Source organism: Citrus sinensis, chromosome 3 (genome assembly GCF_022201045.2).
Source record: "Citrus sinensis cultivar Valencia sweet orange chromosome 3, DVS_A1.0, whole genome shotgun sequence".
NCBI lineage: Eukaryota > Viridiplantae > Streptophyta > Magnoliopsida > Sapindales > Rutaceae > Citrus > Citrus sinensis.
The window spans coordinates 48,293,942-48,354,889 of NC_068558.1; the positions used below are offsets into that span (position 1 = coordinate 48,293,942).

Below are 60,948 nucleotides of genomic sequence, written 5' to 3' on the forward strand. Positions count from 1 at the left end.
AAAAGAATACGGAAGAGGAAAAATTTCATTTCAAGAACTTGGAAAGCTGATCAACAAGAACAACGTCGCTTTCATGGAAATGAAAAATAAACAAAATACCTGCAGTCGCAGAGAGTGAGAGAAATAGTCTAACAGTCACAGGGAGAGAAGAGGAGCAAGCTTTACGAGTCAGTAACGTTGTTTTTGTTTTTATTTTTATTTTCTATATACAGAGAGAGAGTGGACTCAATTTTCGACGAGGTTCAGTGAATGACGTTAAGATTTTCACCGACTTCAATGCGTTGAGTGTGTGTTCGTTTGATATTTTTCTTGAATAAATTGACCAAAAATATGATGAGACGGGAGAGCCAGATGGATGAAGGTGGGCTTTGCTTTTAAAATTAAATAAAAAATAATAATATAGGCAATTGTCTGATGCCTGATGGTGCTTCTATTGGCTTTGGTGGTGGTGACTGAGGATATGATGGGCGAAGATTCTCTTTGGCTCTGCAATATATATATACACTCACAGTCTCACACACACAATATATAAGCGTGCAAGATCCCGCCGACGCCCCGCATTACCTCATGCGTGCCGTCGGCTTTTTGCGAAATACCGATTTTGCCCGTTGTTTATTCACCCAATGACTCGAAGATAAGATTAGATTAGTGGGACTTTCTTATCACAAGAGATTAAAAAAAAAAAAAAAAGAGATTATTAGGACTTTGTTACGTCTATAAAATGACAATCCTGACCTTCCTTCTATTTCTATATCTGGCTTTACCTGTGAGATGCAAACAGGGAGGTTGAAAAAGATGCTGCTTAAAGGCAGATTTTACGTGGGTCTCACGCAGTAAAGGTACTCTGATTCCTAATATGAGCTTCTACCCTCAGATATCTCAATAATTAAATCTCTAACTGGTGGTGTGGCATCTGAGTCACACAATTAATATAGTAATTTATCTAATAAATACATTATCCCATCTCGTTGAAGGTTATATGATAAATCAAAGCAAAAGATTATAAATCTCAATAAATGCTTGCCTTTTAACTGATGTGAGAGTTTTCAGTTTACTTCATCAAGTAATTTTGCATTTAACCAAAGGAAGTGAGGTTACTTTTTTTTTTTCTTTTCTTTTCTTTTAAATTCCAAAAAAGAAATTAGATGATGATGATGATAATAACAATAATATTGAGCCACCGTTAATATGATGTTAGAATTTTGAACAAGGATCTTGCTAAGGGTTGTAGTTTTTAAAATAATTATTATTAGTTATTCTATATAAATAATATGTTGTGAAGAGAATCAATTAAATATTTGATAAAAATTATTTTTAAAAATATTGTTGAGGTCTGAAAAACAATCATATACATCTGGTAAATTTTATTGGTAAACTACTATAAGAAAGTAAATAACTGAATTAGACACAATATTGAATAAATGTGATTTAAAAATATATATAAAATATTTTTTTTATCATGAACGTATAATAATTGGTAATAAAAATAAATATTTTATATTATTAATTTTATTTTTTATTTTGTTATCACAACATAATTGGTAATAATAATAATTTCTTTAAAGTTAATGACTTTATTTCCTAATTAATAAGGATAACTTTAGATTTTTATAATAAATATGAAATTGTATTAAGAATAAATGTGATTTTTAAAATTAAATTTTGAAAATTTACACTTTTCCAAAATCGTAGGATGAAGTAATTTTACCGAAAATAATGTCTAAATATTTTTTTTTACTAAACACTAAAATTAAATTTTTTAAAATCTTTTAAAATTATTTTTAAACCTCTAGAAAACAATCTAAGCATGCCCGAGTCAACAAAACACTTTGATCAATCGCCCACATTACGAAATTGAAGCCTATAGGAATGTAGAAAATTTCATGGGGATGGTGAAATATCCATTCGTGATGTTTTGATTTGGAAATTGGAATGGTGACTAATAATGGCGTCGTTGATTGCAGTACAAGGTTGTGGAATTTTGTGCCTTGCGAGAACGTGGTAGCTGCCTAGTGGAGGCCACGGCTGTAGCAACGGGTCAATTGCATTTATTTTAGCGGCACCATGATGTTTTATTGATAACAACACATTCAATTTATTTTCTTCAAAAAAACAAATCTCGAAATTGGTTGGTTTGGTCAATAATTAATAAATACTGGTTCATGAATTTTAGCAATTGCGTTTTTTTTCTTCTTCTTTTAAGTGCTTAGATTAAACGAAATGCTCATAAAAGTCAAGTACCGCTTCTTGGAATGTTCGGTTAATTTGTCCCCGTCAATATATTGATTGAATTTCATTTTCACAAAGGACAATTTGTGTTTTTTTTTTTTTATTGAACGAAATGATATCGATATAATATACTTGAATATTGTTTAAAATGGCTCAACTCCCTTGATATTAAGAGAGCACAATGTTTTTTTTAAGCTATATTTATAGACATCTAATCATATAATATATTTGTAAATTATAATAATCAAAATAACACTGACGTGTGAACCGAGATTCCATTTACAAAAATTATTAACGTTTTTCATTAAAATCAATCTAAAATTAGATGACAATCCACATGATCTTTGAGGTAGATTAGATGTTCCTCGAGTGTTAAATGAGAGTCGAATTTTAGATTGTGTCATAATAAAATTATTAAGGAGAGTCCCCGATTAATCTTTTTTTATTATAAATATCAATAGAGATATGATTGTAATATATATCAATATATTAAAAAAAATTAGATGATAATCCATCATGCAGCCATCGCCTAAAAAACTATTAATAGATTAAGTTTAACAAAATTTTGGTGCGTGTATCATTTTTCTAATTCAAAAAATTATACTAATTTTGTCTATTTAAATTGGCGTTTCCACAGTTAATATTTTCCTTTTATTTATTTTTTCTTGTTTTTCGTATTAAGGCAAACAATTAACCAAGGTCAATCTTAAATTATAAGCACAGATCTTATAAAATTATAAACTTTTCAAATATAAAACTAAGTAGACTTGCGTGTAGCATTGTTACTGAATATGCTTTTTCAGTTTTGCTTATTATATGCATTCATCTAAAACAATGTTAATTGCATTCATACGAGCTTAGAGAATAAACAATTTTATACTTTCATTTGAAAAGGACAAAGATATTAAAATATTTTTGTGGCCATTTTTCTCGTTCAACTTTGTTTTGTATTGATAAAGATGGACTTTGGAAGTTTTGTAATTTAATAGTATACTTTTTTCTCCTTTTGGATATCCTTATATTCAGTACTTGTCCAACCTGTGAACCTTGTCTTTCTCTAAATTAAAAAAATAATCCGCATCTAATGCAATAATATGTTTTAAGGTGCACCGTAAATCATATTTCAATTATTTTTGAAATCGACGGATAAGATCAAAGGCTTTGCCGCTTTTTATAATCACTCACGGTAAATGGCAAGAAGAGGCATTATGGATGATGCTTTGCTTGCCCATAACTATAGCCATGTGACATGTAGTTTTATAAAAACAAGGTGATTGCTGATTAGTCAATCATGAGCGTCAATCATGAGCTGGTTTCTTCAATTTCATATACCCAAAAACAAATCTTCTCAATAAATATATATATACACACACCCAAAAACAAATAATAAAAGTTTTAAAAAAATTAAAAAAAAAAAACAACATATTAACGTCTATCAGGAGATATGCATTAAAAGGTTACTCAGGAGAAAAAAAATTAAAAATGATAATATTAAAAAACAATCGACTGAATTAGACCAAAAATTGACTTATTTTTAGTTTATTATTAATAAATGAAACTCGTTACTTTCATAGAGGGCAACAAGGTAGATGCCCAGATAAATATTTTTCGATAATCGTTATTTGTCGGACAAAAAGAGAATTGGTGAGCATCGTTATTATGGAAATTATAATTAAGTTTAATTTTGGTTTCACGTTCGTAATAAATTTCTTTACATTATTTATTTATTTTATTTAAAAAAAAAAAAGCTGTTACGTCTTACGCCAATCGAGTTTATCAGTTGCTAACCCCAATTTTAAAAAATTTGAGTTAAGATAAAATATCGTACAAAAATGACTCATATTTTACGGCGAAATCTAAGTAAATATATATATATATATGTGAAAAACACATATTGCATCAATCATCTGTTAAAAGCCTCACGTAAAGAATGCCTGCAAAACACATAACAGATGATAAGCTTAGACCGACAATTTAGTCTCGTCATTCAATCGATGACCAGGCAGCCTTTGGCAACCACCTGACCAGCCGTGATTCAATGAAACACAAATGGCATGACAGAGTCTATTGGCAAGAAGAACCGGGAAGAAGACGAGTATGTATGTTTGAAGAGCGAGTCTTTGTTTAAGATATTGCATGCGCACTCGTATTTAGGGGTTACTCTTTCAATAAAAAGTTGTAACAATCCATTAAATATTTAGTAACGCAACAACAGAATTAATTTGGGGGAAAAAGAAGAGGGAAGAGGAAGGCTACCCTTCAGAAAATTGGAATTGAGAAGAGTGAGGATATTAGAAGATTTTGGCACAACCGGGTGACATTATTCCGTAATCATAATAACTAATATAAATTTCATTTACATACCTTGGTTCAAAATTCGGTGTATTTAATTAAAACCGGGGAAAAAAATGGAGCGGAATAGAAATGGCCGAACCTTTGGTGGGTCATTGTATGAAGTAATAATTATTAAACTTTAATAGATACATGATTTGCGGTAGTATCGGCGAAAAGTTGATTGCTAGTTCGTTTTGTCTGTTTTATTTTATTTTATTTATTCTTGTTGATGTTGTTATTATTATTATTTTGTTGGTTTAAGAATGTCATACTTTCATTCATTGAGATGAGAAAATAGTAAGTAGTAACATTACATTAATTTGGAAACTTGCCAGCCAAACAACAGATTCCATGTTCCTTAAAAGCCTTCTTAACTAAGGAGTGAGCAAAATAAAGTTTGAAATTTTTCTTTGTACTTCATAAGTTTGCTACCCTTTCTATTACTTAATAAGTTTGCTACCTCTTAGCAGTCTATATATGTGATCAATATTGATAAACTCACATTTTTAGCCACTTAGATGATGAATATATATATATATATATATATATATATATATATATATATATATATATATATATGAAATTATTCTCAGGGGTGCGGACACCCATATTTTTTTAAATACGGACACATTTTTAAACTCTGCAATTAAAAAGAATTAGTTATTAGATGAACTATAAAACCATGCGGTTTTAAAGAGTTAAAAACTAACTCTCTTAAATCCCACGAGTTTAAAGAGTGTCTGCATGAAAAATAAATAAGGTTACCCACACTAGATAAGTACAATATATATACACACACACACACGAGAGCCAGCTAATTATGGCATACGTGTTTCTTATCATCCATAATTATGAGTTTGAGAGCCAGCTAATAACCACTCTTGTTTGAATAATGTCCCTTTTTATGATAATGCCAAAGCATCTCATGCACTTCGGGCTCACTTGATAATGGGATCCTTCTAATTACTTTAGCATCATCCACTTAAAATGTTGGTTTATCAAGCTTTCATTCCATTTATGATCTGAATTGATTAAATCCACTACCTTTGTGTCTACTGGCAAAGATGAATTAAAAATCGGCATGAAATTCTTTGGCCTAGGAGTCCAATTACTTGAACAAACCTGAATTTTGTCTCCACTTCCTACTATCCACGCAGTCGCCTATCGAATAACTTTCTTACCCCACAAAATGCTTCGCCATGTGAAAGATGGATTTGATCCAGGCGTAGCATCCAAAAAATGAGATTGCCTAAAGTATCTAGCTTTTAGGATTCCGGCAACTGAAGAATGTGGATGCTAAATCAGCCTTCACTCCTGCTTTGCAACTAAGGCAAGGTTAAAATCGGAGATATCTCTAAACCTCGTGCCTCATTTTTCTAGGAAGCAGGCATTTTGAAACTAAAAACATATGGTAGATCTATGATTTTCTTTGCTGCACTGGCATAATGCTTTACATATTTCATCGGTCATTATTACTTTTTTATACCTTTCAGATAAGAAGCTATTGTTGTGTTTCATATGCCATATTAAGAGAAATAATAGATAGACTATCTTAATACATTGCCTCTAAAAGGTCTTTATGTGATAAGTCACCACGTAATTATGATCCAGCCATGCAATCCAACCAAGGATTATCAAATGACTAATTCACTCAATTAATATTAAATTAGAATTGTATCATATAGCATAACAAAATCATTTCATTCTCTAATTATACTATTTGTATAATTCATTAAAATTTCCTATTATGAATGTGATGTCATTTTTATATATTAATAATGATTAACTTATCAATATATTAATATTCACTAAATTAATAACCGTTTTCATAGTCGTATAGCTATTAAATTTATCGAGATTCTACTATACATGTTTAATTAATAAAAGAATGGTAAAAGATTTACTTAGTTTCTGATCCTTATTCCGAGATGTAAAAATAATATGAAACAAAAGTTAATTAATTATGTTTGGTAAATATAATTTTTAAATAATATTTTTGAAAGAATTAATAAGGTGTAATTTTTAAATAATATTTTCTTAAAAATAAATAAAGGTATATTATAAGTTCTTCTATAAAATAATTATTAGATAAAATCATATTGAATTAAAAGTCGTAGTTACAAGTATTTACCAAATATTTTACAATTATGACTTTCAAGCAAGATCTAATTATTCGACAAGTGAAGTAATTTTTGTTTCAATTTATTTTTATCCTAATTTATAGGCTCCCGGATTTTAAACGCATGTGTATTGTACGATAAAAACCTTTGACAATGCATGATGGAGAATTTTTACATAAGAGAGAGACTTTTACTGGGTCGCCAATTGTGAAATCACGTCACCTGCTGTAATTTTATTCTCTGAAAGTGATTTAAGAGCAAAAATACCCTAACGATAAATCTCACCTCAATCCTAGCAAGAGAAAACAAAAGTTGGAACATTTTAATGATTATTCATGAAATTTAAATTAACATCAAAGCTACTCCTAAGATTTGCCAAGTGCGGTTGAGGCAGGATCGGGATGCAGCCTATCACTTACCATGCTTCGATAATTAGTCTATTTGAAAATTTATAAGTGTGTTTAAATGATTAAACCAGTACAAATGAAGATCACGTGATTCGTCCTTCGCTTAAAACTCTTAAAGACTTTCTTTAGAAGAGGATGAAACTTGCATGCGATACTTTTCTCACACATTTCTAACCTTTTTTTTTTTTATGATTACATGAGACTATTGCTCAAATTACAGTTCAAATTACAACTCATATTACATGAGGGTATAATTGATATGTACAATCATATATTTATACTGAGCCCAATTGATATGAATGCTGATATGACACCGCTCAGATTTTTAACCCTCTCAAATATTCGAGGGATGTCAAACTCCCATCCTGGAAGAAAGACTGTCTTCACTCGAGCTCAAGGGCTCCAAGGAAGAATATTTAAATTAAACCCCTACAATGCGACTGCGGAGGCTCGAATCCCTTTCCTCACATTTGTGAGGGAGGGGCTCCGGCCACTTGGGCTAAGCCCAAGTGGTTCACACATTTATAACCTTAAATGACAGCAAATGAACTACTAAAAGGTGATACAAAATGGGAATAGGGCTGTCTACAATATAATATACCAAGTTTTGTATTACGGCATACACATTTGGCTTCGAAACAATCATGGGGGATTTGAACTTGTAAATTATAATTTAGTTGATACCAACGAAAGGCAACTGCTTTGTATGTCGGTGCCAAAAATACCAGAAAAGTTGCAGGCATGGGTGCTGGAATTTTTGGGGAGGATACCCACTTACCCCATATGCGAGTGCCATATGTCCAATATATTGATGGAGCGAAATGAATGAGAACCCATAAGAAAATCGAGTGCAAAAGTCAAAAAGTCATCAATATCTAATTTCCTACTTTTAGTACTTCTTTTGCTTTGCACAATCGAATCTACTGGATGCCCCATCTGGGTTTCAATAACACATTTTTTTTTTTCCTCGCTAGGCATTAACACGCCTTTCAACTATTTGTTGTAAGTTAATGCAGCAATAAAGTGATGCCACGTGTTTTAAGAAATAAAAACATTAAGGACTATTTCTATATGACTCTTTAATAGCAGAAACTCTCTTGATCATAAGAACATTCAAGCAGGGATCATCAGGCTAACCTCAAACATAATAAGTTTTAAAGTTCGTCTTACTCTCTCTAAAGAAAGCCTAATATGTCTTTTAGTATTGATGTGATGGGCCACTATATTTATACTAGCTCACACTATGGACCAATGAGCTTCCCTCAATTCAACAATTCCCTCTCTAAGCACTTCAATTGATCACCTGCGAATGAAAGGGACAACAGATTAGAATTAGATAGTGGCCTTAAGGAGACCATGGGCATGAACAGCAAACAGAAGTCAGGGAGCACCTGACTTCTTTGAACTTCCTAGATGTTCAATAAGGAGGCGTGTAAAGGAGCCCGAGAACCCACTATGCCAAAGGAGGGCACATATTAAGGAGCTCCACATGTCGATCAAGAAAAGTATCCAAACGGCTCAAATATTTTGTATCACAGGCACTAGTATCATACCGTCCCCATTTGAGGAGGGATCAGGCCGGTAGGCCTCCTCCACATGTCTAAATGGACCTCAGGATGCCCTCAGAAATACTCCGTATAAATGGTTAAGTATATGGATAAGGAAAGTATCTCCTTATCTTTGAACGAAAAGATTGTTCTCGCTTATAAAATCACCTCTCCTATCATTTTACCTGCCTCACTTGACTACCAAAGGCCACATCTAGCCTGCCTTCTAATGACATTCTTTTTTTGCAGATCCCTAAACACTATTTTTTTAAGAGGTTTTCCACCCTCCGAAATACTGTAAAGCTCAATAGTACATACAAACTTTCGCAACCAATTAAAAAATAAATCCTTTCTAATGTTTTAACTTACAAAAAAAAAAAAAAAAAAGGCTAAAACACTATTCCTTCAATATTGGTAAAGTAATTGAGAAGATTTCATAAGAGACAATATAAGGAATATGCCAGTAAGCATATACTTATCTTGCGCTGTTTCGATTGTGATTGCTGTAGCGCTGCTCATAATTGAATTTTGAATTTTGAGCCGCTTATTTTTCAACTGTGCAGCAAATCTTCTCTTTTGCAAAAACATATGGAATCTGATTTCAAAAGCAAAAGAAATTCCATGGGCTGGCCACAGGAGTAGTTCGTGCATAGTTTACAAATTTTTTTTTTTTAAAAAAAAAAAAAAGAGCACGAAAATGGTACATCAGTAAAATGTAAATACTGATTTATATATTTCTCTTATATATATATATATATTTCTTTTTTTTTTACTGGGGCCATGTCGAAGTATATACGCCGACACCAAACAAGAAGCGAGCTAATATTAAATTATTAGAAAAAGAGATAAGTAGTTAACAGCGCAGTAGCGAAAGTGACCTCACCTCACCAGCAATTAGATTAGATGAAGCCGATGAGTATGAGGCAAAAATTGGGGACCAATTGAACAAAATATTGACGAAGTGATGGTCATTTTCGATATCCCAAAGTAAGTATGATCAGTTGATTAATTCATTCATTTATACTCATGCCAAAAAGCGAATAAAAATTGCGGCAATTTGTATTCTTCCCAAAATTTTATATTTTCAGAGGCATCTCAATGATTTATGGCGGATAGGATAAATCCAAATCCAGCCGAGTAGGATATCTTAGCCGCGTGGAAATTGTGAAATCTGCCGGCCTTCATTTCTATATAGGCATGCTTGCTATTTATTTTATCGTCTTCAGTTCAGCTGACAAAGCTTAAATCATTTTTAAGTGCTCATGGGTTACATGTGCTTAAATCTTAATGCAAATGAATGAGAATGACCCCTAACAGCCGTGGCAGTTAAAAACAGCTGGTACAATAATTTGATGTGTATCGCTCTACAAGAATCAGGGTAGGCCGAGTTTGTGGACTTTTTTCCGCCCAGTGAATGCCCTCCCTTATTGGAAACCAAATTCGCCTTTTCTTTCGAATTTTGTTGCAATACGAGTGTATATATATATATATATATATATATGCAAGATACAATAAAAATAAATAAATAAATGAGCTCGTAACAATCCCACCATCCGAAAAGTTAGGTTCACGAATATGGATCAACTTGACTCCGTATCCGCCTATGGCCAGTTCAGGTGTGAACAGTTGACAGACAAACAGATCAAGCCGCAAAAGCGAGCGGCAGTGCACGTGGGGTACCCTACAAAATGGACTTGTATTTTTTTTATTGCACGCGACGCACGTTTACTTCTCTCTTTAAAAACTTTGAAAGCCACTTTGTTTAGCACCGACCATTACGGCCCTTTCTCCTTACATGGAGCCCCAGGACCAAACGACTTCAGTCATTTACTGTATTTTCTTTCTGAAAAAAAGAAAGAAAAATGAATTTGAAAATCATGCTTGAGTTGAATTCAAAGGAGTCATGATAAAATTAATTGAATTATTTGTTATTATTATTTGGTAATCAATTGCTTCTTTGGTCCAAAACAAGGCGTTCCTCAGTTAGCAAAGAAGCTTCAATTTGTTTAATAAGCAGAGACCCCAATGCATTTTTAGACGAGCACATACGTATAGAAAACGTAAGGAAACTAAAATGATATTTTCTATGAGTAAGCTATTATTATTACTGTTAATTCTTGTATACTTATTTATTAACAAATTGATATGACATCTTATGATTATATAAATAAATTATTTAGATAAAGTCGTGTTGTCGCTCAATCGATCATGCCGTGCCGTATTAATTTGTAATTATTAGTCATTTTCTATTGGTAACTTTTGTAATGTATTTGGGTCAAATTCTTAAATCCAAAATCGTGTTTGGCCATTAGGGTACTATTCCAAAAGTGATAAATGACAAACAATTAACATTAAAAGTCCTTATTGTCACAAAAAGGTTTTTTTTTTTTTTTGAAAAGAAAAAAAGTAGGATGATATTTTTATTGATCACACCAATAAAACGTCGTTCGTTGCATATAGAGTCCCTGTTAACGAAATAAAGTGATCTATTCGATGACGTGACCCAAATTAGTTGTACCAGGTTTCTCGAACTTAATCATTTTTCTTATTGGTCAGTCATTTTTCTTCTGCTTGTTTGACATAATTATTAGTAAAAATTCATTGTACCTTAAATGCTTCTCGATCAATTAACGACGCCTTAATAAAGAAGGTGAATGGATTTTGCTAATTTAGATCAAACGCAAAAGAGAAAGTTGTCTCACGCATCCGCGACAGTGCAAATGGGATACCCTGTCAGCATCCACTTGATTTTATCCAAGTGAAAAGTGATTAAAAGGGGAGAATGAGTTCATCGATCCACGAATAATTTTAAACTCAGTAAGGTAAGGTCAGCGTTTGAAATTTAGGTTGAAATATTATAACGTAACTTATTTAATTAATGTTAATAACAATAATATTTAATAAATTTTTAAACATGCTTATTTTATAAATTTATTTATTTTGAGTATAAATTTTAAAAGTTAGTTGGAGATTATTTTTTATAATCAGATTGTTAAGTGAAACCACAAAGCCTTTTCACATAACCTTAATATTTTAACCAAAAAAAAAAAATTCATCTTATATATATTTTCATTAACCTTGATATATGAATCAAAGACAATTTAAACATATATCTATTTTAGTCAATAAATAATAAAACAAAAATTTTATAATAAAATTTACTAAATATATAAATTTTATTTTTTAAATTCGCAGTAACTACAACAATACAATTTACTAAATTATTTTTTAACTAGTAAGTTATCTCATCTGCACTGTAAAAACAACTAATTTCATCACTCGTTGCAGTCCTAAACCGGCCTCAATTCCCATGAACTGCAATGACAAATTGATGATTGATTGAATTGGAGAAATTTCCAAAGTTTACCAAGGATGCTTGAAAGAAAATAAATAAATAAATAAATAATTTATTGATTATAAAATTGTCAATCATGTCGCTGCAGAGCGCAGATTGCTGCTGCCGTCTCTTCGCACAGGATACGTGCATGCATCCATTTCTTTATTGTCGACAGGATACAACCTCGTTGGCTAATGATCATGCATGCATCCTATAAAAAGCACAAGTATGATGTAATTTTGGAGATTGATTAATTAAATTGAAACCAATCACACTATATCTCATATCACAACCCACAGTAGCAAGCGTAGTAGCATTGCGATGTTTCGATCCCAAGCGAAAGAATCTGGGGATATTAATGATGAATTTTGACACCAAGATTTTAGAAATAATTCAACTAATCTCTTTTGATCAATAAAGAGGCGGATACAATTGATTGAATACTTTTGACCCATTCACGATGGCCGATCAGGGGCCTTAACAAAGTAACTAAACATCTATTCAGCACGCAAAATAAAATTTAAAGAGAGTAAAATTTGAGGTGAACTAACACTTTACCTGTTTTGCTTGCGAATTTTCTACTATAGAGATTCAAATGCTTTTAGTTTGTTTTACGCTTTTTTGATTATATATTCACGTGAATTCACATCAATTAAGTAACAACGATGATACTTGATCTTCTTAATTTGTCTTACCGGTCCCTACTTTTTAATTGATTATTCTCCCTCATTTTTTTTAATTGATTCACAATTTGAATCAAATATTAACTTTTAATCACATCCCTATTTGAAATTAAACTAAAAAAAGAAAAATCAAAACCGATATCATCAATAACAACAAAATCCACCACTAGTTTATCAAATTTAACAAAACTCAATACTAAAATTCATCATATGTTGGTGGAGGCACTCTATTGATTGATTGATAGAGAAGAAGATAAGCAGTGATAGTGATGAACTTGTTGTTGATGGAGATAGGTGGTGGGGCGATGGTTATGTCGGATAGAACCGGGGTGGGGGGAGGGAGAATAAAAATAAAATAATTATAAGGGATAATAAAATAAAATAATTTATTTTATATTTTAAATAAGGATAATTTTGGAAGGTAATGAGATAAATTAAAAAATAAGGACTGGTGAAACAATATGAAGGGGTCGAATATCACTGCTTATCTTCTTTACCCTTGAGTAGTTAACGCCTTCATATTCTATGATGCTTGCATTTTGGGCCCTTAAATTTTGAAACCGTAGAGGGGCTTACCTTGGTCTATTTCGATCATTTTGAGCTCAAGTTTGAAAGTGCCACTTTTGGTAAAGCCCAAAGTAGTTTCAGTCTCGGTCCAACGAAGCCCACAGGGTCCTTTAAAAGGGACGTTCATATACTGCACACAAACGTGTTAGAATAAGCCCAGTTTCCTTTTTAGTTGAAATTAAGCCCAGTTTCTGTTCAATAAATATCTACCATTTATTAGTTGAAATTTAAATGTGCTCATCTTTTCATGATTTTCAATCACGTATGAATGTATTGCATTATACGGTTAATTCTTCTATACATTCTTATATCAAAATGTTAGTAAAAAAAAATTAAGCTCAGCCCAACATTAAGTTCAAACTTCTTAGTTGGTTAGCCATTTGATACGAGTTACTTAAAATCATCATGCTCATAAACCATTCTGTCTTTAATTAAACTACGCATAGTAGTCTTCGATAAAAAAAACTTACAGTTTTATCTTCAGGGGATGGATCAATATGTTTTGCTCTTACAACTACAAGGGAAGCCAGAAATCAGAAACAAAGAAGTTAAGAGAATAATTGTCTCTCACACCAACTTTAGTGGAGAAGTTAGTTAATTTGTTATTTGTGTTCAGGCATGGGGTGGGGAGGAGTGGATCAACGGCGTGTGAAATTAAAAATTAAAAGAGGCCCTAATATTTTGAACGAACACGATTCGAGCACATCAAACTTGACCAAAATAATTTCAGAATCCCGTGCGCGATTACTTTAAAAAAAAAAAAAAAAAGTGTTCGTCATACATTAATAATATCGATAATTTATTTAAAAATTTTAAATATTGGCCAAACACGAGGGACCAAAAATTCATTTTTTGCACCATCGGTGTGCTGGAATCCAGCGTTCAGAAAATGACGAGGTTTGGTGGCGATTCAGAACCAATTAAAATCTGCCATGTCTAATTAACGGCGTCGTGAAATAACCCTCTAGGTTTCCGTTTATGCATGCAACATAAAAAAGTCCCCAGGTGGCAGGTGCGCTTACCTTACCCTTTACTGGCGTTACCCCTTTTCCTGGGGACCCCACTTTTAGGTGGTGTCAATCGTACAATACAAACCACTAACTGGCACCAACTAAAACTGATCAGCTGCTGCCGAGACCACGCGATCCTGCGGATATTGCTCTTGAAATTTTGAAAATCTATCATTTTGATAACGGACCTGTCTATGGTACACATTCTGTAACAAACATCTCCCGTCATCCCACCATCCGATTTTCTATTGTTTAGTTTCTCACTCCACATCCAACCACATCCAACGGCTGATGCTGCAGTCTGTAGCTTACAGATTCTGTAAGCTAGTCAAGTCCTTTGATAACATTCATATTCCCTGATCAAGCACACGCTTGACGTGCGTGGTACAATTATTTTGGAGTCCTAGCAGTCATGGACTCAACACTTGTACGATGACCTCTCAAACTTACACGTGGCAGTCATAATTGGTGAGTTCCAAGTTGATGCCTACTTAAGCGAGTGTGATACGCCCATCAAAGCGCTTATATAGATACACAAATGATGACGTCCAAATGAGCGCACGCCGTCACTCGCACAGAGTCACAAAAGTTGACACTCCACTTTCAGTCCTCGGAAGCCGTCAACAAAATCTTCGTCAGTAACAGATGCAAATTATCATCGCCGCCCGATAATCGCCGGAGATCCGACACCCGACCGATCAATTGAAAGTGCGAAAGGACACGACTGCTTGCTGTCTGTCTTTTTCTGGTAGCCTAGGGTTTGGTATCATTGATGGCTTCGGAGGATGTGAAGACGAGCGAATCGGCGGTGTCGAAGATCGTTAATCTGGCGGAAGAGGCCAAGCTTGCAGGAGAAGGCGTCAAAGCCCCAAGCTATGCTGTTCTCAGTATTTGCAAATCTCTCGTTGCTGGAGGAGTTGCCGGCGCAGTGTGAGTCTTTCTCTCTTCTTGCTTTACTATTGTTATTATTATTATTATTTACATTTCATTTGTATTATCTCCGTGAAAATTAATGAAAAGTTGTATTATTATGTTGTAAAGTGAGTGATTCAATCAATACTGTATGTTAAAAGAAAGGGGGGAAATTTTGATTCTTGGATTCTTTTGTGCTGGGGATGGAAATGAGTTTAGAAGGATGAACAGATAAATCTTTCTAGCAAATATCAGAATCAACCTTAAAGGAATGATCTTTTCAATTGTTGCAATAGTGATGTGAAATCATTCTGTTCTATAAATTGTTTCTGATAAGCATAAAGTTCAATTGTCTATTTTGAAAATTTCAACCTCAATATCTTGTCAGTTTTCTGAAATGTATAAAATGAATTTTGATGCATTTTTTTAGTAAGCACTGAGAAGTGAACACTGTTTCTCTTAGAGGCAGGTTTATCACCATGCACTAATCATGAATGCACAATGAAGGTTTTGAAATTGCTTTAGAACAGATAGCTTACTGCTGAAAGAATCACTTGTTTTCAATTTGCTTTTAACATTATCAATTGACTAGCATATTTGCATATGCACCCTTTAAATTTTCTGTTGTTGTAGTTTTTTTCCATGTTGAATTTTCACTGACCTGACCACTGCTTTTTGCAGATCTCGCACTGCTGTTGCTCCATTGGAACGATTGAAAATACTACTACAGGTTGGCTCTGTAAATTATTTGTTCTGCTGACATTATGCCCTTGAGAACTTTCGTGCTGGAGTATTCATGGTTATGCTGACGAGTGCACTCATTCACATGTGCTTTAAATTCTGTAACACGCAGGTGCAGAATCCCCACAGTATAAAATATAATGGAACGATTCAAGGTTTGAAATATATATGGAGAACTGAAGGATTTCGCGGACTGTTTAAAGGCAATGGTACCAATTGCGCACGTATTGTTCCAAACTCAGCTGTCAAATTTTTCAGCTATGAGCAAGCTTCTAAGTATGATTCTCCAGAAACATAGTGCTGCATTGATTTAGTTTAATTCTAGATTAGTCTCATAATTGTGTTTTAAGTCGTTGAAACATCTTTAGTATTGGAGAAACTAAGAGTTTTAGTTGGTGATTTTGTTGCCTTTGTATGTTTCTTTTTGACAACTATAAGATTTAGTTGGATACAACTACTATGAAATTCTATCATAATTATAGTTATAGTCTATCCATAATTCTTATATTGCATTAACGCATTGGAGGCAAGGAAGAAATCGTTTGGTCAATCCAAGTTTCCATCTGATGTTATTGTTCTCTAATTGATTATAACTTTTGCTAACATGAGAGAATGACAAAATAGTCATTTAAAATGTATTCTTGAATCATAATCATGCTTCCATTTATGCAGTATGAGGGAGGGCGAATTTTATTGTACATTTCTCCTGCCATATTTATATTAGTTCTATACTTCTTTCTAAAACTTTTGAAATAAGGTTTTGTATATGACTATTTTTCTTGCTGATTTGTCATCACTATTTATCAACAGGGGAATACTGTATCTGTATCAGCATCACACTGGAAATGGTATGTCAACGTTTTGCTTTTTTCATAATTTGTGATGCTTGGAAGAATTATACGTTTCCCTTTTCAGAATAATTTGTCGCTTTTTGTCTAGTATGCCAAGAACAACGTCACTTGACTGTTCTTCTTCTTTTTTTTTTTTTTTCATTTTCTTCATGGAGGAATAGGGTGGATTGATTACTTGTTTTCAGTTACTGAGGGATATTGTCAATGGCAAATGTTACATACCTATTCTCATCCTTGCACGCACACCTACACCTCTCCCATGATTGTTAATGTTGCTGATTTGATAATTTAATGAAAATGGTGTCTACTAATTATATATTATATATATAAATTGATAGTCATACCGTATTCCATGGGTTATGTTTTCACCATACTAGTCTTTTCCTGTAATGCATATTATTTCAAGTCCTCTGTTGTGCAATAACCTGAGAGGAATAGTGTCCTTATGCACCTGATCATTTCTTGAATCTAGTCATAGATGTTAATATTCAAGAATACAGGGTTCATGTAAGTTTCCTTGTTTTTGTTATATTCTGCAGAAGATGCTGAACTCACTCCTCTTTTACGCCTTGGAGCTGGAGCATGTGCTGGAATAATTGCCATGTCTGCCACTTACCCCATGGATATGGTACGGGGGAGGCTAACTGTTCAGGTATGTTGTTCTTAACTTTGATATGAATGGTTATATCACTATAGTAGGCTTTTGGGAAACCAGTTTCTTCTCTCTGTGAATGTTTTTTGCTTTTTTCGCCTTGAAGCAGACATAGAAAGAACTTGTATGTACTTTTTATTATGAAGAAGATGAAGTCTGTGACTAACAAAAATGGACATGATTTACTACCTTGTCGCATAGGAAGTTATATTATTTTTTCATTTGTCTTATCTTTGCAGACAGAAAAGTCTCCATACCGGTACAGGGGAATCTTCCATGCTCTTTCAACTGTGCTGCGGGAAGAAGGCCCACGGGCTTTGTACAGGGGCTGGTTTCCTTCAGTAATTGGAGTTGTAAGTACTATCTTTCCTAAATTTTTGTTGTGTATCTTAGCAGTGTGATCTTCTTCTTGTTTTCCCTCCCAAAAAAAATTGGTTATCAGGAAATAGGATTATTTATAGCCATCAGGCTATTTGTTATTCTTAGAAAATTTGCATTTGTGATTACTTTTAGAGCTGATAGGATTGCTATGGTGTGACCAACCCTTTGTAGATGGGCAAGTTTGAAAAAGATTTGAGTTTTATTTTCTTACACAAATTCTGCCTGATATCTCTTTGCAAAACAATTAACCAGACTTGGACATTTGAATAACTTGTGATAATGCAATGTGAACTTGGATTACATATTTTCAAAGAAACTAATGGAGGGAGAGAAAGTTGGTAAGTGATCCAAATTGCTCTGGTGCTCTAGCTGAATTTTCTCTTTACTCTTAAGATCTGGTTTTGAGAGAGACGTGCTGCAGTGGAAGAGTCAGCACGTTTGTCCTGGTTTCCCTTGATGCTGCATTACAATAACTCTTTTTCACACTGTTCAGATTTGTCCCGGTTTCACTTGATGCTGCATAACAATTACTTTTTATCACACTGTTAACATCAAGGTTCTGTTTTGTTATGCAATTTCCTTTATTTTCCGTTTGTGAGTCTTTATCATCTGTCATTTTATGTTTGCAGGTCCCCTACGTGGGTCTCAACTTTGCTGTGTATGAATCTTTAAAAGTTTGGTTAATCAAAACTAAGCCCCTTGGGTTAGCTGAAGATTCTGAGTTGAGTGTGACGACAAGACTAGCGTGTGGAGCTGCTGCAGGAACAGTTGGCCAAACTGTTGCCTACCCTCTTGATGTTATACGCCGAAGAATGCAGATGGTGGGTTGGAAAGAAGCTTCCTCTGTGGTCATTGGTGATGGGAGAAACAGAGCTCCTCTTGAATATAATGGCATGATTGATGCATTCCGAAAAACTGTCCGGCACGAGGGGTTTGGAGCATTATACAAGGGCTTGGTTCCCAATTCTGTGAAGGTTGGTCTGATTCTGTTTTCACTTGTTTAGTTTTAGTGAATTTAAAAGCTTGAATCCGTGAACATGTTTTCATGTTAGTGCTCTTTTATGTGTTCAGGTTGTTCCATCCATATCACTAGCATTTGTGACTTATGAGGTGGTGAAGGACATTTTAGGAGTTGAAATTAGAATATCAGACTGAAGTTTGTGGAACTTTGACATTTGTTGGACAGAGGTGTTATTTTTGTAGGGAAGGGGTTAGGGAAAAGGTAAAGTAGGCATTCTTGCCTTTTGTCTTTCTAAGGTCAAGTCTAGATACACGTTTGAGCTTGTGTTTATAATTCGCTTTCTTTTGTTTCCCATCTATGTTTCCCTGGGAACATTCTGTACCTTTCAACTTCCTATTCATGTGCCGTGTCAATAAGTTATGCAGAAGGAACAAAGCAGAAAATAAGCAAATTTTTGAGTCCTTCCTAGTAATTGATTTTACTTGATCTATCTCTCTCATGCACTGCATGTTATTGCACTATGAATATATCATTTAAATAATTGGATGCGAATGAGTGATGCAGTTTGTTAATAATTAATATTGAAGCTCTGCACTTGATTTTGGGATTATATATTTGCACCAACCATTGGGCATATAATCCTGTGATCATTTCCAGATCAAGCAGGTTTTATTTTATCCAGAAAAGTGAAGACAAATATTTTGACTGCTTGCTACATTGTGCTTATCATTGCTGTTGGTGTACTTGGCATATTTAATATAAAGGATAGTGAAATGTATACCAAATTCCCAAAACATATCATAATAATAAGAGAATGGTGTCAATGTACAATTTTATTTCATATAGTAATATGCTCGCTCTTCCTTTGATAGCTAGCCATAATTGATTGCTCTGATTTGTCTGCCCTCTGTTGACCCTATTATTTTTCTTCTCTACATTCTTCTGCAATGCCTGCCCCCCCTAAAAAAAAAGAAAAGGCTCTCAGTTAAATTTTGATGATATTGGGAAAAGTTGAAATATGTTTAAGTTTTGCAATGAACCTCCAATCTTTGATGGGCTGAAATCTTTCAGATGGTCGTCTCCCCAGTTTGACTTGGTTCAGTTCCCTTTTTCTGTTTTGAATTCTTGATTCGCAGGTGTCTTGGTTGCCTTTTCTAAACTCCCCGTCAAAATTCAGGCAATCGTCACCGGGTGTAGAGAGCGATGAAAGGAGCACAGTAAGGAGATTCATTTCAAGTAGAAAAGTTGAATCTTTTTGCACTGAATGGCCGCCTTTTTCATCTTCCAGCATCTGTTCTATTTTACTATGTGATTCTGTAAAATCATCTGCCATTTTCTGACCTACCTGTGTTGTAGAGGAGATCTTTTTCTTCTCCAATCGGGAGATCAAGGTGCTAAAACCTGAAACGCATTGGCAAAATTCACTCAGACGCAAACAGCGATGAAAAGTGAGCACCGTAACTCTGGAATTAATTGAATGAACCAAAGTGATCGGATTACAAAACCTCGGTAGGTTGCAGGCAAACTTTCTACAGAGGCCTAAAAATCTACAGCGGCCAAGTCGACAGCGGCTCTCAATGGGCTTTTTTGGGCTGTAAGGCCAGAGGGAAGGGGAGAGTCAATGGAGCTGAAAACTTCGGTGTACATCAAATCGTGCCGTGAATTTGCTCGCCGCTACCCTTAATTTATCTGTGGCTCGCCTTAAAGCAAGCATTACTTCAAGGATTGTATTTTTAACCAATAGCTCAGGACCTTTCAGACTTTAGTGCCAAGCGGTTGACAAATTAGTGTTCATTTGGAACTTTGTACGGCACAAATTGTAATGATATACTTAATCTATCTCAATAACAATAGGAAAGTATTACATAATAATTATATCCTAACGCATATGGGTAACAATATCACAATGAAATAAGGATTCACACGTTCTTGGGTCACTTTCCTTTCTAATGTTGAAAATAAAGTAATGCTTTCTTATAAGCAATCTTTTGCGAAATAAAACATTTGGGGTGTCATGAAACAACATTGTCTTGTACATTGCAATATATTTCATCAAAACACACGACGTTTATTCATTTGAGACTGGAGTTTCTGAAAATTTTTAACTCATATATGAACAACCCATCACCAAGTGAAATCAATTGTGATGTCACTTGAGAAAAAAATAAATGAGTTTAAAATTTACCAATTTTTATGTATATCTATGCCATGCCCCCTAATTATTATTATTATTATTATTATTATAGGTTTTATGTTATGACTTATTGAAGTGCATGACTTCGCTATTTTAATTATTGTTTCATCTTTGCCAATTTTATTAATTTTTATGCGTAGGTCATGCGAGACTCAAAAATGAACTTTTGTGGCTTGTTTAAGACTATACACGTAAGGAAAGTGTAAAACATTTATTTGAAAATTTTTAAATTTTTCACTTGTAACATTTATGTTTTTCTTATTGAATCAACTCACTGGTAATCGATAGACCCATGAAGAGAGAGAGAAAAAAAAAGAAGTATTTCATATAAAATTTTTAAGTCCCCATTCATTTGTTATTTTTTCAATCTCTGAATTGAATGAGGGAATTTGTTAATACTGGTCTCCCTACATTAATACTCGAAGGTGACAATCACTGCCCAATCATGTCATCCGTGGGCTCTACGTGTCACGACTCTTTGTCGTTTGATTAAATAATTACGTTAATGGGTTAGCGTTACCATCTTCCTGTTGGCTGGTTGCGCCAACCAGCATTACTCAACGGAAGGAACGCCGCTTTTACTTGCTCAAACTGGGCGCTATTTATTTACAAAAGAATAATCAAAATTCTGTTGGTGCATAACATCTGAATCCGTAGGTTCTATTGTTTCTTAACCAGAGCACAGTTTATCCGTATAAATACAGGGACCTTGATGTTATTTCCCTGAACGTCCTTCAAATCCATGCGGACAATTATTTGATTCGCTGGAAATAATATTGGCTTCACTTTTTCTGCTTTTCGGCGGATCTTGTGGACGTTCCGAGCCTTGATGCTCTGAGCGAAGCAACAAACCGAGTAATTTGAGCATCACTAGAAGAAATAAAAACATATCTATGAGATACTGAAAAGTCCTTTCAAATACTATTTGCTACGATGCTGGTTGGTGATTGGTGTATGAAATGAAAGAATTTTTTTTCTTTCTCCCCCTCCATTTCTGGCAAGTTTGTGGCCTCTCCTTTCTTTCCATTATTTCACTTGTCATTTTGATATTCTTGCATTGGGTGCTTCATTCGATGGAAATCGTTTTGGCTTTGAATTTGAATTTCTGTTACGGTGTTTAAAATATTGTGCTATTTCATTTTATAAAATAAAAAAAACTATTGAAGTTTCGGTTTTTATTATATTTCTTCCAGGAAGACCAGAGGGTCACAACATGTTGGAATATTCACCAATATTAACGTGTGCACCACCTCTAAGGAGTGATTGGCCGCAGAGCTAGCTTCATAGTTACACCAATGCAATTGAAGCTGGGTATTCACATAGATGTGTAACTTCTCTGGTAGCATCCGAACCACCTTGTTCTGTGAACGACACTGGCTTAGTCGTCGAAGAGTTAATCCTAGGAAATTTTAGGGGAGTGAATTCAGGTTTAGTTAGCAGACCAAATAGTAATACATATCTCTAGCCAGGGCCAGTGGCAACGTCTACATCAGTTAGCTAGTGGGTCTTGATATAAGGCTTTGCGTGGATATTGTATGTCCCAAGACAGGAATATGTTGAGACCAGGTTTTGCGAGTGGAAGTGATGACTGTTCTGTGAACGCATAAATGAGACATGCTTCCTCTTACCATTTTTTTCCTCCGCACTCTTTCATTGGAAGTGATTAAAAGAAATATGGAACCGACTATTGATAACTCATGCAGAAAAATTCTACTGTCACTATCGAAAATCCTGCTAAATGCTAATGTCTGCTGTGTCCAGTTCTCTGCTTTATTTACTCATTTATTGGCTTTTGGATCTATTGATTACAAGGTCTACTGTTATTATATACGTACATGGATTCCTAGGTGCAAATTAGCTGGACATGAGAAAGCTGTTTATTAAGACTCCGTTTGGTACAGTTTTTCAAATATTTAAATAGAGTTTTTACTACAAAAATTTTAGTTGTTTGATTATCAATAAGAACTTTTATAAAAAATTTATGAAATTACTTTAATAGGCAAGTTTTTTAAAATTATGTTATGAAAAAAATAAAATAAGATTGTTAAATAAATAGAGAATATTCTACATATTTTAACATTTAAAAAAAATTTAATCTCTACTCTTAAAATCTCAAAATTTGAGCTTTTATTAATAGAGACAAAATAACTTATCTAAACTTAAAAGACTCCATTAGATAAACAACTAAACAAAAAAAAAAAAAAATTATGATAAGAGTTTATAAAATTAGATAGTACTTATATCCATTAAATAAGTTATATCAAACATCCATTAAGTAAAATTTTTGGAAACGGAAACCCTAGTAAAAAAAAACCAGCCCAGCTGGGCTGTCTTTTGGCGCTTGCAGTTTAACTTTTAGGGGTCACACTAATGAAAAGGTTTGTTACCCTGCGGCCTGCTCTAGATTTGATGAAACATTTCAGAATGTATTTAATTTGCATATTTACACGTATAGTTTCTTATTCTTTAGTTTGCTTCCTCCGAATTTTATGGGTTTATCTGTTTTGGATGGATATATAGCTTGCGGTTCAGAATCTAATGAGGCAAATTTTTTCAGTTACAAATTTGACGATTTATATTGCAAGGTCATTCTTATGATTTCTGATTGTCTATTAAAAGCTTGATTGAGAATATAATGATGGTTTATTATATTCTACTTGAACATATACACACCCATTGATTTGTCATCTTCGGGAGTTATATGGAAGATGTGTGGTATTCGACACTTTTTCTGTTCTAAAACAGTATTTGTTTATATCTTTAAGTAGCCTTACAAATAAGTTCCAACCAGTTTCATCTACTTTGTTTTCTTACTTCTTAGGTTGACCGTTATTATAGATCTCTGCCGATGCCAATCACTTCTCACAAATTTGGATCCATTGACCCTAATTTTAGATACGGGATTGGTGATGATAATGGACAGTTTGTTTCGAGTGTTTGTTGGAGACAAAGGTCAAACATGGTTGCCGCTACCAGTTCAAGTGGAAGTATAAAATTATTGCAAATGGGGCAGTGAATGTCGTTTCGGTTCGTGTCTTCGTGTTCAGTTCTATTCCTTGAGCGGTGTTTATTTGCTTGCCACTACCAAGTAGATATGTTTTTACTTTTTGGTAGCAGAAAGCGATTTGAAACAAGGTACCCCGTCATGTTGAACACTCGAAAAAAAAAAGAGAGAGAGAGAGAGAATTGAACTCTAGCTACTATTTTAATGCAGTGAAATGTCTTGAATGAGAATAGAGATTTTGAAACACAAATGAAGCTGAACCTCTCTAATTTCTGGTATACGCCAGCAACATATTCTTCTATTCGAGTACACCAGCTGAACCCTTTAATAGTAAAACCCAAATGAAGCTGGCTAGAACTTGAATGCTGTTGGTAGAACTTGGGCTATGGGCGACACTGCCTCCAAGTGTTGGAGGTCCAGTTATTGAAGATCTTGTTATCTTCTGATTCATTGTCCCATCTCATTTAGACAAGTTCATCATATTGATCATAAACATGCTTGAAAGTTGGACGACGGATGCTCGGTGATATCAAGAACTTTGTATTGCCACACATTCTGTATGAGAAAATAGTTTGTCAGCAGACCGATATCCAGACAATTTTCTTGTTTCTAGAAAACTTGTGATTAGAATTTCAAATGTTTAGTGGACTCTTCTTTTCATTCGGGAAATGATTCAAAAGGAACCATGATTTCCCTTACCAAGATCAGGCTATGGCCAGATCACGAGAGGAGGAGGGGCAAATTTGGTACTAAAATATTGGAACAGAAAAATGAAATGAATTTAGGGAATTCAAAAATTCAAGAAAAGCTGAATATAGAATGTGGTTGCTGCTTAAAACTGTACCTTAAAAATGGTTGAGGTATGCTAAATTTTGATGTAATAAGTGTAGTTTTATACTTTTTGCAGAACAATTTTTTTTTAAAAAATTTTTGTTCATTGTTAGTGCAAAATCCCCAGCAATTTTTACTGTGCTAATTCGTTTTCTAACACAACATTATTATTATTATTTTACAATGATGATCAGTCAAACTCCACTGCTTATAAATAAACCGTTAATGAAAATCATACTGCAACAATCATCAATGCAGCAAAGCTGATACAATAAAATTCTTCAAACAACAGAAAGCTCAAGGGAATCTTGTGTCTATCACTTAAGAAAAGAGATATTACGACAAGTAGAAGGGTGCGTTGCTATGGCAAAAAGTTTGAAGTAAACTTCACAATCTATTGAATCTGACAGTTTTGCAATTATCAATGCAGCAAGAAAACTGAAATTAACCAACTGACCTTGAAAAGAACGCCTTTCATAATTTTGTCGAATGTTTCCTACGCTTCTTCAACTGCGTTGCTGAAAATTTGAATCTTTCATACTATAAACATTATGCATGTTGAGCAGAAATAACTAATTATACATGAATAAGGAGCACCACGAGAACTCAGTCCGCCCAAGTCTTCAACCAATGCATGGTTGGCTAATTTAGATTATAGCCAATGATCGTCATATCCACTTAGTCTTCGAGAGAGAGATAAAAGCTTCACTGTGTATTGAGGGGATCTGGTACTTTTAGGTCTAGGAGAGCTCAGAATCCGACACATGGCCAGAGGATGTTCTCTGTATTCTTGGACTCATCGCCATTAGCTGCCCTTCTGAGCTCATTCTTAAACTACGACCGCAAGGAATTAGTTGCGGAGGTCTTACAGCTCGCCCTTTTGGTGTCCCTTTAAAAACAAACCCAACGGATGTTAGTCCAATATCTTGTCAGTTATCCATCATACCTTCAGTATTACACCAGAAATTAGGATGCTCTTGGGTGCAACTTAAAATTTAAAATTTTCTAATTCAGCTTCTAGAAAAGCCTTTCAGAGCTTGCTACATCTGCTGTTTTAATAGCATTGATTTCTAGTAACAAAAATCTATATTATTGTTTCATGAAAATTGTTACCTGTTTGTTTAATAACTTTCGATTCTGACAGTTTCTTGACACCGGAGAGTTTCTTGTTCACAGCTTCGGGTGAAGGTAAAAACTTTCTTTCAGTCACAGGTGGAGATGGATCCTCTGGTGTGGTCATATTTTCGTCCCCACTTACAGAAGCTTTATCACTTCCTGAGTCTGATGTGTCTTTAGGGCTTGAACTTATTTTCTCTTTCTCCACAACTCTATAAACAAACATTTGAAAGGGGATCTCTGATATTGGCAAAACATTGTGAGTCTCCCAAGAAGGGAATTTTCTCAAAAGCCTTGACTCAATGTCGCTATAATCTACCAAAGGCATTGGCGGGTCTGGCTGGCTATTATAATGAGGGTTCATCATAATGAACCGTTTTATATAGCGAAGAATTCTACAGATGGATGAGAAGCTTGGCCGTTGATTTGGGTCAGCGTGCCAACATCTCTTTGTCAAATTTGTCACATACTTTGGTGAATGAAATGGGAACAATGGCCTCTCTCCTGCCCTAATGTTTCGACTCATTTTGTCTCCTTGAAGGTGAGCATCTTCAAATGGAACTTTCCCCGTGAGAATCTCAAAGCAGATCATTCCAAAACTGTAAACATCAGACTTTTCGCTGTACTTTGAATTTGATGCACTTTCTGTCTGCTCATTCTCTTCTAGAACTTCTGGAGCATGCCATATAAATGGATGGGTAGTCCCACTCTGAGATGGACTTTTTGGGCCAAAGTTTTTCACCGAAGACAGGCCAAATCCTGAAATCTTTGCATGCAGGTACCCTTCTGTTGAGGCACCTCTGGGTTTAAGGAGGATGTTAGAAGGATTTAGATTACCATGATAGATTTTCTTTGAGTGGAGATACTCCATTCCTCTAGCAATTTGAAGCATAAGATCAACAGCAACCGGAAGAGAAAATGGAATTCTCTTTCTTGGGCAACAAATCTCTTTGATGTAGCTGCAAAGGTCTCTACTCATTAGTTCCATAATCAGAAAACACTCTTTCTTTTCCTCATCGGTAAACCCGCACAGGAAATGCATGATATTCGGGTGGGAAAGAGATAATAGAGAAGAAATCTCAGGAACTAAGGGTTCAATGTCCCCAAAAAAGTGTCTCAAAGCAAAACTTTCACCCAACCACAGGATCTCCTTGTATTGACTCCCACTCCCTAATCTTCGCCGCACCTGGTAATCCTCAGACTTAATTAGGATTCTACTTGGTAAGAGTTTCCCACTCAAAGATCCTGAACCATCCAAGTTTTTGAAAAGGACATCTATGAGTCCCTGCTCTTGCTTAGTTGAACCTGATATTTTCTTTTGCTGGATTTTGTTGAAAAGGATCCACCTATCTTCTTTCCATACGGTGTCTATCCTATAGCAAAAATCTGGGGTAATAAGATACTGCTTCCCGTATCTCCATTGGAAAAGTTTGTGGTCCTTCCATTCTTTTTTATACTTGCCGGAGTGTACAAGTTTCTTCTTGTGCATCTGATCAGGATCCCATCCAGAGAATTCTGCTGCCGTCTCTATTGCTTCGATCAAGATCGGAATGCAACTAAGTAAATTATGGATGTAAAACTCAACACAGTCCGTGTTCTGATAAAGGGTAATGGCTTTAGCCCACCAGTCCCTAATTTCCAAGCACTGTTTAATGTAATTTTCTCCTTCTTTAAATATCCTGAAGAGCTCTTTCAATGGTTGTTCAAGAATTTTCCATTTCGCGCGTCTCTCTTCGAATCTCAGGTTTTGTCTCATCTCTTCCGCTATTGAATCATACGCAAAACTGAAAATGTCTAGCAACAAACAGCATTGCCTTTGATTTATTTGTATACTGTCTCTGAATACCATTAGCGCCTTCATACTTCCCATGACCTCTCCAATTCGTCCAAATTGCTCCATTCCAAATCAAGCTGTGTGTAAATGAAATCAATCAAATTGATGAAATTTGGCATGACGCAATATATGCATTATTGCAATATGGAGCGGAACAAGATGGCCAAACTAAGTTTGATATTTCTTACCAGAGAAAAATGGCCCAGTGGGATTCTTTTGTGTCAGAAAGAATCAAAATTGGTTCAAACTTGTTGGGATTTATCAAAAACAGATGGCTGAAACACAAAAATGACAATTCCTGAAGATTTTTGCTATGTGTCAGTCACAATTAACAACAATCTAAAAACTCAGTCACAATTAACAACAATCTAAAAACAGGATATCGAACTCCAATTACTTGGCAATCCCCAATTAGATAGGTTACTGTATAATCAAACACAAAATAAGCAGGCAAGAGGGGGGGGGGTAAAAATGACCAGTAAGAGATTCTGGTTTAATTTTTTTTAAATGAGATTGAAAGTTTTCTGGGGAAAATTGGCCTTGATAATGTCCGAGTTCTGGGGAATTTTTTCGTCCAGAGTGTATGAGCCAAGACTTTTCCGGCTTGTTTTGGTTAAAACAATAGTTCGGTTTGGTTTGGTTGTCAAAATGTTCCCGCGAGTTTCGATGTTGTTGTTTGATTTGCCATTACCTTTTAACTAAATTTTGATTCCACGCGCCTTTTGACTATTAACAGTCTACGCGTTAAAAAATTATTCATCGACTACCGGTACCGGACTATTTTTCCCTGTATTATCATTTACAAAGGTCATAAATAGACAAATATCAAAATAAAAATAGTTACGAATCTATTATCTGTAGGTAGGGATATTTCTATTCTATTATTTGTGTGAACTCAGTCCGCGAATAAGAAACCTTTACAATAAATTCACATCATTTTAAATATATACAAATTAACCAAAAATTTTGTATAATTAATCAATTAAATTCTTTTTATAATTTTTTTCTTACTTATGTTTCTTCGACCATTAATTTTTTTTAACAAAAATTTTATTTGATTATTTCAAGACGTTAAATGACTAAATTACCCCAATAAATATGTGTTCTTGCATTTAATTGCCTATGTATTTTAATTTTGTGATCTATAATCTAATTTATTTAATGAAATCTAATAATTTTTACCTATAATCTAATTTATTTAATGAAATCTAATAATTTTTAGTACCCTACATGTAAATAACATATATTTGACAGTCCGATGATTTTTATGAGTTTTATACCATGAACACAATATTTTAGTTTAATTAAAGACTAATAATCATGCACCATAATAAAGTAGAGTTGATATACCATTTAGAAACAATGAATTTCATTTATAAAAATTAAAAAAAAAGTTAAAGTAAATTTTTACTACTTTTACTAGTCAAATTAAACTTAGATTAAAGTAGTCTTGGTAATAAAAATCTGAGCCGGAAAAAATAAATTAAGATAGATTTAATTAATTAATTCTCTAAAATTTTCCTAAAATTTGCGAAAATTTTGTGGATTTTTTATAATTATTTTCTAGAAAAGGATTGGGTTTACAAAAAGTACGAGGTAGTAATATCACCACCCTTATCTATATGTATAATTTAATTCTAAGAAAAAAAGTTAATTTTGGAAAATTACCACCATTGTTTCCTCTAAATTTAACAAGATTTAAAAAAATAATAATAATTGCAGCCTAGCCATTGCTTACAAAGTGTACTCCTTTCTATTTTATTGCATAGATTTCATAACTTTTTAATGATATCATAAAGGCAATTTAAATATTTAACATACTGATGTTTGCAAAAAAAAAATCAAATTCTATCCAATGATTGCAAAAAGTATTAAATTTTCACTCATTGTTGAGCTAAACTTCAAGGATCATTTTACCAAATTTCTCTTACACCCATGAGACTTATGCAATTTGTAATTTCTGGTGGACTATTGAACAATTTCAAAATTCTTGATTTTTTTTTTCTGAAATTAGAGAAGACAATAAGTGGATGATTGATTTTTTCTCATTCGTTATTGACGCATATTTTTGTAACACATTTAAAATTAAGAAAACAGTTTAAACATACACTAATATTATCATGTTTATTGTTTTACATTTCTTGTTCTCTTTTTGCAAATTGCACTAATGTTACAAAATTACTTTCAAGATCCTACAAATCTCAAAGGGGGAAAAATTATAGAAACTAGGATAAATTCATTTTTTTTTATACATGAGACTATTGCCCAAACTACAACTTATATTACATGAGATTATAACTGATATTTACAAATTAGACTATTACTGGAGTAGTTTACATAAATTCTTATGAAATTCTGCCCAAATTTTTAACTCTCACTAATATTCCAAGGATATATACTTCACTCACACTTGGTAAATAAGAAGACTATATTCACTCAATTATACATTATAGGGAAATTATCATTCGTATACCCTTAATTTATTCCGTTATAAAAAATACTACAACACTTTGAGGGTGTATCAATCGTTCACTCTAAGTTGACAAAATGTATTTGCCATCCACCAAATCGTTAATTGCCGTTTAAATAAAATGACATCAGAAGGGTAATTTAATCTTTTCATATGATATAAGTGATAATTTAAGGATATACAAGTGATAATAAAAGAATTTAAGGGTATACAAGTGATAATTTTTCTTTGCTTTAATTTAACTTTCAAACGGCAGCTAACGGTTTGATGGTCGGCAGATAACTTTTATAAATTTAGGGTGGACGATTGATACACCCTCAAAGTGTTTGAGTAATTTTGATAGTAGAGTAAATATATGATATACAAATGATAATTTCCCAACAATATAATTAAAGAATGATCGCGGGAGTTTGAAGTTTGAACTCTTGCCCTCCAATGTCAAAGGCCGAGTGGTCTGTGATTAATTAATTTGAATTGCAAAAAGTAGACCGAAATTTTCAAAACAGTGCGTTTAATTAAGAACAAACTAAAGTAAGCATTTGGAACGAGGGCATGACTGATGAGGCCTTGGACAGAATGATTACGTAGCCTGGGCATAGACAGAAGTATATGAAAAGCAGGCGAATGATTGTGGAAACAACGAAATCTGGTTAATACATTAATTTATACAGGAGTCTCTGCCGTTTGTTGCCTGTTGTTGCAGGCACCCACCGGCAGCAATGATCCAAAACTGCAAATAAGTCAGTGTCACTATCTGTGTGGTCTGCATTCCTCTCTGGAGTCATTTTTTTTCTTATTTTTAACCACCTTTTTTCCCCAAAAAAAAAAATTAAAACAAAAGAAACCACCATATTAATATATTATTATCTAAGAGAAATTACCCAAATATTAAATTGCAAATTCAGTAAACTTAATTACTTTCGTGAAATTCTAAATTTTTCTATAGTCAATTATTTTGATTGGAACTATTTTTGAGTATATTTTGATTCTACCTCTTTATATTCTACATTATGACACCGCAGTTGTCCCAAACATACCAATAACGTAAACGGTTACCGTAACAATTAATGCAATATGCATGAATAATTTCACACGCTTGCCATGTCCCATTCATCTGAAGAGCACAGTGCGCGCGCCCTTGGCCTTGGGTGCATTCAGTGAACACAACAAATTAGTTCTATCCGGGTTACGACTCTAAATCTTAAACCTGGTTTTAATTGGTCAAGGGAAAGCCGGCCATCGCTTTCACTCACCGAACAGTTCATAGCAATTAATTAACTGTTGCGTTTAGAGTAGTGCATGCAGAGTATCGTGCCCGTTATTCTGATATCATTATAAATTAAAAATGAAGTGTAATAGGAAATTTTCATTTGTGGTTTGTAGCCATTGACAGTGACAGTCCCACCACTTGAAAGATCTGAGCTCTGGTAGCAGCTGAGCTTATTCATTCTAATGCAGTCCAGGGGCCCTGATTGGAAGAGGGTTCGGTAAGGTAAGTCCAGTAATTACACTTATTATTAATAGGGAGTTCCTATGTTACATGAACCCACAAGAACCACACAAATTGTGGAACCCATATAGTTGTGTGGTTCTTGTAGGATGTGTATGTTACATGAAATGTAACATAGCAAAATCCTTATTAATATATTGAACTTTTTTTTTTTTGGCCCTTTTAATTTTGAATGGTCATCATCTATTCATATTCACACAAATCGGTTAGGAGTTCCTACCCTACCTCATTAATTTAGCATGTACTAGAGTTAGGACCAGTTTGCTGGAATGTGTGGCTGGTATTAGCTTAAGGTTATTGAAAGTTTATGTTGTTTATATGCTAATTAGAAAATATTTCTTAGGCGCAGATATCTACAATTTTATACCAGATGACAATTGTATTGATTAGTACTCTATGAATAAGATCTGCTTTAAGAATTAACTAAGTTAATTAACTTTTCAATCTACGAAACTTTTGAGTTGTCCTTGATCATGGATAGATATGCTCCTGTAAACTGATAATATGCCTCAGCAATTTAAATTCAAAGTGATTATGAACTAAATAATTGTTCTATTTTGTGTCCACACGCACACTATTTTTATGTATAAATTCTCTCCTTCTAAGGTCAATTCGGTAATTTAAGGGCTATTTCGGAGTGTCAAATTTCATACGATCATTGGAAAGCTTTGTTTTCTTCGTATTTGCTAGCTATACCTTACAACAATATATACTTAGGCCACATTATTTTAAAGCCTCTATAAAAGGCAGCAAGCTGTTGAACCGAAACTACAAGGAAAGCTAGATAGCGCGAATGATATATAATTAAGAAAAGGTGTATATTAAGGGAAGAAGTAAAAGATGAGTAGATCAGGAGGAGGAATGGAGCCGGTGGCAAACTTTGGGCCAAACGGGCAGCAGCACTCGAGAGAGCGGTGTGGCCATTTCCAGATGCCATTACATTATCCACGATTCACCAGAGCTGACTATGAGTCCATGCCCGAATGGAAGCTCGAATGCGTGCTCAAAGAATATGGCCTGCCAGTCACTGGAAATGTTGAACAGAAGAGAAAGTTTGCCATGGGAGCTTTCCTGTGGCCTTAGCTAGTTGAAAGTTCTTACCTTAATTTAATTATCTAATTTGTAGTTTGTTCTCTTCTTTTCATTTTGTCTTGATTACTTTAAAAGCAAGTATTATATAAATGCATCTATGCGCGCATGAAATTAAGTTAGTTATGGTTTCTGGCGTAGTTAATATTAATACGTTGTACGTTGGTTTGTTTAATTTCAAGTCTATAATCAGCTGGGTATTGTTTAGATGCCGATGCTGCGTATGCTTAAGGAAATGTTCACTGATTGATTTAATTGATATTAATTTGTGATTTCCTCATTTTATTTTATATATGGCTGTGATTAATTATGATTTATGCTTCTGTTGGGTTGCTACTATCAACTTCTTGGAAAAGATGTGTGTGCATGGTCAAAGCTTCTGACGATAATGGCGAATTTCAGCCTTGTTAGCGGTCCATTGCACGCTCCGGACCGGAGGAGGATTCTCCATTCACGCGTGGGCGTAGGCATGGCCCTTGTTTATTATGATGAAGATGCTGCCGGCCTGTGGTGTTAATAAAGAATGACGAGCAAAAGTTGAAATAGAAAATCAACAGCAATTTAATAAAGAGTGCTGCTATTGAGACTCAAGAACGACAAAAGGAAGACAGAAACGGCAACATATGCTGTCGTTTTCTATCCTCTCTCTTTAGAAATGAGCATGCGTGAATTTTAAGTTAGACCCACAATCAATTTAAAAAATTAAATTAAACATAATGCGTGAGCCAATAAAGCATTAACAAGAATTTTTTTTTCTCTCTCACCTCTCTTTTAGCTGGAATAGAAACCACAAACTCATTCACGCACGCACTCTTTACTTCCCTTTCGACAAACCATAGAATCACACCCACAATCAACAATCAGCCACGCACTCTTACTTTCCGTTTGACAAACCACATACGACGGATGAGCCCACAGACGACGGACCACCACCATCACGTGATCGAGGGAGTAGAACTCACGCGGTGGTGCGTTGGAGCCACGGTTCTTTGAGCTAAAAGGTCGGCGTTCCTGTTGGTTTTCATCGGCGAGGATGGTAGGGAAACGACGGTCGGGTTCCAAGCTTCAGATCAATACCTTGATCGGTTGGTGGAGTTGCCGGGATCGTGAAATCCAACCGGGTCACGTTCGTGGGTCGGGTCGGGTTCGCGGTTTTTGAGTTAAATCGATGGCGTTCTTGTTGGTTTTCGGCGGCAAGGATGGCAGGGAAATGAGGGCCGACTTCCAAGCTTCAGATCAATACCTTGATTGGCCGGTAGAGTGGGCGGGATCGTGAAATCCAACCGGGTCACGTTCGCGAGTTGGGTTCGTGGGTCAAACTGGGTCAACCTCTCTCCCTTCTCATCTCCTCATCCACTCACAAAGCGCCACACCACGGCTCCCCTTAGCCAGGTTGTTGCTGCTGGAATTGTTTTTGCTGGAAGTGTTATTGGAATTTTTTTTGCTGAAAGTGTTACTGGTACTGGAATTGATGCTGGAGTTGTTGCTGCTGGAATTTTTTTTTTTTTTTTTTTGTGTTTGTGTGTTTTTGTTTGTCTCTGTTTCTATTCTTGTCTCAACTACAAGCTTCTATAATAAGTGTTTGGCCTCGGCACAAAATCAATGTTTGTAATAGAGATAATCAATAAAAGTTAGTTCAGTTTTCCAATTTTGTCAGTTTGGTATGGGCACAAAATTTTTTATGTTCTGATTTATTTTCGAAACAGAGCAGAGCTCACAACGTGTTGCCTAACTGAAATGAATTGAAGCAAAGCAGAGCGACATCGTTTGATGAAAAGGGAATGCTCACACGGTGCTAAGCTGAAATTAAGAGGAAAAAAGATTAAAATTAGTTTCCTATCTTCTCTATCTCTCTTGGGAGATTTGCTGGATAAAGTATAAGGAAAAAGATAAAATGAAGAAATTTGAGCTGCTTTTCCATTTTTTTATTCTTTATTTTATTATTTATTATGGTCCCATGCATTTTTGAATTGGCGTAAGGCAACGCGTGAAACCACACTAATTTTGGTCGTCATTTAGTCTTCCTTTAGTTTGTTTACCATTTTCCTTTAATAAAAATAAAAAGAAAGGTACAGCAAAGACACGTCCAACGGGGCTGAAATTCGACCGGAAGCGAATAAGGCCCAACTTCCACGTAGGCCTAAACTCAGCCTGCAATTGAGTTTTCAATTTTGTACTAAATATTTGTTGCGATTAATAATTAATTGAAATAAAGAAAACAAAACACTCTTAAACAAATAGCAAATTATTAACGTAACGAGTAAATATGTCAACGAATTAATGATTTTGCCCCGATCGGATGATGAATTGGTTTGTTAAGAGGTGAATATGAAGATATTATGAAGCGGGTTTTGTTCGGTGAATTCTCAACTTTAGCACGGGACCCATTGCATTCAACTCATTCGCTTTCCCTGTCTCTCTGAGTAATTTATTCAAGTCCTTCACTAAGGCTAATTAAGAAAGCTCCGAAGAAGAAGAGCGGAGGAGCAATGGATGGAGGTATGTGAGGGGCCGAAAGGGCCAAAATTGCACTATCCAAGATGCACTACACTCGAGCTGACTGCGAGTCCATGCCTGAGTGGAAGCTTGATCTTTTGCTTCAAGATTATGGCCTAACACTACCACTCGTTGGAAATGTCGACCAGAAGAGTATGTTTGCCATCGAAGCTTTTCTCATGGCCTAATTAATTAATTCATATTCTCTTTGCTATTTATTTTTTTGTTTAAAGCATCCGATTTCCGGCGACCGTATTGGGCCCCGACTAATTCGGATTCGGAGTATAGTCACAGTTAAGGCTCTTTACCCCTCCCAAATGGTGTGTTTAGTGAGGATCTCTTTGCTATTTATTTTATTCTGCTACCGCCTACAATAATCCTTATTAGTGTTAACGACATCGCAGTAAGGCCTAACTACGGCCCAAGAAAAGGAAGCGTCACTCGAAAGTGCATGATTAGACTTAACCAAGGCCCATCAAAAGTAACATAAAAAAAATAGTATTTAATGCTCACATACCGCGCACGTTAGCGCTAACCGGATAATTCAAGTTTGATCAGGCACACGCTCGTCAGTGAGTGTGATTCAGTCAGTGTTCACGCTTCAGTCTTCACCGTATATAAATGTCATCATAATTCCCGGGATTCAGATATCTCATCTCGTATATTTCCCTCTCTTATTACCTTTTCAAAAAGCACCAACACCACAGCTAGAGTAGATTCTTTCGTCTCGCATTTTCTTCCATCCAAAAACCCTAATTTAATTTTTCATTCGGGATAAATTGAAAAAAAAAAATGCCGAGAGAAATTATCACTCTGCAGGTGGGGCAATGCGGGAATCAGATCGGAATGGAGTTCTGGAAACAACTCTGCCTCGAACACGGCATCAGCAAAGAAGGCATTCTCGAAGACTTCGCTACTCAGGTCCTTTCTCTTCTCTCTCTCTCTCTCTCTTTTTTCATTTTCCATTGTTTGCTTTTCTTTTAAAGTTTTCTTCCACGCATGCGCGCGCGCGCAAGGGCTTGCTATTTAGTTGCCGTGGGAACTGTCAATAACTAATTACACGATGGATTCTCATTTAATTGAAAGATGTTTGTTTGGTTTTACTTGTTTCCTCTGATAATTTTCATTTTTCATTTTGACAAATTTGTTTTTAGCAAATTTTATGTGAAAATTTGATTAATGTGAATTATGTTAGGGTTTTTCTTAGGTTGTTATTGATTAATGAGACTGTTAGATTAACCTGGAATTCTCATTTTCGCCTAGTAAATGCTTGGCTGCTACAAATACATATGAATGAATTCAATTTCGATCTATGTAACTTTCATGTTCACCGTTTTTTAGCTTTCTATTCCTGTTGTGGTGTGATACCATCATGGGATCTAATTTCCTGGGATCAAGGCTTGGTTCTGTTGGGTTATAGAATTCTTCAAGAAGTTCTTTGTTGGCTTTTATCTCAAGTGACAGCACTGATTACAATGGCCAGTCATTTAAGAAATGTAGGGATACAGGATTGACCCCATATAGTTTTAAGTCATAACAAACACTGAGATTGTGGATAAATTGAGTCTGCAAATCTTATTCAGGTTTAGCTACAGATAACGATTTGTCAATGTTTACTCTTTCTGCTATATTTGACAAATGGAGGGCTGGTATTCATCCATCTCATCATTATTGCTGTGGCAGGGAGGTGACAGGAAAGATGTATTTTTCTATCAAGCTGATGATCAGCATTATATTCCCCGAGCTTTACTGATAGATTTGGAGCCGAGAGTGATAAATGGAATTCAAAATAGTGAGTATAGAAATCTCTACAATCATGAGAACATCTTTGTTTCTGATCATGGTGGGGGTGCCGGAAATAATTGGGCCAGCGGATATCATCAGGTATTCTACTTGTCATTCATACTATGACATACTTTCTTTGAGTCAATGTCAATAAGCAAAGAATTCTTGCATATCCTGTCAAGAATTGAATGTAGATTTCTTTGATGTCTACCTTAACATTATGCACTACAGAACACATAAACGGTCACTCCATCTGTTGATTATTGTTAACGATTTTTCTTTCTAAATTATCATAAATGAATGCATATAATTGTGGTTCATATTGTGGGCCTTCATGTGGGCCATATTTTGAAATGATTGAATGGGGACGCAAATGTGAATTTTCTACAACATTGAAGTTTAATAGAAGTTTCCAGACCAGTCTGCTTGTTCATGCGGATAGTTGTGATAAATTGAAGGCTATAGTGAGTTGGAGGTTGTAATTGGTCCTGTGTCTAGAAGCAGTACTAATCTTTATAAATTGCTGATAATTTTGGAAGAGCTACTCATGATGCAACATCCAATTGAAAACTTAACCCTTTTTTTGCCCATTCCTTAAACCTTGTAAGGAAATAATTTAGACAATCAAGTGGGTGGTTTGCTATTTTCCTGGATGGCATGTTAAAATTACACGAATTTCTTGTTAGTTAATTGGAAGTGACCTTTTTGGTTATGAGATATCACTTAATTATTCAGGAGTTGTAATTTGTGTTTGTGTCTCAACAGGGGAAAGGTGTTGAAGAGGATATCATGGATATGATTGATAGAGAAGCTGATGGAAGCGATAGTCTTGAGGGATTTGTTCTATGCCATTCAATTGCTGGAGGAACAGGCTCAGGTCTCTTTACCTTTCATCACCTTGTTCCTGTATATTAAAATTTTTGAAGTTTTTTTAAGTGAAATATTTCACTCATGAATTTAATTGAAGTTTACTGTTTGGTTATATGAATCTTATTTGGATGAATCCATAAGTACTCTGGAAAACAAAAAGACAAATAAAATGACCGCTCAGTAGGGGCAGATGAACTATGCAGGTTGATATTTGCAGCTTTGAATTTCCAAAATTTTGATTTATTGTCTACATAGCTTACCATTGCTAATAATAGTATATATTTGATGACTTATGTACATCATTCTTGATTTTGAGTGTCTCTTCATCATGCATTGAAGGTATGGGTTCATATTTGTTGGAGACTTTAAATGATCGCTATAGCAAAAAGCTGGTTCAGACATACAGTGTATTTCCGAACCAGATGGAGACAAGTGATGTGGTGGTCCAACCGTACAACTCTCTCTTGACACTCAAGCGACTGACCCTAAATGCTGATTGTGTTGTTGTTCTTGACAATACTGCACTGAATCGAATTGCTGTGGAGCGCCTACATCTGCAAAATCCTACATTTGCTCAAACTAATTCATTGGTTTCCACTGTAATGTCTGCAAGCACAACCACATTGAGGTATCCAGGATACATGAATAATGACTTGGTTGGTCTTCTTGCCTCTCTAATTCCAACGCCGAGATGCCATTTTCTCATGACAGGATACACACCCCTAACTGTGGAACGTCAAGTAAGTTTTGAACATCCTGTTGTCTGCATCTGCACCTTTGCAGAAATTTGTATTTTTATGCATTTAATTTTTTTCGGTTGATTGTGTGGGTTATAGAAAAGTTTCAGTCAACTATTATTCTGCATTCCAAGATTTGACTGGAGTCTAAGAAACTCTCTACTTCTTTTTATTCAGTGGAGGATTGATATGTGTTATAAAGATGACCTAATGCAATAATTTTCACTTACAGTGAAGAAATATCATGTACTCAAATAAAAAGAAAAAAAAAAGTATTATCACATCAAGTTATTTCACTTTCAATCTTCAATAGTACCAAATTGTTATTCTACAGCCCAGGGTCCAACTTGAAGCTTGGGCTATTACATTTTAGAGGAGCTGCTTGACCAATTAAATCTCCAAAGTTCAGCAATTTATGAAATGGAAGCTGAAAGAGTGTAGCAGGATTGGTTCTGATGGAGTTGTTACTCTTTTTAGTATCATATAATTATTTTTTATATCTTATTCTTTCAAATTGGGTTTTGCATTTGTTGCCCTTAAAAGAGGAGGCTTTTAGCTGCAGTCTGATGCAAGTATATTCTCCTTGGCAGGCTAATGTGATCCGTAAAACTACTGTACTAGATGTTATGAGAAGACTGCTGCAGGTGAGAAACTTTTTCTAAAACTAATTCAATAAAGTGCAGATAGGCATTCTTCTGACCACTTTTTCTTCAGACCAAAAATATCATGGTTTCTTCTTACGCTCGTACAAAAGAAGCTAGTCAGGCTAAGTACATTTCTATATTGAATATCATTCAAGGAGAGGTGGACCCTACTCAGGTAATTTTATCATATATTGTTCATGTGGTTGCTATTACTTTTTCTTTTTTCTGGTTTGAAGATATATTATTCGGGCTTATGAGTGAACAAGCTACCTAGTTTCTTATCTTTGGCCTTTAAAACTTGGGAAATTATGCTCTTTGGTTTTTTTTATATGTTGCCTCTATGGCACCCGTTAAAAGTATATTTTTCTCCCTGGTTTGTTAAAGGGGCAAGTGTTACAGTGGTGGCAGATCATTTATATTGACCTAGGTTCAATTTGATTGAAACTTTACATCATGGTGTAATTGTACACACTATTATAGAGCTGATTGAAGATGGTAATGTTATTGGGCTATTTTTCTCTCTGTTATATTTTTTGGAACTTTTTGTAAAATGTTAGACTACTTTAATTCATCTTGCTTGTTTGAACTGCAATTGCCTTACAATAAACTCAAGGGGATTGCATTGATTTGCTGATTTGCTCTTTTGTCAGGTGCATGAAAGTTTACAGAGGATTCGTGAAAGAAAGCTTGTCAACTTTATTGAGTGGGGCCCTGCAAGTATTCAGGTCCTCTCCATTGAATTAGCAATCTTCTGGTCTTCATTCTTTTGACTTGAACTTGTGGCTCAATGCTGGGTTTAATATGACTTTTGCTGTTTGAGTTCCTTTTGTAGGTTGCTCTCTCTAGAAAGTCGCCATACGTTCAAACTGCACATAGGGTAGGATTTCATATCTTGTCTTTATTCACTATTTTTCATCCTTTCTAATGATATACAATCATTTTGAATCTTACTGGGGATATCAACCTTTTTTGACTATAAACATATATGTTGTATTTGTAAGGTTAGTGGTCTCATGCTGGCAAGCCATACTAGTATCAGGCATCTCTTCAGCAAATGTTTGAGCCAATATGAGAAGTTGCGAAAAAAGCAAGCCTTTCTTGACAACTACCGAAAGTTTCCAATGTTTGCTGTAAGTTTCCAGCTTCACTACTGACATGATCAAATTCTGCTATGATTTGACAATTTTGCATATACCATCGGAATAATAAATTATTTTCCTCTCTTGTTATATATGCATTTACGCGTATGTTGTTTGATCATAAGATATTATTGTATTTGAATAAAATGTACGTCTCTATTTGAGGAATCAATTTTATACATCTGATAAATGTTCTAATAAATTGGGCACAGATTGTACTGTTCTCCTCATACCTTATTGACATAGGCCCTTTATGAATAATAGTCACTTAAGCTTGTGCTAGTTTTATCGACTGCTTGTGTTACATTTGCATATTATTTTGATGAAATATCAAACATTGGCAGGACAATGATCTTTCAGAATTTGATGAATCAAGGGACATAATTGAGAGCTTGGTTGATGAATATAAGGCTTGTGAATCCCCAGATTACATCAAATGGGGAATGGAGGTTTGTGATATGGCCCTGATGTCTTATGCCCTTAGTTCCTTGTGGATCTTACTGATTTACTTGATGATTTTATACAGGATCCTGACCACATTCTAACAGGAGAAGGCAATGCCACTGGATCAGTGGATCCAAACTTAGCAGTGTGAATAAACCAGGTAAGCTAAAATTGCATTATCCTTGAAAATTAGGAGTCTATGTTCTACGTTGCATGTATGTGCATGCCAAGCTTATATAACTGGCTCTGCTTGTAGTGGGGTACTTTTCAGAGGACAATTTTTATTGTTATACTGTCCAATAACTGGCCAAAAACCTGAGGAAAAGATTTATCCACTAAATGGTTAAATGTCATGTTCTTCTAATAGGTTACTGCATTAGATGATTGTATAATCAGTTAGAGCATCAATATATCGCATCTCAAAAATTTCTAGTAGTACAACTATAGTTGTGGATTCAATTTTTTTGCCCTTAAATAATCATTAGAAAGCTAAATTCCTGCACCAATGGCTCTCAACACTTACCAATGGGTTACAGCGACCATCCTTTTGTAGCTCTTTCTTTATATTTTACTTGAAGCTTTGGCATTGCAAGTGCTAGTGAAATCTTTGTATGTATTCTTTTAGAAGCTACTGAAGTAGCCTTAATGTTATAATTGCAAGGTTTGAATTCCCACAGTGTTTTCTCCATGGTTCACTCATGTAGATGTAGTATTATCTGATTTCCTTGGGGAAGCTTCTTCCCCCACCCACCCCTCCCCTTTTGAGTCAGAGAGTTGACTATCTTCAATTTTGTGACTATCTTCGATTTTGCTCACTACAGGATGTAGCCTTTTGGTGAAAGCATGCTGGAAGGAGAATTGTAATTAAACATGGGTGTTTGTATTTGAAGTTGTTCCTGTTGTGTGGAACGTTGAGTGATTTATAGTGCATTCAAGTTTTGGGTGTTTTTGTTTCAACTGATATTTATTGATACCCAAGTCTGAGAAATGCAGAATGTCACTGTTTTCATCAGATTGCCTTTGTTTTCCCCTAAAATCTAAAGAAATCCAGGCAGCACAGCTGGAGCCAGAATTTCAAAATTTCTGGCGTGGATTGACCTCTTCTTACAACTGATGGCTGATATGTTTCTCGTTTTCCTTATTCTATTGATGTATTATTTAATTCTTGGTCAGGATTTTGCATCATCTAAATATTTTTGAGAAAATTCTGTCATGCTACCATACTTCCCATGTACCCTATTGTCGTCATTCGTTAGAGCAAAACATAGCATGTGGTGCATTGTGCGTACCACATGTTTTTTAGTCTCATTTATGATTGTGTTGACTGTCTTCTTCTTACTCAGTATCCTTTTGATATCATTATAATTATACAAGTTTCTCTTTTCTCTGAGTTTTAGATCCCATATTACTGAGAGCCCCTAAGAAATTGAGTTTTGAATCCCAGGTCACCTCTAGGCTGCCCCTATCAAATTGCTTATACCGAAAAACAATTTCGTGGTTTGAGAGATCGGATTAAAATATGTATAAAACATGGTTCTTTTATTTGTTTGATAGCCTGTGGCAACTGTAGTCTGCTGCGGGGCAACTAGAAAAGATAATGATTACGAAATGTAACGGTTAGGAACGGTCGAGATGAGACCGGCAATACAAGCTGTAATCGACTGTCGTAGGTGACTTAACTTCAAGGACAGATAAGAAAAGAGCAAAGAATTTCTGTTCCTTGTGTTACGTTTGTTAGTAGGACGTGGAATGCTACTGCTCCCCTAATTCTCCTTGACTGCGGTTATAGGTACAAATTGTGTGCAATAAAAAATCAAACTAATTTGAAGAAATTGAAATATTTGTAAACATGTTTTTAGTGCCTAGAGGAATCAAATACCTCCTAATACAATTATTTAATTGCTAAATAAAATGTTTCGGTTTACCATTATTGACATTGATACTAGTTTAAACACTAGTTTACGGAACTAAAGATTAGGAGAACAATAGACTCTAAAATCCCTAGAATTATATAAACACGATAATTACGATAATAATTTAAAAGAGATAAAAATAACCTAACATTTATTTTGTAAAGATTTATTTTTTAGAAGACCACATCAACTGCATGGTCACAATTTTGTATGGTTAGAGAAGAGAATTTACATAAATTGAATTTAAAATAAAAAAATTGGTTTTAAATTTTTTTTCGTGGCACTTATTCTATAACTTGTTACACATCATACCTTATATTATTTAGGATGGAAAGATGGTTGTTTGTCAATCATTACTTTATTTCGCCAACCACATGCCTTCATTTACTTTTTTTTTTTTTTTTAAATGTGCAATTAGCTCCGCAAGACCACAATGGATTCATCGAAGTCTCGAATCAGTTGTGGTGTCCAGATAATAATACTCGTAAACGCATGAGAGGCATCTTGTAACAACTTTAAAAACAATGAAATTAGCCGTTAAATCCGTTATAATTTTGAATGGTAGGTGGGGCACGTTCGCAGGAAAAAGAATTGGGTGACAACTTGGCTGACAGTCTGTAGCCGAATGAAGCTTTAGTTTTAGTAGGGAGTCACATGGCCTTCTTGTCGTATAATCAACCATCACTAACCTCAATCTAAGTGGACCCCGACGCAAGCACAAATCAAATTACAATTATACCCTTGATCGATTGCTGGATTTCTCTATATCTCATCCTCATCATCATCTCTCTCTCTCTCTCTCTCTCTTCTTCCATTTCCAGCCTTATTTAAAAAGAGAGAAACTACTGCTACAAATTAAATCACCGATCCCCGCATTCGCATTCTCTCTCGCAAATTCGAACCTTTGGCTGTTGTTCCTCTCTTAAGTCAAAATATTACTGGAATTCGTCGGAAAAAAAGAAATATTAAAAGAGAGAAGAGTCAAGAAAAATGGAGGTTATTACATCAAGAGTATTTGTCTGCTTCTTGGCACTTTTGGGTCTTATACTCGCCATAGCCTCTCCTGCAGTTGAAGCCCAATCTCCTGCGACTGCTCCTGCTCCTGCCCCTTCTAGCGATGGTAGGTTTTCTTCCCTTAGAATCAATTTAAATCTGTCTTTTTGGTTATTTTTTCTTTCCGGGATGATTACCGAGTTTGTATTGTTGTTCAGGAACATCAATCGACCAAGGGATCGCGTACTTGCTGATGCTGGTGGCTCTGCTTCTTACATACCTCATCCACCCACTAGACGCATCTTCCTCTTACAGCTTCTTTTAAATTATTTTCTTCTTCTTCTTCTTCTTCTCAATCTTAGAATTCTTAGAAGTTGGGGCTGGATGATGGGGCTATGTATGTCCGTATAAATTGGTAGTGCGGGAAGAATTTTTTATTTTTATTTTTATTTTTCTCTTTCTTGTGTGTGATTCTTGGATCTTATTATTGTTATTGGTGTGTGTATTTATCTCGAGCATTTCATCCAGCCGCGAGGTGGATTCTTTTGCTTTCTTGTGCCTTGGTAGTAATTTTACCTTGGTAATCTGCTGCCTAATAAATACCACCAAAGAATATTGAACAGCAAACCAAAATTCCTTCTTGCACATTAAAATCCAAATTGAAACGCCATCTCACATTAAAAAACAGAGATGAAATGAAATACAAGCTGGTGATGCCAAAAAAAAAAAAAAAGTATAAAAGAGATTAACTTTCTACCATACGTACCATGTACCCATATAGCCGTAGAAGGCAAAACTCAATTGAAACTCCCTTATCTAACATCCATGGTCCATGGCTTACTCTCTACATTGATGGAATTTGAAGGTAACTTTCTTTCAAAGAAGACAAAGGCACTGAAAAAATCTCTCTCTCATTCGAAGAGAGGAAATGGCCTTCACCAAAAAAAGGGGAAAAAAAAAAATTCTCTCAAAGAAGCTTCCACTTGGTCAGCCTTGAAAATGGAATGAATTGAAGATTGTGGGTGTGGTGGACGGTCTGTTGTATCCTTCCTCTTGATCAAGGTGTCTAGGATGCAGAATATGATCTGTTTTAATCCTGTTTTATCCTTCAGCTAGATTAAGGTATCTATAATGCATAATATAATACGTTTTATCCTTCAGCTTGAGTAATGTGTCTGTAATGCCGAATATCGAATAAAATTTTCAGCCGGCAATATCAACTTATGCCTTTCAATTATTGAGTTGGTGTCTTTGATATAAAGCATACTTGACAACCTCATAGAAGGAGACTACAATGCCAACAGATGGACCGGCACGAGCAACACGGGGCCCTACTCCTGTAAACAATCCTTTCATTCCTCCATCCCTGTTCCAGGGGAAATTTTGGGGTCATGAAGGTCAATTGGAGCAAATATTCTTGAAAGCAAAACATCAATATAGTCTAAGAATCATTTTGACATTCTTCGGCTGGTAATATAAAATACAAAATGAAAACTAATAAGAGTGCTACCCACCTCCAGATTTCCATCAATGTTTGCCTTGTAGTCATATTTAATGCCCTAGTAGGATCCTTCTGAAGATGGCAAAAGGAAAACTGTATTAAGAACCAAAACAATTAAAGGAACCAAGGAAATAATCACTGAGAGTCAATTCAGCCATTCCAATTCCTTAATTGTGCTCCCCTTTATAGCTGAAGTTGGTTGGTCCAATGTTCTCATTGCTATCTCTAGTGACAATTTAATTTCCATCAAGGTATTTTGGTCAATGAAAACAGACAAATATAAATGATGTCAATACAAAGGTAACAGTTCAATTTACTACTACCTAAGATTCCCTGTCCATGCACAAAAGAAAGACATTCCACCTTTGAAGGTACTGCCTCAGTCAAGTTTTTGACACAATCAATGCGCATTCAGACAGATATGATGGTTGCTTAAAAAAATAAAAAATAAAAAAATCCTCCCCGAGGTACCAAAGTTTTTCCTTTTTTCAATTTCATTTTGCCTGTCACAGAACAATTTTTTCTAGTTGTGGGGAATCAAGGGCGGCACAAAATCCTAACAGAAAAGATTAGATCCATGTCAGTGAAGCTTGGTTCTGAGAAACAACCTCTATTTGATGTCGTGTCCTAGAAACATCCAAGGGACATGTAGCTGCAGCTGCAATGCTCCCTGCGACAAAACCACCAGTGAAGTTTGCCCCCAGGATACTGGTAACCCTGGCATCATCACCCACCAGGGAAAGAATACTTCTCCTGATCTACACAAATGAAAATAGGAAAATAGCATAAGTTTGACATCTCCCAAAGGGTAACATAAAGATGTCAATGTTTGAAAATTAAGATATATCTTGTAACTTCTCGAGAGAATAAAATCTCACTGGCTCAAGGGTTGACCAACAGATAGCAGAGAAGGGAACATCACGAGCAAGCTGTGCTCCAACACCAGTCCACAAGATCCGGTAGTTTTGTACTGTTAAAAAGGATGTGTTCGCAATGATATCAAAAAGGGCATCTGAGAACTAATGTAGTTAAATTTTTGAGATTATTCATCAAGCTCAATCAGTTCACAATACATTACCAGATAATTGCATATGCTCATTCAACATCAACTGAAAACCAAATTTAAGAGAGCAAGGACAATACTTTCTATTATCCATTCCAAACATAGCCAACTTACACTTTTGAGAGCTATTTCGGCTCTTGAGCGGGTTGACAACACCAACAAGTGTCTTCCACACTCCTGGAGGCTTCACACCAGACTGTGTTTCAGTGAATGCCTAAAATGCATAGAAAATCAGAAGAATAACATTTCATTAAAAAATATTAAAAATAAATAATCATATTAAAAGAGATAAATGTGCCTTCATGCATAGTCAAGGACGTAACTAATAGAACACACTCATGAAAATGGATAGTGAATGCCTCAGGAGTATTTTATCTAAGGAGTAATGGATGCCAATTTTTTTCTGTATAGCAATGCCACCAGTCCTTTATAGTAAATACTACTAGTATTCCTACAATTTTGTCCCATAAAATTGAGTGTAAATGGTCAAGTAAGAAGGCAGAACCACCAGTAGAATCTCACATCAATATCCTACAATTGGATAGAGTATTCAATTTCCGAATACCTATGCTACACTCTACTCCCAATGTGGATTTTATGAGATAATTGAACAACCAAGATGGTCCACTGCTATCAATAAGACATCAAAATCAAGCAGACAAATCAGCTACAATCTTGTACTTCATGGTCATATTGGGTAAGAAACAAGAAAAATATATAAATATACCTGCATCCGTGTCCTTGCCAATTCGATGGGGTAACAACTAATACATGCTAACGAACGTGCAACAGACCCAGCAACTAGGGGGACATATGGTGTCAACATTGGAGCATTGCCAGTGGTGAAATTTTCCATCAAATTGCGAAAACCGTCATAACAAGGAAGGTAAATTCCCACCTGAAAAAAGTAATTAACAGAAAAAAATAAAAAAGAAAAGATAATCATCAGAATGAAAAACAATTTCAATGCCACACTGATGTATGGGATGAAATATTTGAAGAAACACAAGCAATTTATGTACAGGAGAGACTTACTGTTGGCACAGACAATGCTAAACTTGCATAAGTGCCTCTCCATAGTCGGGCAAATCCCTCCTGCACATGTTTAGCTCTTATGAAACCATTGATATTAATGATCAAAATTTAAGATTCACCAACATTAGCACCAAGCAATCTATTTATTGAAGGCATACAAAATCTCTTTCCATAATATATGTAATCACACTGCAAGTAAAATGCAGTACATTAAAATGCCATCAGTTGACTTGTTCTAAACAATGTCTATAAGACATTCTTTACAAATCCCAGTTCTTATGGAGTTATTTTGCCCATGGATCAAATCACTTTAGGACTGGAAAAATGACGTCATCTAAATAGGAAATCAGGAGTATTAACATGTAATTCCGATTGAATTTAGTTTTTCTTCTTCATAATTTTCCAGTGAACTATAACAACTGCTTTCTAGGATCTCTTTCTTCTTTGGAGATACAATACTTTACAAAGACCCAATATAAAACTCTTTAGGATAAAAATAGTCCTAGGAAAGCTTTTCTCCACAGATGTAAACTATACACTTTTGGAAAACTTCAATTCTTTTTATCAGATATATGTGCAATTTATTCATAAAGTCCTTGTATCCACCAACCTGGCGTACGACTTTGTAGAAAAGATCCAGTGTTCCTTTATATCGATTACATTCTGGAGCTGGTTCTGTGCCTGGAACTGCACATGTGCATGATGGAGAATTTCTCATATCTGAAAGCATCTGCAGAAACAATTTGAAAGACAGTACTCATCACAAGATCATATAACATAGAGCAGTAAGAATAGTAATGTCTATGCATAACGATCATAACAGAAAAGAGAATTCATCTATCACATTTGTCATTCCAACCCTCTCAAAATACTAACTGAAGGAGAGGAGGAGACAAATTTAACAAAAGCAAACCAAGGGGGAAAACCAGAGGGAAGCAAAACAGATGACATGCATTTTTAAAACATTTGGATTCATTCTCTCAACAAGTTATCTAACACTTAATACATTTAGTACCTACAGAAGTTAGACGGTGGCCAGAGCTTAGACCACAATAGCAATTGATGAAATTTCATAATGTAAAATACCACTCAGTTTTGGTAAGACTGTTATGTGTGCTCAATATAAGTCATTTTGATATCAGGACACGAAGATTTTTTTCTTGATATGGCTATTCATGTACAGAGAAGATACCCCACTTTCTCTAATATCAATGTTTCAAGCATTTTCTTTCCTCTTAAGATACCATTTCGGATAGTGTAGAATGCAAAGTAAAGAATCCCAAAAAGGGCAGTTCACATACCATGTTACTTTCAAAAGATGCTGTACGACATAGACCCTCATAAGGGACGCCAGCAGCCTGGGCTTGCAACCTTGTCTGAAGATGAAGGCAGGACATCTATTAGCTTTTTAGCTTCATCATGAAATCTCAAAAGATGAAGCAATGTGAAGACTAGGATTTCTGGAAAAAGTTAAACTGGAGAAGAGATAGAGGATCCATGCAACAAGCATAACTCAAATTTAGAAAATAATTGGGCGACTTTAGCCCACGTTTAAAATATTTATAATAATTAGTAAAAGAATCGTGAAAAGTAGCTAAATAAAGAAAATTTAATTTTTCAATCTTTTTGCTTCCTTTTCTTTCATTCTCTGAAAGAATCATAGCTTTTCAAGGACTGAGAATAATGACACAACATTTGGATTCTATTCTTGAGATAGAGAGAAACAATAATTAACATCTATCCACAATACGATTCTCAAAAGTAGTAATAATACTAACAATAATAAAAAATAATGAAAATGACAATTAAAGGGAAGAAAAATTGCGATATAACAGAGCAAAATTAGCAATGAATAAGTTAAATAAAGAAAAAATGAAATGAAAATTTAGGTGGAGTAGAGTCATTACAAAACCTTAGCGACATCGAGAGGATTAACAATAACGGCAGAAACGATAGCAGCGCCGGCAGCAGAGAAAGCCCTTTCTGCAAACCCCAAACTGAAATCATTTATGGCTTCTGAATGCCGTAAAGCTTCCTCTTTAGACGAAGTCTCTGATGATACTGTCACAGACGAAACGCTTCCCTCCAAATCAACCCTAGTCGCCGCCGCCGCGCTCATCCATGAAGGCACACTCACCCTTGAGCCCACCACCATTCCCCTCTTGTTTACTTGTAAAATTCCAAACAATTTGCATATACCAAAACAGCAGAACTCGAAATGCGAATCAAAATAAACAATAAGGTAGTGAGGTTTGTAATCCTTTGAACATTAGTTTTTTTTTTTTTTTTTTAAAGTCAAATTTTGGTTGGTTTTAGTATATTCTATCTATCTAGGTCTTTCCAATTAATTTGCATGGGAAAGAAAGAAAGAAAGAGGAGGGCCTAAAGCGATTGGTGCGGTGCGGTGGCGTGTAAGTGATGGCGCCAAGTAACTGATCGTTGTCTGACGTGTACTTCTCGAATAAAGACTCATCCCGAGAGAACATGAACTTGACACGCAAATTTTGCACATTCTGTTGTTGTATTGGATAATAAACAAAATAATTTAGTATTTATTTATTAAATACGATATATTAGAGGTGATACTTGACCTTTTAATTTATCTTACTAGTCTCCTCTTCTTAATTAATATTACTTATATTATAACTATCTTCATTAAAAATAAAAATAATTCAATATTAAATATTTTTCTTCACTCCCAATATTTCAATAGATTAATTTCTTATCTTTTTTATTGATTAAAAATTTAAATCAAATATAACTCTTACTTGAATCCCGAATGTTGAAATTAAATAAAATTTTAGATTATCATACAAAGTAAAAACAGTATCATTAATAACAACGAAACTCACCATTTATTCATAAAATTTAACAAAATCCAATACTAAAACTCATCATATGTTAGTTGATGTGATTTGATTAATGGTAGAGAAGATAGATGGTGGTGGTGATGAACTTGTTAATAAAGACAAGTAATGAGGTTGATGGTTATGCTAGAGAGAGCGAGGAGGGTTGGGGCAGAGAGAGAATATAATAAAATAAAAACTAATTTTTTTATTATAATAAGGTAATTATGAAAAGTAATCAAATAAATTGAAAGTCGATGACTGTGAGATAATTGGAGGGTGTCAAATATCATTAGAGTATAACTTTTAACACCAATAAAATACCCCTAAATAATTCTTAGACGAGAAATTATCATTCGTATATCTTAAATTTGCGTTTTTATAAAAAAAATACTACAACACTTTAAGGGTGTATCAATCGTCCACCTTAAATTGACAAAAGTTATCTGTCGATCACTAAACCGTTAGATGTCGTTTGAAAGTTAACGGAACTATAATGAATTAACGATTTTACCCTTGAAAATTATCACTTGTATACCCTTAAAATCTCTTATGATCACTTATATACCTTTAAATTATCACTTGTATCATATGAAAAGACAAAATTACCCTTATGACGTCATCATATTTAACTGGCAACTAATGGTTTGGTGGATGACATATACAGTTTGTCAACTTAGGATGGATGACTGATATACCCTAAAAGCGTTGTAGTAAATTTGATAACGGAATAAACTAAATGTATACGATTGATAATTTCCCTTCTTATAATACCCTTTTTGAATTATATTTTCTTTCCAAAATAGCCCAGGTTTAATTTATAAAATATCAATCCATTATTAAAATCAAACATTTTGTCATTAAATTTCATGTAGAAAAAGTATTTCTTTTAAGTTTTTAATTTATAACTGCACGCACATCCTAAAATCTTAAATTATTTTTTTGTTACATAATTTCTAATTTCATAATTCTAAATTCTTCAAAAAAAAATTTTGATTAAAATTTAAATTACAAATATAAATTATGAAATGGGGCAGGCGTAAAAATATGATTAAAATAATAATTTATTTAAGTGTTTAAAAGAAAAAAAATTAATTTGTTTCTGATCGTCTAAGTAATTTCAGTTAAAAAATGGTTTTTATAAGGAATTTAAAAGGAGTTTCCAAAGGCCTACTCATATCATTGCTGTATACGATGGGCCCTGTATTTCCAATAGGGCTCCTATTGAGTTATTTGGGCCTACGATGTGGGCCATAAGAATTAGCAGGTTGATTACGAGCTTCTTGTTCTTATTAATTAGCTTATTGTGTTATTTTGATCGCAATCTCAAACGAATTCATCTAGTGTGTGTTTTCTTTGTACTTGATTTGTAAAAGTAATTTTATTTTAGGGTTCAAAATATTTCGGCGGGTCCAAATTGGACAATTTTTTTCTTTAATGTAATGGAGCTTAGTAAAGACGAGGGCAAAACAGAACGGAAACAGGAGTCCTATACCTATCATTCAAATTGAACAACTTTGAATGAGCAAATAGAATACGGGATTTGCAAGAGGATCGACGCGAGTTGAATGGGACACGCACAAATGAAAAATAATGCTTCTATTCAAAGTCCAAAACCACAAAGGGATGTTGAATTGCTGTAATAGCAAGAGACAACATAGCTACTGAGAATCAAATCTTAATACTGTTCGAGAAAGGGGAAAGGGGGGGGAGGAGCCCCTCTGCCGCAAAAGACGCGGAACTGTTTTTACAGCATTTCTTGATTCAACAGATAAAAGAATTCTTCTCTGCGACTGCGAACAGCAGTAGACTTGCCTGGATCTGGAATGATAAAGGTGAAGCGTTGATGAAATGCTTGCCGCAACCAATGATCAATTTGGCAACAGATTTTTCTCCGCCTGTACGGGTTAAAAAAAAAGAAGAAAGAAAAATCTGAATGTGATGCAACTGACAAGAAAACTGAAAATCCTTTGTCTTGTCTTCTAAATCACAACTGAGAGCAGTTTTTTGGTGTCCAAAACATGCATTCAGCTGTTTCAACTGCTCTTCCTTGAAATGGTGTTAGTTGTTCCATGAGACGTAATCTGGTGTTTTGCAAACAAAGTGAAAAGCCGCACGCCTATCTGTCAGTTGCCAAGACCGCATCTGCTGCAAGCAATTTCCTGAATATATATATAGAAAGCGTACAAGAACTGATAAGAGTGGCAGAAAAAACATTTACCTGAAAATAGACCAGCAACTCTTCAACTTCCTTCAATGAATTTCCTAAAGCAGTCGATCTCTCCCTCTCCCTCTCCGCAACGCTACCGAAGCGACCAGCATGTTCTGCACGAAATTTACAGAAAAGCTGATACTGCTTTCAGATTCACATTTGCAGAGCATAATTGTGGCTTGTCCCAACTCCATCAATGAATTCATCATGATCATTCATAGCCCATCAGCTCTTCAAATATAAATGATCCTGTCCAAATAGTTATTTTGTTTTCTTTTCTAATATGTCTGCACTTGTATTATGACATTTCAATCCCTGCGTGTTTCTTTTTCTTTTTTTTCGCAATCTCTCTTTACCATTACGCTTTTTCAGACTTATTTTGTAGCTGGAGCGCCTGAGACAATTTGGAATTAAAGCTAGGCCTCTTCTTCTTTTTAGTATGCTCTGCAATTAATATTTCGTACTGCAAATCATTTCGGTCTCTTTCTCTTTCACCTTTATTTATGTGGATTCGCTTTAAAGTGACGTTTTGTTAGGGCCTGAGAAGCTTAGCTGTTACACATGTTGCTAGTGCCGCAGTCACAGTCCCACGCTCCTTATGTTCAGCCAGCCCATCGCATGTATATTGGGTGAATTGGTTCAGGTATGGTATCAACATCTATGCACCATGCACCAGGATACAACCCATCTCTGTCCTTTTTCTGAAACACTAAAACATTCTTTTTCCTCAATTTTTTTTTTTTTTTGAGTAATGATAATCTAAATTTATATTTTAAATGATATAATATACATGATACGTCATTCGTTAAATAATTTATAATTTATAATAATTTATAAAGAGATTTTACGGTATAAATAGTTCATTATTTATAGTTTTTAAATTGAACAATATATTTATTACCCATAAGTCATTTTTTTTTTCTTTTTCAAATTAATTTAACAGTTTATTCTTCGTAGAGTCTTTCAATCTATACATAAAAGACTTCCCAGCCTGATGAGTAATGAGTTAAAGTTGAAAATATCCTGAAGGGTTTTAAAAGATTTTCGGAAGGTCCAATAATCCAACTTTTTGTTTAACGAATGACCCAAAACAGTGGCTACCGACGACGAACTAAATATTCTGCCGAGTGTGAAGTCATGATGTATGTATATAACGGCCAAATCGGATAAGCTAACATTTACATTACTGCTTATATTTTAATCCTCGCCTCATGACTTTAAGCTTAAACTTATAAAAACAATATTGATCATGAACATTAATGTCCATATGGATAGCAACATGTTCAAATACAAACAAAGGAGAAGAAAAAGAGGACCCAATACTTATATTTCAGAAACACACCTCATTCAATTTTTCCTTCAATTATTATCCGAAAAAAAAAATGCTATTAATAAGTAAAACCTAGACCCCACGACTGTGATCATCCAAAGTTCTTAGCTAATGGGCCCTAAATGTTTGTATTCATTGAACTGCAATCAATAAGATGACAGGATAAGATTTGATGTCGATCACGGCATAAATTTTGCTGGAGCTCACTTTCTGATCATTGCCAACACAAAATTAGTTACCATTTGGTGACCCAAAAATATATATATAAATAAAGAGCTCAAGAAGCCCGGCAAGAGTCTAATATTGAGGGCGATTGGCCGAAGTTTAATTATTCGATAGTTAGTTAAAATTATGCGAAATGATAATTTTTGCATATTATCATTAACATTGTATTTGTGTTTGAAATATCAAATAAAAAACACAATCATTAGGGGAATGAGTCATAATGTTATGCTTATGCGTATTTGGAATATTTTTTTCATTACTTTTCGTTTCCTTCTTTATCTTTTCGGCTCTCATACGTGATACATGGCCGTCATTTGTCTGTTTAAACAATTGAATTCTTGGGGTTTCAAGCATGATCCACGTTGTTTGACTTTAATTAATTCATTTGGCTTAACATATTATTTAATTTTATTTTTGAAGCTGGGTTTGTATATTTTTCTTTTTCCAGAGATTAAAATATTGGAACTCTAATTCTATTCTCGGGCAAAATTAAAGAAATAGAATATTGAATCATTTGTAAATTCAACGCGGGCTTAAGAAACAAAAACACATACAGATGCAGTGCAATCATTTGTAAATTCAACGCGGGCTTAAGAAACGAAAACACATACAGATGCAGTGCAGCACTGCAGCACCGACACTGAACGAGGTGTCAGAGGGCTGAGCAGACAAACAAGGGCGGAGCTCACAGGGCTTAGATTATTACATAAAATTTTCAAAACGGGTTATATAGATTAAAAAGGTACGTGCACTTTTTTCTGAAAAGTTAAGGGAGAAAAAATTTGATGTTATGAGGAGATTTACAGGATTAAACTGAAGATTTTGCATTTAAATCTCATGATATTATCATATTTTATTTAAGAATTTATTGATTCTATGAAAGTTTGTAGGTGTTACGCCACTCTTTAATTTAAACGAAGCTCTCCTCGCAAACAAAGACATTTTAGAATACATCTGAAGTACCATATCAGTCATACAATAAATAAATAATATCATGACATATGTGCATTTATTTTAAAAAACTATCGTGCAAGTGGTGATTGTATTTAATTCAACTATACATGTCATTCATGTATTAATTTTGTAATGCATATGAGATATTTTAAAATTTCTCCAAAACAACAAATGAGGCACTGGCTTTGTCACTATTACATGCATTAAATTTGTGCAAATGCTACGGTAGGAAACTATTAAACAAAGGCAAACAAGTGGGTCTGATTCGAACATCTTCCAAGAGATTTAGTAACAGTTTCAGAGACTTTGTACAGGAAGTTGGGTATGAATTTTTCCTTTCAAATTTTAAAACGTTATCCAACTGCAGGAAAAAAAGAAAAAAGAAAAGAAAAGCCAGGCAGCAATAGCCAAATAACGAAAGCTTTTTGTAGATTATTTTTGACCATATGTTCAGAAAAAGATACCGCTCGTGCCCGGAGAATTAAGCGCTCCGGGAATTCACTTGAAAAGCAGGGCGGCTTGTCTTTGGATTACAGAAAATCCCACCTTAGCCTTGTGCCTATTGCCTATTCCCACCATTTCCAAGATATCGAGACTTTGACTGTTTGACACACACACACACACACACATATATATATATATATATGGGTCTAACTGTGATGCAACAGTTACATGGCACCACACTTATTGTCATATTAGACAACCCCGTTGGATGCTTTTCTATTTATCAGCCACCGGTAACCGTTTCATTAATTATAACTAATATGCGTCAACTGGATTAACGGCCAATTAACGGTCAATTGTTAGAGATATGATATTAATTCTATGTTTTGGAATCATTAATATCTTTCTCTTTTGAATGGGAGTTATATTTAAGTTCCTCTCATTCGAAAAAAAGAAAAAAGAGTTCCTCAATCAGCCAATCCTAATGCTAAAGAACTAATGTGCGTCAACTGGATTAACGGCCAATTTTGCCCAATATCTATATAACAGTTTCAATTTTATTATTATTATTTTTTTGGTGGATGGAAGCTCAATAATATTCAACTTCTAATTATTTTGATTGAAACTTCACTAACATGTTCGTAATTTGAGAGATACCCAAAATTTTGCTTCACCATGATATTTCCAACGGTCTAATTATTTGACTTATAAAAAATTTGTATGTGAGAAGATGAGATAATATAGGGAAAATAGTTCTAAATGTATTGAATTTGGATTAAATATATAAGATTTAAACAATTATTAACTGTTGAATTAGTTTAGGCTAATATTCACATATGAAGCTATCGAGTGTTGAATCACTTTTATTTATTTCAATCTAATGGTTGCATCCAATAAGACAAAAAAGTAAAATATTAAATATAATACAACCAACTCATATATATATATATATTTAATATAATTATAGCGTGCATTATCATCACGTGCATTTCTCGCTCGCATACGGGACACAGCTAGGGATGGCAATGGGCACCGCCCGCAGCGGGTTTGCCATTACCAAACCCAAACCCGCACAAAATTTAAATTACCAAACCCACCCGCAACCCGCAGCGGGTTTTAATTTTTTTTAAAAAACCCACCCGCAGCGGGTTTTAACAATTACCAAACCCGCAATGGTATCCGACGGATTTTTTGCGGGTTTCCGTATTTAAAATCACAAATATTTAATATATAAATTTATAATAATAACCTCAAGTTCCATATAACATATTCAATTTTATATTTAAACAGTGTAAATGAAAAATTAAAATTTCCACATCAATTCAACACAAATTCTCAAATTTAAGTATAAATTATACAAATCTATTTAAAAAACACAAACTAATATCTAAAAATAATAATTACATTTCATATTATCATTTAAAACAAGATCAAAGAGAATATATTTATTTTATTCACTACCATAAGCACCCATCTAACACAATGCCTAAAATAATAATTAAGATTAATATTTTCAAATACTAATTCGAAGGGAAATGCCTTTAGTTTTCTTTAGGTTATGACTTTAGAATAAGAGATGAGCCATATACACACATACACAACTTTGAGCCTTTTGCTATTTGGTAATTTGATTAATTACATTATTTTCTTTATATATTTTTATATTTAAATTAAATTAAAAATATTTGAAAAAAATTATTGCGGGTTTGGTGGATATCCATGCGGGTATCCACCGGGTATAAGGTTAATACCAAACCCACCCGCATCCATATGCGGGTTTTAATTTATAATACTAAACCCGCCCGCAACGGATAAAATTACCCGCAACAGGCGGGTTTTGGCGGGTGGGTTTGGACGGGTTTGCGAGTTTGCGGGTACAATTGCCATCCCTAGACACAGCCTATCCTGTATCCCTCTATTATTAATAAAAATGTATTATATAGGATCCCACTGGCTCAAACTCCGTGGGACCAACGCAGTTACATTTTTAAGGATTCAAAATTTGATTCTGGTCTCTTTTGTGCTCTTGTAGTTTTGTCTTTTGTCTATGATATCTTCTGATAAACAAAGCCCGTTCGGGAGGTTGAACAATTTAATAATCAAAATTTCGTGTAGTCATCACTTATCATGTGACAAATTATGACTTGGAAAAGTAAGGGAACACAGTCTTACTCTTGGCATAGACAGAAAAGACACCTGCGCATGACATTCATTCTGGCTTGTGGAACATAGATTTAACATAACAATAGGAAATACCAAACATAAGAACATGGAGTTGTACTGAACTCTCATGGACTTTATGAACAAGGGGCTTAACAGAAACACACATAATTTCTGTGTGTATGTACGGCTCTTGAGTAACTACGATGGCCAACCGTTGAACATGGATTGGACTCCACTTTAGCTTAGTTGCTTTCCATGGCAGCCTTATCTTATGCATATGCGGGGCATGAGCGCAGCGCCAATTGGCAACTGCTGCCTAGTGCCTACAGTAAATAATTTCTCACCCCAGACCCCGTTACTATTGAGTTTGGCCCTGATTCGAGTGGCAGGGACCATCTCCACATTTAAGTGGGTGGGGAGTGGGATCTCTTTTTTTTTTTACTTTTTATTTAACATGTTCTAACACACTTACATACACACACATTTACTAGTAATAATTATTATATATTTTTATTATAGAGGCAGAGGATCACAAATGAAACGCATCATTTTGAGTTTAAGCGGATATTATTGACCAAAACGAGAGTACTTAGTAATTAGTGGCAAAATTAAAATAAATCCTGCAATATCACACTGAATGCTGAACTGAACAAATTTAAAACGATTAAAAAAAGTCGAGGCAGGAATTTACAGACGTGCTTGTTTTTCTTTTCAGATACTGATGGGGAGATTGGAGACCGAAGAATGCTGTGACGCCCAAAAATTTTGGCTAATAAATAAAGAGCATAGAGAGCAAAATATATGTATATCACACTTGTGGATGGACAAGAGGGAGAGAGCAAAACTGATAACTAACAGTAAGACCGTCAATGCGAATCGGGCAAAGGAGGAGGATCTTGAAAGTAATTATCGACGTCCCACTCCGAAATGCATGAATCGAAATCCCCGCCTAAATCGACAGAAACGTCACCCAAATTTTCTTTCAAAAGCGGCACACACATCTTATCATCGAAAAAGATTGGAGCCGGAGTTGCAGAATCCAACAGCTCCGAATCATAAATCTGGAAACTATCCTGAGACGGACAACAGCGATCACTCTCAAGATTAAACAACTCTGTTTTTGCGAGCTCAATTTCCTCGTTGGAGTGGAACCTGAGAACGGACGTCGGGGAAGGTATTGCGGACGTTGGAGTCTGAGACTGAGACTCTTTTTCGGAATCATAGCCGCTCGTTACAAAATCAAATGTTTGATCGGTTTGGGGTGGCCTCAAGAAATTGGTTTGAGCGTGAGGGCCTTTAAGACGAATAGCAGCTTGATCATAAACAAGAGCAGCTTCTTCTGCCGTTTCAAAAGTCCCCAGCCACACCCTGGTTCGTTGAAACGGGTCTCTAATCTCGGCAGCCCATTTGCCCCACGGCCGCATTCTCACGCCTCGATATTTGTTGTCGTATGATCTACCGCCCACTCTTTTTTTCAACGGAATGCTTCTGTCTTTCATTCTCTGTTTCACACTCTCTGAACAACTGATTTCGTTTGATTTTGAACACTCTACAATTCTGATTTCGTTTATCTGCTTCTTCACTCTCGCTCCCCTCTCTTCATCTTCATCGCTTGATGACTCTGTCGCATCACCGTCCGTCACCGAAACACGTATAACTTTTGTTCCTGAACAAGATGGTTTTACAAACGTTGTCGTCGTGCTTCGCTGCTCTCTGTATTTGGCTCCAGATGATGAAGAAACTAACTGATTCATTTTTAAGGCGAAGAGAGTTGGGAAAGAAAGAAAGAAATAAATAAATAGATAAAGAAGAGAGCGTGGAGAGAGAGGGAGAGAGAGCAAAGAGAGTTTCAGTTGCAACTTGCAAGGAGGAGTCAAAAGACCAGGAATCAGTGTTTTTATAGAGAATCATAGTAAATACGTAGCATGGACCCTTTTTTTAATTTTTAATTTTAAAAACAAAGTTTTTTTTTTTTTTTTTTTGATTGATTGGAAGAAGAAGTTACGAGTTTAAAATTTAATTAGTGATTTAAATTGTTTTTAAATCAAATACATAAAGGATAACAATAAATAAAATAATAAATCGTATAAAAAGACCGATAGTTACAGCCGGAGATTCCGGTGCCCACCGGAGATCCCAAACGACTCGCCGCATCAGAGATTATCGCTCTTGATTCTTGACACGTGGCTACACATCCCAACAAAAACTGGGTTAACCCTCCGATATCAACTCGCCAGTCAAGGAAATGATACTTGGTTACTCCCACCGGCCAATGCAAATCATGCCTCACAGCTTGAATCGCATTGGATACTTCTTGTGGGTCCCGCGCTTAAATAGTTCCCTGTTCGCCTGTGATTAAAGCTACGCGCGACAGCCGGGGAGACATGCATTTCCCTCGATTATACAATATAGGCCACGTCATGGGAGAGAGAGTGCAGTAACCACTTCTGCTGCCAACGTTGGCGATTGTCATTCGGTCACCAACGTGTCAGTCCAGCCTTTGACTGTCAGAAAATCTGACTCAAAATATTTTAAATAAAAATATTATTGTAGTGATAATATAAATTTAATCTGTTAATTATACTTGCTTAGACACCCAGCATTAACCTCTTCATTTTCATTTTCATTTTTCTTTTTGTTTAAGTTTGGAACCAGTCTGACTCACCTTCTTATATTTTTTTAACCAATTAAAAATTTTCTATAATGATTGTTTCTCCAAGTCAAATTGCTGAATATTCTATAGTTTATAGATCAACTCGGGTTGACTAAGAAAAAATAAATTCTTGATTGATGATACTTGCACTGCAAACAAAAGGTGAAGTATGATCAGACGTAAGCAACTCCACTGTTTGTTTTGCATTAATTTTTCTTTTGGGTCATTTTCCTTTGCAAATTTGAAATCAATTGAATTATATATAGGCTTAGTTTTAATAAAATAGCAAAAAAAAGGAAAAAAGAAAAGTTTCAGAGACAATCGTATTCTTCATAAATATCTTACCGAGAATTCATTGTCATTTACTCATTTTAAAAAAAGAAAGCCATATTTGTAGTTGAAATGTACACAGGAATTGAATGGAGCCCAGAAAGTCCATGGCACGCGCTGTACACCGGCTTGGGGACCAAGCAAGCGCAAGACATTGGTTGAAATAAATGGTTGGTAGGCAACTGAAAAAACATTCTCATTTTGTTCATTTACTTCACGTGACCTTTGCCCAGTTTGCCCTTTTCATTTTTCTACGCGGAATGGAGGAGAGATTTTAAAGTACTACTATTTTATTACATTAAATAAGGGTACGGGTTAATAGTTAATACTCTATATTGTTATTGAGTATTATGTTATTTAATACAGTTGTATTATATTATATTATAATAAT

General features: G+C 34.8%; 6 protein-coding genes, 2 long non-coding RNA genes and 1 pseudogene across 11 annotated transcripts in view; 3 read left to right on the forward strand and 6 right to left on the reverse strand.

The window, feature by feature from the left end:
* LOC127898602 (jasmonoyl--L-amino acid synthetase JAR4-like) overlaps positions 1–495 on the reverse strand; it is a 4,332-nt gene extending 3,837 nt beyond the window's left edge. The window contains exon 1 of the mRNA XM_052437759.1: positions 100–495. The gene's annotated coding sequence lies outside the window, so the exon portion shown is untranslated. The remainder of the gene's footprint in view (positions 1–99) is intronic.
* A 14,258-nt stretch (positions 496–14,753) lies between these two features.
* LOC127901177 (mitochondrial adenine nucleotide transporter ADNT1-like) lies at positions 14,754–19,222 on the forward strand. Its single transcript, XM_052437763.1, has 8 exons — positions 14,754–15,164; positions 15,828–15,876; positions 16,000–16,163; positions 16,698–16,735; positions 17,278–17,390; positions 17,630–17,743; positions 18,401–18,745; positions 18,843–19,222. The coding sequence occupies exons 1-8, from the start codon at positions 15,007–15,009 to the stop codon at positions 18,924–18,926; spliced, it is 1,065 nt and encodes a 354-aa protein (XP_052293723.1). The 5' UTR covers positions 14,754–15,006; the 3' UTR covers positions 18,927–19,222.
* A 262-nt stretch (positions 19,223–19,484) lies between these two features.
* Positions 19,485–20,424, reverse strand: LOC127901178 (uncharacterized). Of its 2 annotated transcripts, none has more exons than XR_008053293.1 (2): positions 19,773–20,424; positions 19,485–19,692 (listed from the first exon to the last, which is right to left on the reverse strand). It is a non-coding gene; the product is annotated as an uncharacterized LOC127901178 (long non-coding RNA). The 2 variants fall into 2 exon arrangements; XR_008053292.1 differs by having other exon boundaries at positions 19,507–19,683.
* Positions 20,425–22,600: 2,176 nt separating this feature from the next.
* Positions 22,601–23,942, forward strand: LOC127900849 (protein SUPPRESSOR OF PHYA-105 1-like; annotated as a pseudogene).
* Positions 23,943–25,501: 1,559 nt separating this feature from the next.
* On the reverse strand, positions 25,502–27,777 carry LOC127901175 (uncharacterized). The gene is made up of 2 exons (XM_052437757.1): positions 25,875–27,777; positions 25,502–25,650 (listed from the first exon to the last, which is right to left on the reverse strand). The coding sequence occupies exons 1-2, from the start codon at positions 27,775–27,777 to the stop codon at positions 25,502–25,504; spliced, it is 2,052 nt and encodes a 683-aa protein (XP_052293717.1).
* Positions 27,778–35,804: 8,027 nt separating this feature from the next.
* LOC102610352 (tubulin gamma-1 chain) lies at positions 35,805–42,005 on the forward strand. The gene is made up of 12 exons (XM_006491171.4): positions 35,805–36,197; positions 36,960–37,160; positions 37,827–37,938; positions 38,271–38,671; positions 39,259–39,312; positions 39,383–39,487; positions 39,963–40,037; positions 40,145–40,189; positions 40,314–40,442; positions 40,796–40,900; positions 40,978–41,055; positions 41,717–42,005. The coding sequence occupies exons 1-11, from the start codon at positions 36,069–36,071 to the stop codon at positions 41,044–41,046; spliced, it is 1,425 nt and encodes a 474-aa protein (XP_006491234.1). The 5' UTR covers positions 35,805–36,068; the 3' UTR covers positions 41,047–41,055; positions 41,717–42,005.
* Positions 42,006–44,322: 2,317 nt separating this feature from the next.
* On the reverse strand, positions 44,323–49,815 carry LOC127901176 (mitochondrial carrier protein MTM1-like). 3 transcript variants are annotated; one of them, XM_052437760.1, is made up of 10 exons: positions 49,313–49,809; positions 48,702–48,776; positions 48,011–48,130; positions 47,401–47,460; positions 47,093–47,263; positions 46,480–46,579; positions 46,181–46,272; positions 45,911–46,060; positions 45,316–45,374; positions 44,323–45,167 (listed from the first exon to the last, which is right to left on the reverse strand). In XM_052437760.1, exons 1-10 carry the CDS (start codon positions 49,553–49,555, stop codon positions 45,032–45,034), a joined length of 1,206 nt encoding a protein of 401 aa, XP_052293720.1. In that variant the 5' UTR covers positions 49,556–49,809; the 3' UTR covers positions 44,323–45,031. The 3 variants fall into 3 exon arrangements, with proteins under 3 accessions (XP_052293720.1, XP_052293722.1, XP_052293721.1); XM_052437762.1 differs by having other exon boundaries at positions 49,308–49,455; XM_052437761.1 differs by lacking the exon at positions 47,401–47,460 and having other exon boundaries at positions 49,313–49,815.
* Positions 49,816–51,830: 2,015 nt separating this feature from the next.
* On the reverse strand, positions 51,831–53,282 carry LOC127901179 (uncharacterized). The gene is made up of 2 exons (XR_008053294.1): positions 52,468–53,282; positions 51,831–52,391 (listed from the first exon to the last, which is right to left on the reverse strand). It is a non-coding gene; the product is annotated as an uncharacterized LOC127901179 (long non-coding RNA).
* A 4,727-nt stretch (positions 53,283–58,009) lies between these two features.
* LOC102609446 (ethylene-responsive transcription factor CRF5) lies at positions 58,010–59,634 on the reverse strand. Its single transcript, XM_006491168.4, has one exon. It carries the CDS (start codon positions 59,326–59,328, stop codon positions 58,441–58,443), a length of 888 nt encoding a protein of 295 aa, XP_006491231.2. The 5' UTR covers positions 59,329–59,634; the 3' UTR covers positions 58,010–58,440.
* Positions 59,635–60,948: the final 1,314 nt, after the last annotated feature.

Bases quoted from the DNA above. Each gene is read 5' to 3' on its own strand.
- LOC127901177 (XM_052437763.1), top strand. From the start codon at position 15,007: ATGGCTTCGGAGGATGTGAAGACGAGCGAATCGGCGGTGTCGAAGATC. The intron at 15,165-15,827 runs GTGAGTCTTTCT...TGCTTTTTGCAG, and splicing joins GGAGGAGTTGCCGGCGCAGT to ATCTCGCACTGCTGTTGCTC. The intron at 16,164-16,697 runs GTATGATTCTCC...ATTTATCAACAG, and splicing joins AGCTATGAGCAAGCTTCTAA to GGGAATACTGTATCTGTATC.
- LOC127901175 (XM_052437757.1), bottom strand. From the start codon at position 27,777: ATGGAGCAATTTGGACGAATTGGAGAGGTCATGGGAAGTATGAAGGCG. The intron at 25,651-25,874 runs GTAACAATTTTC...TTGTTTTTAAAG, and splicing joins GAAAGTTATTAAACAAACAG to GGACACCAAAAGGGCGAGCT.
- LOC102610352 (XM_006491171.4), top strand. From the start codon at position 36,069: ATGCCGAGAGAAATTATCACTCTGCAGGTGGGGCAATGCGGGAATCAG. The intron at 37,161-37,826 runs GTATTCTACTTG...GTGTCTCAACAG, and splicing joins GGGCCAGCGGATATCATCAG to GGGAAAGGTGTTGAAGAGGA. The intron at 39,313-39,382 runs GTGAGAAACTTT...CTTTTTCTTCAG, and splicing joins TTATGAGAAGACTGCTGCAG to ACCAAAAATATCATGGTTTC.
- LOC127901176 (XM_052437760.1), bottom strand. From the start codon at position 49,555: ATGGTGGTGGGCTCAAGGGTGAGTGTGCCTTCATGGATGAGCGCGGCG. The intron at 46,061-46,180 runs GTGAGATTTTAT...TCATTTGTGTAG, and splicing joins GTTGGTCAACCCTTGAGCCA to ATCAGGAGAAGTATTCTTTC. The intron at 45,168-45,315 runs GTGGGTAGCACT...CCCCTGGAACAG, and splicing joins ACATTGATGGAAATCTGGAG to GGATGGAGGAATGAAAGGAT.
- LOC102609446 (XM_006491168.4), bottom strand. From the start codon at position 59,328: ATGAATCAGTTAGTTTCTTCATCATCTGGAGCCAAATACAGAGAGCAG.